The 70,130-nt window shown below is 45.6% G+C and overlaps 5 protein-coding genes, 1 long non-coding RNA gene, 1 other non-coding gene and 3 pseudogenes across 9 annotated transcripts; 6 read left to right on the top strand and 4 right to left on the bottom strand.

The window, feature by feature from the left end:
* Positions 1-852: 852 nt before the first annotated feature.
* On the top strand, positions 853-5,942 carry LOC112889043 (MADS-box transcription factor 5-like). The gene is made up of 8 exons (XM_025955520.1): positions 853-1,388; positions 3,053-3,131; positions 3,884-3,945; positions 4,062-4,161; positions 4,287-4,328; positions 4,423-4,464; positions 4,962-5,110; positions 5,735-5,942. The coding sequence occupies exons 1-8, from the start codon at positions 1,204-1,206 to the stop codon at positions 5,769-5,771; spliced, it is 696 nt and encodes a 231-aa protein (XP_025811305.1). The 5' UTR covers positions 853-1,203; the 3' UTR covers positions 5,772-5,942.
* Positions 5,943-8,511: 2,569 nt separating this feature from the next.
* On the top strand, positions 8,512-12,684 carry LOC112889044 (methyltransferase-like protein 5). Its single transcript, XM_025955521.1, has 9 exons — positions 8,512-8,714; positions 8,845-8,901; positions 9,560-9,657; positions 10,094-10,163; positions 11,275-11,323; positions 11,769-11,857; positions 11,942-11,989; positions 12,125-12,184; positions 12,336-12,684. The coding sequence occupies exons 1-9, from the start codon at positions 8,655-8,657 to the stop codon at positions 12,438-12,440; spliced, it is 636 nt and encodes a 211-aa protein (XP_025811306.1). The 5' UTR covers positions 8,512-8,654; the 3' UTR covers positions 12,441-12,684.
* Positions 12,685-14,817: 2,133 nt separating this feature from the next.
* LOC112890621 lies at positions 14,818-20,105 on the top strand (annotated as a pseudogene).
* A 9,694-nt stretch (positions 20,106-29,799) lies between these two features.
* On the top strand, positions 29,800-34,216 carry LOC112890622 (annotated as a pseudogene).
* A 693-nt stretch (positions 34,217-34,909) lies between these two features.
* Positions 34,910-36,913, bottom strand: LOC112890876 (probable 2-oxoglutarate-dependent dioxygenase ANS). The gene is made up of 3 exons (XM_025957746.1): positions 36,362-36,913; positions 35,553-35,874; positions 34,910-35,355 (listed from the first exon to the last, which is right to left on the bottom strand). Exons 1-3 carry the CDS (start codon positions 36,829-36,831, stop codon positions 35,107-35,109), a joined length of 1,041 nt encoding a protein of 346 aa, XP_025813531.1. The 5' UTR covers positions 36,832-36,913; the 3' UTR covers positions 34,910-35,106.
* Positions 36,914-36,943: 30 nt separating this feature from the next.
* TRNAP-UGG lies at positions 36,944-37,015 on the bottom strand. The gene has a single exon. It is a non-coding gene; the product is annotated as a tRNA-Pro (tRNA).
* A 1,497-nt stretch (positions 37,016-38,512) lies between these two features.
* On the bottom strand, positions 38,513-40,028 carry LOC112890623. Its single transcript, XM_025957478.1, has 3 exons — positions 39,504-40,028; positions 39,236-39,295; positions 38,513-38,884 (listed from the first exon to the last, which is right to left on the bottom strand). Exons 1-3 carry the CDS (start codon positions 40,026-40,028, stop codon positions 38,513-38,515), a joined length of 957 nt encoding a protein of 318 aa, XP_025813263.1.
* A 904-nt stretch (positions 40,029-40,932) lies between these two features.
* Positions 40,933-43,548, bottom strand: LOC112889746. 3 transcript variants are annotated; one of them, XR_003228177.1, is made up of 6 exons: positions 42,987-43,548; positions 42,817-42,912; positions 42,556-42,618; positions 41,621-42,311; positions 41,327-41,476; positions 40,933-41,254 (listed from the first exon to the last, which is right to left on the bottom strand). It is a non-coding gene; the product is annotated as an uncharacterized LOC112889746 (long non-coding RNA). The 3 variants fall into 3 exon arrangements; XR_003228175.1 differs by having other exon boundaries at positions 42,556-42,621; XR_003228176.1 differs by lacking the exon at positions 42,817-42,912 and having other exon boundaries at positions 42,556-42,621.
* A 2,552-nt stretch (positions 43,549-46,100) lies between these two features.
* LOC112888404 lies at positions 46,101-48,748 on the top strand (annotated as a pseudogene).
* An 8,029-nt stretch (positions 48,749-56,777) lies between these two features.
* On the top strand, positions 56,778-57,648 carry LOC112890724 (dirigent protein 1-like). The gene has a single exon (XM_025957576.1). The coding sequence runs from the start codon at positions 56,892-56,894 to the stop codon at positions 57,504-57,506; it is 615 nt and encodes a 204-aa protein (XP_025813361.1). The 5' UTR covers positions 56,778-56,891; the 3' UTR covers positions 57,507-57,648.
* Positions 57,649-70,130: the final 12,482 nt, after the last annotated feature.

Consider the following 70,130-nt stretch of genomic DNA (forward strand, 5'->3'; position numbering starts at 1 on the left):
TGAGGCCTTAATCATACACCCCTCATATTTATATATTTACTATGTAAATATGTCCGTGCGTTGCTACGGACAAATATTATATAAGTATCGGATCGTATCCGTACCTTAATTTATAGGAATTTTTATGTGATCAAGTCGTGAACACGGAGAGCTGGTCCGACTCGCATACTGGATGGATCAAGGGCCATATCATGCCGGTGATAGAAGTTGGACCAAACTATAAAAATTAAGGTGAAAATGCTACGTGCTTTAGAAATAGATAAAGATTATATTTGAGAACTTCGAAACATGCGCGTTTTCAAGGTACTACATGACTAGGAATCAGCTCGTACCTGAGATCTCCGTGAATTTCTCTGCATTCTTCGAGTCAAGACATGTGTGTCACTGCTCCTTATGCACTAGCCATGCGTGTAGCCTAGCCAAAGTTGAGCCACCACTACGCATGAGGCTAGGCAGCCCCTGAGCCATCGACACGCGCCCCTACACCCTATCGATCGGGCCTGCACGCCATGCCCTCTCGCTCCCCTTTGCCCCACGCTCGCAGCAGCGGCACGCGTGCCCCGGACGAGGACGTCGACGCTGCCGCTGCCATGTGGGCCACGAAGCCATCCCAGGGGCAGGTTCGGGTCGTGGCCAGGCACCAATCACGTCGCCGCTTGGCATAGGCTGCTTGAGCAAGTTGGGGGGGAAAGCAACAGTGAGAGCAATGGCCGATTGACAGGTACACGGAGAGGACAGAGAGAGAGAGAGAGAGAGAGAGAGAGAGAGGCTTTTTTGAGAGAACAGAGGGTGAGAGAGAGAGAGGGGGGGAAGAGAGAACAGACTTGCGACTTGCGAGAGAGGAGAGGGAGAGAGACTTTTCAGAGTGAGAATGGAAGGGGACGACGGACGATAACAGGCAAAGGAAAATAGGAGCCATGGCCGTACGTGCATAGCATAACCAAGCTACTACAGTAGTATACTCCACGAGGACTCCACAAGGTGTCAAGGCCAGAAAGAGAGAAACTACTGCTACTACTAGTAGCAGCTAGGGAGACGGAGAAGAGAGAGAAAGTGCTTGCAAGAAGAAGAGAGAGAGAGAGGGAGGGAGGGAGGGAGAAAGTGTTTGCAAGAAACGGAGAGAATAAAGATCTTGCTGCTCTAAAGAGAAGAGGGGAATAATCGGAGCTTCCTAGATAGAGCTTAGGAACGAAGGAAGAAGAGATGGGCCGCGGGAAGGTGGAGCTGAAGCGGATCGAGAACAAGATCAGCCGGCAGGTGACGTTCGCCAAGCGCCGGAACGGGCTGCTCAAGAAGGCGTACGAGCTGTCCGTGCTCTGCGACGCCGAGGTCGCCCTCATCATCTTCTCCAGCCGCGGCCGCCTCTTCGAGTTCTCCACCTCCTCATGGTTCGTGCCCCACACCAGCCTTAACCCTACCTCCCTTCTTCAAGCACGGTTCCATGCGCACGACCGCCCCAGATCGATCTTTAGCTCCTGATCTCTTCCTGCCTAGCTCTCTATGATCTTTTTGAGAAACTTGGATGCATGTCTGACATCGTGTGCCAAGAACTTTATGTGCACGATACTCATTTCATTTGGACTTTGGTGTTCATCATGCCTAGTTTTATTTCTTTCCTTTGAATTTGTGTAGGAATCCTAGAAATTTCCCTGAAATTTAATTTCCATTTGGTGTTTCCTTTGTGGGATTTCATGTGCGAGGGAAGGCTATCCCTTTTAGATCTGCGGCTCACTGCCTGTAGATCGTAGCCTCATAGCTCCTGTTCCTTTTTGCTGTTTGGGGAAATATCGGTTTGGTGGCCGTGTTATCATCTCAGCGCTCGCCTTTCCTCTTTTGTTTTCTGCGACTGCGAGAGTTCAGTAACTTCAGTCTTCAGTTACCTTGCTATGAAAAGGCAGTCAATAGCTCAATATGGGTAGAAGATCATGATCTCACTTCACAATCCGTTCAATCTGTAGACTGCTGCTCTAACGTTTCTCGCCTCCTTTTAGCGCATGTCAGAGACCATTAGCAGCTGCCTGCTAGTGATGTTCATCAAAGGAGAAAGGCATCTCCAGATCTGGAGAAAGGCATAATTTTGTTAAAAAAATATCTCTCCTGTGTTCATCATGCTTTTTTTGTGTGTCTGTGTGTTCAAGACTGTTCCATTGATGATGAGTGTCGTGTTCTTGGAGAGATCTGATGCCTCTCCAATTTTGATCTGTGTTTCTTGGCTAGATTTTACTGTTCCATTGAGACACCTCTCTCTCTGGCTTCTCCTTTAGATTCTACTGTTACATTGGGGAATTGAGACACCTCTCTCTCTCTATCAATCCTCTCTCTCTACGTCTTGTCTAGCTCCTCTCTGTATTGTTGTCGTGCGAGCGGCTGCAGCAGGATGAGACAGAGAGGCACATGTACTACATGTGTGTTGTGTATCGATTGGCCCTTCAGGAGTGAGGAGTTATCCTATGTTTGGGGCATGCATTTGAATCGACCATTGACAGGAGGCAGGGTACGTACTGTCTTTCACTCTTTAGGCGTCGCAGGCAAGAGGCTATGCAAAATGCATGGGTATCGGGACGCTGAACACCGTGTCATATCGTATGCACAGGCAGCAAAGCAGTCTATACTGATGGGGCGAGAGAGAGAGAGAGTACCAGCTAGAACGTCTGTTTTGGGGCTGGAGCCGATGTAGAAATAAGAAATAATCCAATGCAGGCTGACAATGTGCATGTCATTGTTCAAGAAAATATGCACACTTTATGTGTATTCAAGAATATTATAAATTAAAGCTACTAATTCCAGTTATCATTTGTCAAAATAAAAATCATTTTCCGTCTAAAAATTCAAAATCGTAATGAAAGATGTATGTATTCATGCAACCTTGTTTATTTATCTAGATAGATTAGAGGAAGCCTCTGAATAATATAATTACATATATTTCTCTGAATTGCTATATGGTTGTGATCAAAATTAATCTTACACGTTAATAGGATGTGTGCAAAGATAAACATCACAAGTATCAAATTAACATTTTGGTGTTGACCCTCAGTACTTCTTTTGTCAACAGCATGTACAAGACATTGGAGCGATACCGCAGCTGCAACTTCGCATCTGAAGCATCATCAGCTCCAATCGAGGCTGAACTAGTAACATTCTGATTTCTGAATGCCATTTTTACTCCATGTATATTCATTTCATGTGTGAAAAGAAACATAATTTTGGAAGAGCTCTTGGATGATTAGGCGAAGCATTGTCAAGAACCTATCAGCTTAATTATTTCGGGAAATATCAGAGATATGATACGCACTTGAGGCACTGCGATTGGTGCATGCATGTTGACAATTTTCATTACATACTTAAGAAAATAAATCAAAACTTTATTTATTTATTTAATGTGCGCTTTATAGACTGAATTAAATGAGATTTTATATTACCCATATTTTAATTTGTTGTGGCCTGTCTAGGGTATTCAAATATGAAATGAGTGCAGGACCATTCATTGCACCTTCTAATGGAATCTATACTGGTCATATGACTCATATTGTAGAGTTCAATCCATACTTTCATGTATACTAGCGAGCTCAACCGATATGACCAACAAGAAACAGTCATGTCTCATAATTTGTATTGCAAAGTACATTTAAAATGCAACCAATTATGATATTGTTGGGCAGAATGTTAATATTTATATTTTTGTTATCAACCCCCTAGATAGTTAATATTCACCTTGTCCTTGCCTACTTGAGTTTTCCCTTGTGCTATCTCCTAGTAAGTTTATATGCACATGCTAGGACACAAGTAGTAGTAAACAATTTGCACTGAGTGCATGTGTATTTATGTATATCTCATGATTAAAATTTACTCAAATTAATTAGCGGATCTGATTTCCTATTGATAGAGCAATTACCAGGAGTACTTGAAGTTAAAGACAAGAATTGAGTTCCTACAAACAACTCAGAGGTATGTCGCTACTTTGTCATTTGTCCCTAGCTATATAATTTATATCTGTTTGAATAGTGTATATATCCATCCTACAATTACTATCTGATTAAGTTTATTTTGATCTTGGTCTGCAGAAATCTTCTTGGTGAGGACTTGGGTCCACTTAGCATAAAGGAGCTTGAGCAACTTGAGAATCAAATTGAGATCTCTCTCAAGCATATCAGATCATCAAAGGTAGCCAAACTGCATATTATGCATACCTTCATTTATTTCCTTGATACCAGAAGTGCTAGGTATATAAAAAATAATGGTATAAGATCGAATTTTAGTAATTCCCTGACCGGTGGTAACTTTCACAGAACCAGCAGATGCTCGATCAACTCTTTGAGCTCAAGTGTAAGGTGATGCACTTTCCATATTAAATTGACTTTGGCCTAACTTCGGCATATCTTTTTCTTTTAAAAACCAGAAATACTAACCAAGTAAACTGTGCAGGAACAACAACTGCAAGACTCTAACAAGGACTTGAGAAGGAAGGTAGCGCATTATATATGTGTGTGTGTGTGTGATAAGTTTAGTTCACTATTTATGTTATTTCTTCCTGTGATGTGCACATTCCTGAGGTATAGAGTGTCATTCTGCTTATATCTAAAAAAACTGACATCGTAACATTGTTCAAGGAAAGTTTACATATACTGAGTGTATATATTCGATTAAATTATCTACTGTATATATAGAAGCATACAATGTGTACAGTTTGAGGCATAACTATAGTTAAGATGGAGTAGACTGTACAATTAAATATGACACAAGTCTGAAAGTATTGCTTGTTGAAACTAGTGAACAGTGCTAACAAATGAAAGACTTGTAACTAACTTTCAGGCAAAAAGGAAGTTATGTTGCTAAAATTGCATAATTCTATGAGAAATTTGAAAGTATGTTAGTTTTAGTTAACTTAACCTTCTATATATACACACACACACACTCAAGAGAGCTCGTGCTATGTTCTCAATTTTCATGCTATTATTTACCAGATACAAGAAATTAGTGAGGAGAATGTGCTGCATCTGACCTGCCAGGACCTTGGGCCTAGTGGATCTAATGCGATTCCAAATTCCAAGATAACTGACGCTAGCCAGGAACTCCTTCGCATTGCTGTTTGTGATCCTTCCCTGCATATAGGGTTAGCATTCTTCACTTGTTTCAAGTATATAAATTACAGACTACTGAATGACTATAAATTTTGTATGCTTTTGACATGAATATAAGTGTTTTTTTCCTGTTTCTATATGGTCAAAGCAGTTCTGTAGTTCAATGGTAAATTACTACTCCCTCCAATCACAAATTAGCACTCAAATCTATCTATCTAGCTTTGACCATCAACAGCTAAAAATGCAAATAATTTTATAACATGAAGTTGATTCTACTATATCCATATGAAAAATTAGTTTTATAAACCAAGCTTTCTATTTGAAATAATTATTTTAATAGAAATCAATAGTCAAAGTTTCACTTTGTAGACTGTCTCGATGTCCTAAACCTAAACTGCTTATATATATTTATGATCAAAGGGAGTAATTCGTAGTAAAGAAAAATATGGGAAAGGATTAACATACCTTTATCCTTAATGGAAGGCAGCATACTTAAACTGGATCGCTAGGTTACAAAATGATGAAACCATTTTATTCATATTATGAATGAGCCTTGAATAAAACTCTACAAAACGAGCATTTACAATACATGATTTTTTTCATTTGGAAGATATGTATAACCTTTACATAATTCTAACTTGCCCCCTCTTATGTAGGTACCAAGCTTACATCGACCACCTGAGCAAGGAATAAGTTGTTTCATTAGTGCGCCAGACAAAGTGTCCTCTATATATTGGATATAATGCTTTTGACAAAACTTCTAGCTTTGAGCTAGAATATATGTACTAAACTAAGAGCTCAATGTTTTAGACTCTCTTGAGTTCAAGAAGAATGATCTGATGATGAATGCACTGCATGCTAAATAAGTCCAATATATATCTCGTTGTTGAATTGATTATAATGAGAAGTATGCAAGTAATTGGCAACTAATGTTCAATAAGGCTTCTGATTGTGATTAGTGGTAAGTTACATGCTTATCTGACTAGTGGGCATTTCATCGAATTCTGAATTGATTTATGTTATCTTATCACTTGTAAAGAAATAGGGAGAAAACAAATCGTCCTGATTCAGTTTTTACCATGCTTATCTCAACTAGAACCATTTTCTATTCCTCCCGAAGGTTTTTACCATCCTTGAGGAGGTACCACAATTTGGTACCTGATGTCCAAATTTTTAGTACCTAGATACCGATCGAATCTACTGTTATAATCTGTACCTGTAGGTGCCCTTCTAAGGACTGCAAAAACTTCTTTCCTCTTTCATGCTTTTTTTTTCTTCTGGTGTTGGGTCGTTCAACGAATGTTACCAAGGGCATGATTACCTTATATATGTCATGTCCGCATCTATCTCATTACCAACCAACACCATGGAAAAGGTGAATACGCATAGGATTGACCGAGAGGTTCTTCACAAGAGTGTGTTGACTTTGTTTTGTTGAAGCTGCCGGTAAGGGTGTAGGTTCCTGTGGAACTGGTGCATAAATAAAATATATTACATGAGAGTTTCTGAATTGGCGTTCTCTGAGTTAGAGCCACTCAGCTTTCTTGCAAGTTGCCTTCTCTTGTCGCTGTATTGTACTCCAGATATGCTTATCAGTGGGGTTAATTTTTCTGTTATTCCTGCTTAGCTACCTCTGGCCGTTCGTTGACAGGTGCCTATTTATACGCTAACATTTCTCCTCACCCTACATCTCTTTATGCATTTCAGCATTTGTAGTTACAAAAATCAAAGTTTTATTATATTTGTTCCATGCATGAACATTGAGATACCGTTTCAATTTTTGCCCTTTAAATTGTAGACTTTCAAAGTTTGATCTGTGAATGAAGAGACATACACTATTAGCTGGTTACAATCAGCCTGTAATTATGCTTTGTTTGTTACGTTTTCCCATTTTGTTATGTATTCTATCTTTAGCATTCAGTCCACATCAACCAAAAGTTATTGCTATTATGCACATATCAACCCCCAACAGTTTGGAGAGCCTAAAATAATGCATACACGCATGCTTTTCAAATGGCCTATCCGCCTATGTGGCACATCCATCATCCTCAAAATTAAAGCAGTTTTGCAGTCAACATCAAACAGAAGGCAGCAGAAAAGCACCTTGACGTTAGACCTCACATGGCTCCGTGCCATCCCTCTCCGAATTGCTTTCCAACTCTTCAGCTAAGGCAGCTAGCATCTGTACGTGCAATGCGTGGGACCACTGAATTTAATTTCTCAGTCCAAACTGCTCCACTAAATTCAGTCCAAAATTTCCTTTTCTCCCCCACTCCGAAGTTCATATTGACCGGTCGATTTTCATATCGAGAACATAATTCAATCGACGCATGGCTCACCTCCACGCCACGCAAGAACGGCCTACGTAAACGTTTTCCTGAAAAAAGTCTTTTTTACCTTCTGAATTTTGGGACGAATCTGTCTTTCCTCCCTAAACAATGAAACCGTCCGCCTGGACTCCTCGAACTCGCGATACTGGACACATGATCTCTCTGGCTATTTACATTTTCTTTTATAATTATTTTGGCTAAATCTTTGAAAAATTATAATAAATTACAAAAAAACTCATAAGATGGAAAATCTAATTTTGTTGGACTCCATATGAGTAGATCTATGAAGTGACAATATGACATGACATAATTTAGTAAAAAAATTATTATACTTTTAGATATATAATTTTCTATAATCAATTCATAGATACAGTTTCCGTGGTTCAATTATGGTGAAATTTTTATGGTAGGTAACACATTATATGCTTGAGCTATAGTAAAAATTTCATGCTCATTGGATCATGTATGCTTGAGAAAAGTATACATGATCCAATGAGCATGAAATTTTTACTAAAGCTCAATAATATAATAATTAGCCCACCATAAAAATTTCACAATAATTGGACCACGAAAACTATAACTATAAATTAATTATAGAAAAATATATATTTAAAAGTACAACAAATTTATTTTAATAAATTATATCATATAATATGTTCACTGCATAGATCTACTCATGTGTACTTAAAAAAATTGGAATTTTCATTCTATGAGTTTTCTTTGATTTGCTATGATTTTTCAAATATTCAGCCAAAATAAATATAAAAGAAAAGGAGAAAAATCATTAAGAGAAACCAACCAGGAGGATATGTATCCGGTATCACGAGTACGATGAGTCTAGGCGAACGGTTTCATTGTTTATGGAGGAAATGCGGATTCTTCCAAAGTTAAGAACGGGGAGATGGACCTAATTTACCGAGCCCGTTTTGCCACGTTTCTTTTCATTAGTTAGTTATGGGCTTTCTTCCTCGGCCTCTTAACACCTGCAGCCCATTAGTAATTTTGGGCCGATCGTGCTAATACTTGTGCGGTGAAGGCCCAGCCCAGTCAGCGGGGCTGGCGGCCTACCCGTACCGGCCCTAAAAGCGCTGCGCCCCCTCGGCGGAGTCAGGGGCGCCAGTGTCTCGCCGCCTCGCGTCGCCTCGCCGGCAGCAAGAGCTCCACCGCTTCCACTCCACGGCGTCCGTCGTGTGCTCCGCCCGCACCGGAACAACGGCAACGGCGACGGCGACGGGCGGGGGAGGAGATGAAGCTGAAGCAGCTGGAGGGCCTCCTGGGTGGCCTGACCCAGTTCCCCGCTCCCAAGGTACTACGCTACCGCCGCCGCGTCTCGCCTTTCTTTCTCTCTTTCTTTCCCATCTCGAGCCTGATTTTGGGAAGGGGTGAAAAGCGGGGGAATATCTTACTTTTTCCTTTGGGCGGCGTTGTTGGCGCAGGTGGAGCTGGAGCAGTACCCGACGGGCCCTCACATCGCGTCTCGGATGCTCTACACGGTTAGTGCTGCACTTGCATCCTGCTCCGATTCCGATGCTTATCCGGCTCTGCTTCGGGAGGGAAGGATGCTATCTTTCTCTTCTCGGGATGGTTCTGGGATGCGATGCGGGGCTTTGTTGTGGTGCGAGTGGAATTATGGAATTGGCTGCCAGTGCCACCAAGTGCACAGCTTTGGTTCTGCATCGGCTTAGCTACTTGACTATAGGTTCACGGGTTCACGGCTGGTGTAGGGTGGCTTTATTCTGGAATTGTAGCTGCTTCAGTGCTATTTCATAAAGAAAAAAGACGATTGTTATGCATTTAGCTGTCCATTCAGATTTCAATTTTGGCCGTTGACAAGACTGCCTATGCGTTTAACTTTGACTGGCAATTGTTATCGATGGGAACTTTGATTACTTCCGTCGAAGTTTGAGCTTTGGAATATTCCAGTTCCTATGTTTCCGTTGGTTTTATCTATAATTCAACCTTTGGCCATGGCTCACTGGCTGTTTGTCTCGACAAAAGTGCACACAAAAGCCTTAAGTTGACAGATACTTCTTTTGTGTGTTTTGTGCTGATCTGGTGCAATTGGCAGTCAGATGCTGAAATTCTACTCATTATGGTGCGATATTTTTACTTAGCTTTATCATGTTTATCGTGATTTGATAAACCAATCAGGCGGAGAATAGTTTTGACGACATAACTGGCAAAGTGGTAGCTGACTTTGGCTGTGGCTGTGGCACCCTGGCAGTGGCGAGTGCTCTACTGGATGCGGAGTGAGTATGTTTGAACTTGTAATTTTGGGCAATCATGTTCTCTCTGACTGTGCCTCTTGTGTCTGCTTAAAATTTTCCCCTTTTATCTATGCAATAGCATCACCACTTTCTTAATCCTGATGCTCATCATGTGCTGATTGATCAAAATAAACAGTGGCTGCCTCTGCAATTGTGTGGTGATAGATTGTGCTGCTTAAGTTCTTGCTTGGCTAGTAATTATTCACACTTGTTTTAGGGGAAGCTAAAACACCGTAGTATATTATTCCATGGCATACAATGAATTCAGATACTGCAGAATACTTTTAAATACTCCTCATTGCTATAGGGAATTATAAATCAACGTGTATCTTTAGTATCTGATTGGTTTTTGTTGCTAGTCTCTTTTTTGTCCTCCATTTCTAATATTAGTCACAATGGTTGTGATTGAGATTAACAGACATGTTATCGGTATTGATATTGACCCACAATCACTTGAACTTGCTCAAGAAAATTCTGCTGATCTGGAGGTATGCCATTGTTTTGGTTCTTACTTTTCCACTTTAACCACTCTTTTATTCTGAAAGGGAGAACCCTTCACTTTATTTATCCTCTCTTGTTTTCACCTGTTAATTGTTTATGAATTGCATCACCTTCAAACTCTAAACACTTCTAGATGATAATGCTCACATATGTGCTGCAGAATGCTAATCTGTATCTTCCTGTCACGGTCTTGTTAAAAGTTGTACATAGCTTCAATGCTTAAAACAGATGTTAGTGTGGTTTTTTAGCAAAGCTACCAGCTTAGTTTATTATCTCCTAGTAGCATGTTCTATATTTTAAAGGAAAAATGACCATGGGAGGAGAAGAGTAGCACATTAAATAGCTAATTGCATTTCTACTTCAAGTTATAAAAAGGGTAACGTGTACAATTAGATATCCTTGAATCTCAAAGTTCCATTCCCAGTAAAACTTGAGATCTATGGATTCTGTGTTGACATCATGTGAGGGACCAAAAATATATTCTATTACATAATTACACACTAGCAGCTTGCCGCCCTAGCTTCAAAACCAGCCTTTGTTTCTTAAGCTGAGCCCATAGGCTGGGGCCACATGGTTGAGCTGTTTTGGGCTGATTCCATAGATTGAATTGTCCCTTCCACATAGCATCATATAAGCTTAATGGTGGGAATCGAGTATTATAGGTAATGTTATTAGGTTGGGCTTATTGGTTACACCCCAGCTATGCCATACAACACTGCAGTATAGTGAATTCAATTTGTTTAAAATTGATAAAAATAAAATGTGCCCTTGACTCCTCGTAGAAATTAGTTTCCCTATGGCCTTTTCAATCTTGTATTCTTATATAACAGAACAACACTTATTTTGTATTCGGTGAAGTGTCTTTAAGTTCTCCTATGTCATCTGTTTTCACTGCCTCTTGCATGATAATTTTTCACTCATTGGTTGACTTCTATTATCTGGCATAAAAAGTTCCATGGCTATATTAAAACACTGTTCAAGTAGAGCTGAAAATAATATTTACTGACTCACACTTAGCTATCTGTATCTAACTATATTTCCTCACTTGTCAGTGACATACTGACATGTCTTTTTCTTATTAAATGTTTGATTGTGCAGCTGGATATCGACTTAATTTGGTCTGACATAAAGAGCTTAAATTTGAAAGGTATTCTTCTCAAGTGCTTACATAATCTAACTAGGCAGAAGTGGACCTCTAGTGGTTTGTTGGTTAGTGGTTACCATACAAACTCTACAGACTGCGACTGTCTTAACTCTTAAGTAGTTCATGTCTAGAAACTATTTTTTTTCTCGAACAATGTCTAGAGACTCGTTTCACAGCCATAATTGTAGTGTCCTTGCTGAACCTGCATTGCAGATTGATCTCAGTACAGATTGAACTGTGTTTATCAGCAGCTAGTGGTTCATAGTTGTAACAATTATTGGTCCAATCAATGATCAGGCCAATAAAGTTGATCAAACAGCATCATACGGAGCAAATGCACCACATTTAAATGTCTTCTTTTTCTTCTAAATTGAATCATATGCTTATGCTTTCAGTATTCCAAAGCATTCCCCAGCCACTTTGGCTGATAGAAAGTAATTTGGTGCAGGCTTCCTTGTTGACACCGTTGTCATGAATCCACCTTTTGGGACACGAAAGAAAGGAGCAGACATGGAGTTCCTTTCTATGGGCTTGAAGGTCAGAATGGTGTTTGATATCTATGGCAATTTCCGTTGAAAGAGTATGCCATAGACGTTTTAAGTGCCGATTTGCTATTCACAGGTTGCTTCGCAGGCTGTCTATTCCCTACACAAGACTTCCACTAGAGAAGTATGTTTTTCCCAAAACAAGAACAGAAAATCCACGATTGATCCTTACCGTGCCAATCTTTATTTGTTTTTCAATCCTCATGTCTTTGGTAATTTTTGCCATGTCACGTTGTTTTTTCTTGTTTCTAATCGTCAGCATATCAAGAAGGCAGCCTTGCGTGATTTCGGTGCTGTCAGTGCTGAGGTTCTATGCGAGGTAAGCATATAAACTCCAGTCGCTTTTCCTTGTTACTAACAGGAAGGTATTAAAATAATGAAATGCTGTAAGATAATCTTACCTAGCCGTTCTCCAAGGGTCCTAGTCCCGCAGCTGGGTTCTTAATCTCTCCCCCTGCCCTACATTGCAGCTGCGCTACGATCTACCCCAATCTTACAAGTTCCACAAGAAAAGGGAGGTGGACATTGCTGTCGATTTGTGGCGCTTTGTTCCCAAAGCCCGACGCAGCAGCTAGCGCCCTGCGAGCATCGTCGTGACATGAACAATGAAAATGGAGATACGGTTGTCTTGCGTGGCTCATGTCTGGGCTTGATAAAAAGAATCATCACACGCTGTGTATCTATTTTCTGTCTCAGGTTGCGCCATGTCTTTGTGCCTCCTCAATGGCATGGAGCATTTGGCTACAGAATGTTGAGCTGGGGAACATGGCGAACTTGATGCAGTTTCCTTATCAATGTTCGCAATGCCCGTGTTGGTTCTGAGTGCGCTCGATCATCTGGTGCGCAATGTGAGACCTTGCTGCCATGGTGCCTGTGAAAAACGTGCCCTGCCACAAGCCGACGCGTAGGAATCTGACGAGCTGGTATATTCCGCCTCCTCTTGCACACACAGGACATGAGAATTGAGGACAACCCTGCTGCTAGCTCAGCCGCGCAGCTCGAGACGTACGCATCCATTGGCCGTTCCCTCGCGACCCGCAGCCGCATCCTGCCCTTCGTCTGCGTGATTGTTGAGCAGCCCAGCCTCTGCATTGTGTTGTGTACCTGGTAACCTGGAATTTCCCTTGTGTGATGCCCAGCCTCCACTTTTTTTTTTCAGTACATGTGTATCACATGTGATTCCTAGTTTCCTACTAGTATATGTTTTTGCACCACTGCGGCCAATCAGTGATTAGGTTTCCTAATTGAGTACGGGTGCTCACATTCTTTTTAGTGGTAGCTAGGTGTCTTCCCGAGTTGCTCGTAGGGTAGAGCGGGTGTGTATTTATTGGGTTCAGTATATGCTACGTTTGTCCTGTAATTTTTGTGGAAAAAGATTTTCTCTAAAATTCTTATATATTGAAACTTTTGTAAATTTCGGGATGACTAGTTCTTTGTTCCAAAGAATTTTTTTTAAAAGAATTTGAATGCTACCTATATATTTTTTTCTCATAAATCCTGGTATGTTCTAGAGGATGCCTAACGAGCGGGACATAGATTTTTCATATGTACATATGACCACATGTTTTGTCGCCAGTGTTCGCCTACACGGCCAAGTAGAACGAGTACACGGTGTGTAACATTACTTGGTAGTCATCCGTGCAGTTTAGGGCAAAAACGGTGATTACACGGGCAGCCCGTTTAAACGGTCAAATTCGGTGGTACATGGCCTGCACGGTTGACATGGTATAACCGCAACACGGTTTTGCAAGGCGAGTTGAGCGACTAAAGCAATTTTTAGGCGATGGCGAGTTGAGCGAGCTGTTGGTTGAGCCAGCAAGTAGCATGTAAATTGATTATTGATTCATGTATAGCAAATTAAGTATTAAAAATTTTGTTCACCTATTGGCCTATGATTACTAATGTTCACCTTCTTAAATTTTTAAGCTGTGGTTACAGTTTTTTAGACATATATACATATCATTGTAGCTACTTTTATTAATACAGTAAAAGACATGTAATCCATTTAATTCCGTGTACAAGCCGTGTACACAGTCTACACGCTATACGGCACCTTACCAACCGTTTAGGCTAACATGTGTTATCACGGCCCTTCATTTTTAAATAATTAAATGATGAGATTGATCATTGGTACGTGGAAAGTTTATGGGTTGGTGAGATGCAATCAACAGGTGTACAAAGTGAAATCAACAGCTGAGATAGATCTTATGATCATATGTACGTGTGTGGTAGCGAATAGATGCTCTTCCCATTGACCGAAGAAATGCCACGAGTGGCCTGGATCGGGCACGCTCTACGTTCCAGTGACCGGATAAATGATGCGAACGACCAATGCAAGCAGGGGCGAACCCTGCCAACAGCTAGGCTAGCGAGACTGCGATGGCATGGCCCCCAGGCAATGGCACCACCATGCCCACTAGTCGCTTGTCCTCCCGCGATGCCATGTCGCACAAAGGCCGGACTCGACGCCAGCGATCGATCACAATTCACGAGCATATTCGTTCGTTCCGTCGATCTTCTCTCTCACCGGCGTACGCGTACCTACCGTCACTGGCTCCGGAGAAGACGAATCCGCTGCCATCTCGAGGCCGTCCCCCCATTGGCCACGCCCTCGCAGTCCACGCGCGTCAAACCAAGCCCTAGTTGCACGGCTGCTGACCGCATTGGCCACCCCCTCCCATTTGCACCGCGTGCCCTGTTGATCTTATGTTTTCTTTTGGATCAGGCTGACATCTGCCTGAAAACGCCAACACGAGCCTGCCTATTTTACGCGCTCCCATGTGTGTCGTCTCTGTGATCGATGCCCACGATGTTCTTCGTCCGCCCCCAGGCCGCCGACCAATGAGGCCGCGTTATTCCTCTCCGCGGCGGAGCCCAAAACGGAATAAGCCACGTTTGTCCCGGCGCCTGCCCTGCCCGCGCGCGCGTCTTTATAACGATGGCCAGCGCGCCATGGCTTGCCGCGGCGCCGTCGTCGTCTCTCTCCACGAGGAGCCATCGTCCCTCCCCGCGACGACGACGACGCGCGCCATGTTCGGAGCTGGAGCTGCTGGAGGCGGCGGCAGCAGCAGCAGCCTGAAACCCACCATCGGCAGGTGGTGGCGCGTGCACGTCCACAGCCACAGGGCTCCAGCAGATCGAGCACCCCCCTTCGCTCCGCCAAATGCCATCAAGGTATCATCATGCAGCGATAGATGCAACATGTTGCTTTCTTGCTGAGCCTCTCGTCTATCTAGGTCTAGGCAGTTAGCATATAGGCTGCGCCATTCCTCATTAATTCCTGCACTAGTGCACAGACCAAGTGGCAAAAAGCTGAGATGATCGAGCCTGCTGTCGCTTTCGCTTCTCGATCAAATCAACTCCGATCCATGTGTTTATCAAGTTGGAGTTCTATGCCGACCAGAACATATATAGAAGTGAGTAGATAACATTAGTAAGTAAGATAACAAGAACACACCTCTAAATTGCCGTCGGTTTAGGTGCCATCGCCTGGATCGAACAAGCAGGCCCTCTTGCGGGAAATGTCGAAAACTCTGGAGTCAGTTTCTTCAAATCTCCTGGAACGATTCATAGACACTGCATACAGATTCTCCGAGCAGCCCGCTCTGAATCAGGTAAACGTGTAAAGATGGTCTTTTTTATCTGATCTTTTCTCACTTGCATTACTGCTTGATACTCCTTTTAGGTTTGAACTTAAAAGTGACTTTATTACTCGTTGCATTCCCCGGGGGGGGGGGGGTGCTTGAAATTAACTGGCCTATAGGTCTGACTGGTTCTTTACTTCTTTTTAGCATATCTTCGTTAGTCTCTTTCATTTATGCGGTACTCTTTGTCAGTGTACTGGTAGTGAGGGCAAGATGCTTCTGCTTAATGTTTGTTGAATATTCAAATATTTTTAAAAAAATGTAAATACCTATTAGACCCCATTTGGAACCTTGGAATTGAATTCTATTCTAATAATTATAATTTAGACACAAATCTATTAGTGTAATATGATTATATACGGAATATATTTGTATACTATTGTTGGTCATGTGAGTGAGATATTTATGTGCTATATTTCTACCATAGAGGAGTGAGCCAAAGAGCGTGCTATAAGTTATGGAATAAAAACATAACTTGGTGGTGTATAGAATCAATTTTCATTTTCCACCCTATGAATTTAGGATAGGTCTTATATCTAAACTTTGGAAAGTGGTGGGATGTCAAATTTTAAGCCAAATAACCTAGTTTATCAAGTAGATTTCAATTCCTTCAAAATGAGGGGATCCAAACGGCCCCTTGGCAAACTTTTCTAGCCCCGATGATGATTTTACCGAACTCATATTATTACAAACAAAATTGAACAAATCTCGTCTACAGGGGAATTTTCGACCTGTTAACCAAATCGGCGAGGTGGTTTTACTCAACGATCTCAGCGGAGAGGTCCCAGAAGATTTTCCTGAGGGTGTCTACATAAGAAATGGTGAGCTCCACCACTTGAATCATGTTCCATACAGTACGGATCACTCGTCGCACTTGAATGTATCGATGAGTTCAGATTCACAACACAGTACAAGTAAAATGAAGCTGTCATCCAAGCGCCTAAAGCTTTTGGACTGAAGTCATAGCTTAAAGAGTATCCATGTCCTGACGTATTTCACTACTTTGACAGGTCCAAACCCTCTCCATCCAACCCAGACAATAGCAGATTCCATATTTGGTTCAACATCATACATGTATTACGAAGGGCATGGAATGCTACATGCTGTGTACTTTAACAAGAGCAGTCTAGGAGAATGGAACATATCTTACAGGAACAAGTATGTGGAGTCAGACACCTTTCAATTAGAGGGAGAAAAGAATGAAGTGGCTTTTGTGCCATCTGCTGATGGAGAACCCTATGCAACACTAGTCGCATTCGTTCTTAATATTGTAAGTCTTACAAAACTTGACAGTAAAAATAGCTGGAATCAATGGCAAATGGAATTTTAATTGCTAAAAGTTAGTTACGATAAACATTAATTTCTATGAAAAAAGTTCCAGTATATATATATATATATATATATATATATATATATATATATATATATATATATATATATATATATATATATATATTGAAAACTATAAGCTCATGAAGAAAGGCTGTTATACTAAGAATACTGCCATTCAGTTCATTGATCTTTTAGAACTCAGAAAACAAATGCCAAAACTCTTCATTTGTACATGAAAGTGCTATATAGCTTCTACTGCAATACTGACAGAATTTTTTATGGCATAGTTGAGATTTGGAAAAGCTGTGAAGGACAGCGCAAATACTAACGTATTTGAGCATGCGGGACGAGCTTTTGCTGTCACGGAAAACCATCTACCATACGAAATCGACATCAATAATCTCAACACGATAGCACCTTATAGCATCAATGGAGCTTGGGACCAACCTTTCACTAGTCATCCAAAGGTATGCAACGGCAGCTGTTAACTACTTCTCCCACAAACTCCTTGCTGCAAATGTTCACGAAAAAAGGGCAGTTGTTCTAACCATTTAAGAATCCTTTACCAGTCCACAGGCCAAAAAAAAAGGTCACAAGTTCACAACATGGTTCACAATTTAACAGGCATGCAAAAATGGAGCATCATAGTATTTTAATAATGAGTTATTAAATATTGCTTATCCTGTTATGCTATTGTTAACTATAAATATTGAACAACAAATTCTCACATAATGGTTTGTTTTTACAGAAGATTCATGGAAGTGGAGACCTGGTGATAATGGGGACAAACACTGAAAAACCACACTATGTGCTTGGAGTAATTTCGTGTAAGTTGTGAAATGTTAAACAATCTACCATCCAGCATGTAAAAAAAATACATGATGAAAAAACAGTATTTAGGTGTAAACCAATGTGTAAACTTAATAGTTTATTATAACATGACTGCATTGAACAATAAGAAAAAATAGTTCCAGATATGAATGTGGAATATGAATTGGACACATCAAATTTTTATCTATGGAATTATCTTAGATACTAACTGCACATTTATAGGACACACTGCTAAAAGTTGTCATTTCACATATTTTATCATACACCACAACTGCTGTTAACTATTGATGCCCCTTTACATGAATAAGCTGATGGCGAGAAGCTTCTTCACAAGGTTGATCTCAAGTTTGAGGAAGGCAAACTCATTCATGACATTGGAGTAACTACAAAGTATGTTTTGTTCTGTTTATGAGTCATATTAGATACCTCTAAACATCACCTTTTCTCTAACAAATATTTCATATATTATAGGTACAACATTATAATGGATTATCCTCTCAGATTTGGCATATCCAGAACATTCTTACAAAAGCCGTAAGTAAACTCCTTATGCATCATCTTTACAGTGCAGATTCAACCATAACAATGTGCATATATTTATCTTCAGATTTATTGAAAATGACATGAATGGAAAATCACGTATCGGGGTAATGCCTCGTTTTGGTGATGCTGAGTCCATCATATGGTTTGATGTTGAGAACCACTGCAGTTACCATTTATTTAACTGCTTTGAGGATGGAAATGAGGTAATTCCTATAAAATCTAAAATGCATGCCAACAGATATCATAGAGATAAAAGGGAGTCATATGACAATAAACTTTCCATAGGTAGTAATAATATTTTATATCAGGGTTGTTCATGTTTTTCTGTTTTATGTACTTTGACAAAAAAAATGTGAACATGTTGTTGTCAGAGGCTGCCGGATACTTGGTTCTATTATCCCTAGTGACCGTCATAGAGCTGACAAGTCAAAATGGTATGGAAGGGCATTTCTCCGACCTGATAAGGACTTAGAAGATTTTGATCCTTCACTAGATGGCATTCTCTTTTCTCGCCCTCATGAATGGAGGTTAAATTTGTAAAGTGGCACTGAAAATGAAGGTTATATTACCAGTGAGAATGTTGCAATGGATTTCCCTGTCATCAATGACAAATTTATAGGCATTAGAAACAAGTATGGATATGCTCAAGTAGTTGACTCTTTAGCAACCAGTAAAACAGGTAATATCCTTTGTTGTCCAACCTGTTACACAATTCATGTTCATGGCATATAATTCTGTGTAAGCGTGCAGGCTTGTTTAAGTTCAAGATGATAGCAAAGCTTCACTTCGACAAGCCAGATAAGGTTAGTTACTACTAAGTATTGCACAAAGTATCATATATGTTTCTATAGCACACAGAATAAAGTATCAGAAAAAACCTCAGGAAAGCAAGCAGTTTATTTCAGTGGAGTACCACACCTTACAAGAGAAACAGTTCTGCTCTGGAGTTCAATTTGTTGCAAAGGAAAATGGAACTGATGAAGATGGTGGATGGATAGCTACATATGTTCATGACGAGGGAACAAACATCTCTCAGGTAATTAAATTGTGTGCTTGAGGAGTATGTCACATCGCTGTTCATTACTTCCTTGCATGCCCTAGTTAACCATATTTCTTGTCTTCTCTAGGTCTACATTATTGACGCAAAAAGGTTTTCAGAGGAGCCTGTAGCAAAAATTACTCTACCTCAAAGGGTTCCTTATGGTTTCCATGGGAATTTTTTCTATAAGTAATTGCAAATGAACTGTAGCAAGCTATCCACTGTTCGGCAGGAGGAGGTTCATTTTTTTTTTGAAATGTGGCAGCAAAGATCTGAAAAAAAGTACAGCCATGACTCTGTAGCTTGCAGATTGGGCAATGGGCATACACAGCACGGCAGTGCTGGAATCCGTGTCAATCAGTGCGCGTGGTTCGTTGCAACTCTAGTTTGTGACTTTCTGCAATCGATTTGATCATCTGGTGATGAGTATGTGCCGGCATGAACACGAGCATGGCATCGCTTTTGTTGCTGTAGGGCAGGGACTGAACCACTGGCTCGTTGCGCTCGACCTGTCGGGGAGGGCAAGCGGACTGCTCTGAATCTCTTGACTTGTCACCCAGGATGGATGGGGCCATTGTCACTTGTCAGAGCCTGGATGCGATGCGAGTGGGCCACCCCGCCGGTGTGTGAGCCGGCTACATGGTCGATTCCGACGCGTACACGGCCGCCGCGCTCACCAAAACCCAGGGCGTTCGCCGCTACGCTGCGCAACTACTAGTTCCCTGCATCTACGGAGACGAGCCGCCCTACCCGGCACCTGTTTCTAGAAGCGAGGCGAGGGCGCCCGCCAATCTCGCCGCATGGATTCCACGGCGCCGGCGGACGCGCGCGGCGCAAAACGCGCAAGGCTAACCCAGCCGGCTGCCGGTGACGCCGACCGGATCATCAGCGGCCTCGACGACGACGTGCTCCTCCGCGTCCTCGAGCTGGTGGGCGACGCGGCGCGCACGGGCGCGCGCCCCCGCGCTCCGCTTCGCCTCCCGGCCGGTGCCCAGGGCAGCCGGCGGCGACGAGCACCGCGCCGCCTTGGAGCGGTACGTCTCCTTCGTGAACGGCGTCCTTGCCCGGCGTGCCCGATCCGGCTGCGCCGTCGAGTGCCTGGCACGAAGACGTACGCTGCGCGCAACCTGGAACAGCCGCTGCAGGCGGCGTCTATCGACGCCGCGCAAGGCTGGATAGCGACGAGGAGGAGGACGACGGCGAGAAAGGCAGCGGCGCAGATCAGCAGCCCTGGGTGATTATTGACGACCTTCTTCCTAGCCCTGTAAGGTTGGAGACCATGCACTTGGCACTAGGCGACGCAGGACTCCGGCTCCCTACCACCATGAAATTCGCAACGCTCACGGATCTCTCGCTCGAAAGGATCAAGATCGCACGCGGCGGCGCTCACCTCCTTCCCCGCCTCGTGTCGTCGGCGAATTGCCCACGCCTGCAGAAGCTGCGCATGAGCAAGCTTCGCCTTCCTTCTTCCGATGAAGGGATGCAGCTTGACGCCGATGTGCTCTCGGAGCTCTGGGTGGAGGATGTCAACGTGAGGTCGCTGGAGTTGAGGACTCCGAGCCTCCGGGCTCTCCACATAGACATCTGCTGCCACGAGCTGCTCAGGGTATCGGCTCCAAGGCTGGAAGAACTCACATTCTTTCAACTAGCCCATCCCCCTTCGAGGCTGGTGGTCGATGGTGACTTGGCGCACGTGCGAAGCCTCAAGCTCTATCTGATGGCACACCGTCCCTCGATCTGATTCTGACGAGGCCGAGAACGATACTAACATACTCCTCCTCAAGCACTGTAGCTCACTCACATGCCTTGGCGTGATTCTTGCAGGTCGAAAGGTAACGTCTCTTGGACGAGGTGTATGTGTCTCACAAAACTCAATAATTTTATATAGGAATGAGGGGTCCTACAATATCTGCAACTTTCAATCAATATTATATTTAACATCATTTAATTTGTGAGTTATAAATGGATGGCTTTTTTATTTAAATTTTCTTGTGCATCTATATATCAGATGACTTTGCTTTAATTATTTCCATGGAATTAGCAATTTTACGAGAAATGCAACAGCCCGTTTATTTCTCCAAATATTTGTACTTAGTATCCAATGTTTTCTTTCTTGGACTTATTACATTTGTTCCATGCCCTGGATTTGCATAAACTTTGTTATCCTTTTATGTATGCTTAATTTATCCGGTTTGCCGTTGCTTGTTTCTTTTTATCCTGATAAGATCTGCAAGGAGGACGTGGACATGATAAAATGTAGTGTTCCACAGCTCAGTCATGTCACATCTCTGACCGCTCATGTTTCCGATGTGTTCGAGCGGCATGACTTTGGAGTTGGCGTGGCAACCCTCCTCACGCGGTTCAAAAATCTTAGACACCTCGGCCTCCATTTACCCTTCTTTTCATAGTGTGGTGAGCATCTACTCATCCCACTTTCAGAAGCCTACATGTCTATATTGCAGTTATATAATCACCGTGAAGGATTAGACCTCAAATATGATCACCCAGACCATTGGGCATCCCATGAGATTTCCGTGACTCACCTACAGGAAATAGAGCTTACCGGATTGTCAGGAACTGACTGTGAACTCTGGTTCATGAAAGCCGTGTTAACAAGTGCCGGAGGACCACGTGGAGTGGCTGCAACTTTCAACCCTAAGTGTAGGCAACCTAGCTAAGCGCAAGATGGATGTATGTGAGAGCATGCTACTTGACCAAGGAATGTGGACTTCCCACCGTGAGGCACTGCATTTACGCTTAATACCAACATGAACTTGTAAAATGTGAGATGGAAAAAAAACTCCTAAACACTTTTTGGTGTAAAAAAAAAGGTCAAGCAAATTTATTTGTGAGTTATATTGGTTTCTTGACGTCCTTTTGGAGGATGATGAAGTGTTTTCCGTTATGGGACTATTCTACGGTGCAACCCACAACTAGAGGGGCAAAAATTAAGGGGGGTCGATTCCGGGTAAACGACTAGTAATCAACAATTATATGCATGCGCCATGCAAGTGTGTGCTCGGGCTACCACAAGGTTCTTTAGAAATTACTCCAGAGCATGCAGGGGGTGGAGCCCTAACGTAGCTCCGCCAGTGCCCACAACCGTGTTCTACTCTCATTTCATTCATTGGGCTGTTTTTTTGTTTCACTTAATTTACGCTGTTTTGGCATCGATTGATTCACTCAACCTGTCGTCGCGTTGGGCTGAAATTGCAGACGATGGATCGGAAAAATGTGTTAGCGTCAATCTCACTGGCCGCGGTTGCCGCGCCGCACCTGCTCGGGCGAGAGCGCGAGGCGTATACCCCGTGTCACCTGCCACGCCGTGTTCAGCGACGAGGGGCGCGGGCGGCGGGAGGCCACGCCGACCCCGTCCTCGCCTGGCATGAAGGTACGCGCGATGCACGCGGCTCCGCAGCCGCACGTGCGCCTCGTCGGGGAAGAGGTCCACCGCTGCCGCCGGCGACGGTAGTGCGGTCTGCGGTGGCAGACGGCCGGCGCCCGGCGGCGAGCGAGTGGGAAGGGAGACGATCGAGGCCGCATTCAAGGCGATGGCTTTTCCTGGAGTGCACACGACTCGGTTCGAGTGCTCGGAACGGTGTCAGTTTTGTCACGTGAGCTATCAGAACGAGACTTTCCAAGTTAATTTTTCATGACCATAAAACTACTGCCTCCGTCATGTAATATAAAGCATACTAACAATAACAATTTTAGGATAGATTAAGAGGAGAGAGAGCGAGCAAAAGATACATATATCCTCCAAGAGCTTTTCGTTTGCCAATCATAATTAAAGTTGTTTCTATATTAAACAAGGAAGGAAGGAATAAGTAAAAAGTAAGCATGCAACTAAGAGCCAATTCAATATTTATCCAAAATTCTAGAATATCTCACATTAAAATATAAATTTTAAATCCTTTAATACCTTATATTCTAGAACGGTAGGAGTCGAAACCAGTTAGGTGTTTCGTATGCGTAAGGTGACCTATTTCTGAGGACCAAATAGGCCAACTCAGTAGCCCAGCAACCAAACAAAAGGAAATGTTCTGTAACAAGTAAACTGTTTCAGGTAATAATTCAAGATGTTTTCTCAAAACAAAACAAAATGATCCAAAAAGAGAAGGAAATAAAAAGGAAAAACAATCAAGCGGCCGCATCGGATATGATGACTGATAGATAGGATTTCAAAGCCAGCGGCGAGGAGAGGAAAGTAGCATGACCGTCAGATTTCAACTCGCGCACGAATCTTAAATTAACTGAAATAATGGTTGAGAATCGGATGACTAAAATAGGATTCTCATTCACGGGGTTGACTGCGGAGAAGGTCTCCTCCAAATGAGGCCCGATTTCTAGCATGCAAATAGGTCAGCCCAGAAGTCCAAGGTAAATGGGCCCGATTAAGTAGCGTAGAGGCCCAAAACAGATCACACGCTCATGAGAAGTTCATAACATTTCGAACCGTTCCTGGATGTGTTGTAAAAGAGATTGTTCCTGAATATTTAAGACGGTATTTCAGAACGAAGTGTTTCAAAAAAATCTTCAAAATTATTTAAAAAAATCAATAAAAAAGAGCCTCGCCACCTCTGCGGATCGCGTGTGCTCACCGAGGCGGCGGACCACATGAGAATGGGCTCCCATTCTCCGAGCCACGCTAGTCTATTTGAATTTCGAACCGCGCGTGGCGCTTGTGAGCTTGTTTCGATTGCCAAAACCACCCCCGTAGCGTCGTGCCATCGACCTCAACAAGGTCAGTATCGCCAACGCCAAGGCGCACACGCGGTCACCGAACTCACCGCCGGCGCTACGATGACGACGACGATTGTGATGTGATCGAGTGAGTTTCTTTTCTCGTTGTTCTTCGCACCGGAGCTGGGTACTGCAGGGCAAGAACGAACGGACATATCAACATGTCGTTCGCCTCGTATTGTATCATAATATAATATGAAGGGTGTGTTCGTTTCCTATCCTCTAAATTTTAGACCCATCACATCAAAGAGAATCTTGTTATTTAGAAGTATTAAATAAAGTCTAATTATAAAACTTTTTGCACAGATGGATGCTAATTCGCGAGACAAATTTAACGAGCCTAATTAATCCATAATTTGCCATAGTGATGCTACAGTAATCATCCGCTAATCATGGACTAATATACCTCATTAGATTCGTCTCGCGAATTAGCCCTGGGGTTCTGCAATTAGTTTTGTAATTAGACTTTATTTAATACTTCTAAATGACAAGATTCTCTTTAATGTGATGGGTCTAAACTTTAGACCCTAGGAAACGAACGCACCCGAAGTTGTGGAGAGACGGTGCCTTCCATCTGGCACGACAACGCTTCCAGCTGTCGTGCAGGAAAGGTAGAGCAGCAGTATAAGGGCACAACTGTATCAATCTTTGCGCTGCTTGCACTGCACAAGAACAGATACAGCAGCACCGCCATTAACAATTCCCAAATCTCTTCTGCTGATCTGCAGTTCCTGCAAAACGCACAGAGATGTAGAAGAAAGAACATCCCAAAGTCGGCTACCACCTCGAGGGCCGAATCAGTCCATGAAAGATACAGGCATCAACCATGCATCATGACATCGCCGGCAGAGTCTAGGCACTCGATGAGATCCATCAGCGCGTCAGTTCTTGTGGAGTAGCTCGCCTTGCACGGCCGGATCTTCACCGTATCGACCCGGCACTCGACGCAGCCCAATGCAAGGATCATCTCCAGATTCTGCAGCTCCGGCTGGCTGATTCGGCCCCACATGCCGGCGGACAGCTGGCATCCCGCAACCGACCTGCGCTTGCGACTCCACCAGACTAGAGGCCAGCACCTTGAAATCCCCCCGCCCCCGCCTCCGCGCCCAAAAGTAATCGTCTCGCAACGAACTCCTCTACCTCCCCTTCCTCTCGCAAGTCGCAGCAGCAGTGCCAAGAAAGCTACGCGCTGGCCTCCGCCCCCGCAGCAGATCAAGCGGCGCCAGCGCCAGCTATGGAAGATACCTTCCTCGACGGGACGCACGTGCGGCTGCGGACCTCGAATGGAAGCAGGTACCTCCCTCCACGCCATGAAGGACGGGCTGGCGACCGGCTTGCGATGGAGGCGCGCTTCGTTAAACGCGGCTTGGGCAGTACAACACATCGTGCGCGAGGGCACGACTTATCTTCTTCTCCGCACCGCAGTGCAGACTATGGAAGGTACCTTGCCCTGCGCAGAGTCAATGCTGCACCGGCGATCTGCCAAGTCTGCGAAGCCGTCCTGCGACCCTGCGACCACCGGGATAGGCGCGACATCCAGTGGGAGGTGATCCTGCTTCACGAGGCGAGCCGACGGATTCACCTACGACATATATAGTCGGTGTGGTATGTGGTACAGCCCTGGGGGATCGAGAAGCTGGGTGGTCGAGATGATTCCCCCAAGACTGTTCGCCCCAGAACTCCCAGGGATAGTTCAGGTGAGCTCGCCGTCCCCTCCGCCTTGGAAGTTCTGCAATCTGGTACTTCTGGGAAGTTCTTGCAATCTGGTACATACTTCTTGCAACCAGAACTTCTTGGAAGTTCTTGATTGATTCGTCGCCCTGTTAGTCTGTTACTGCATCTCTTTGTTACTGAATCTTGATGCAAAACTGGCTCTGTGTTCTCGAATTCTTGCTCCGCTGTACTTGTTCTGGTTCGAGGGCACGTCGGTGTCGCTGCTGCGGGACACTTTGGCTTTTCGAGTCGGGGAGGCAAACTCCGAGAATATTATCCGCTGCGTGCGGGCTGGGAGACGTGGGCGCCCGAGAATGAGAAGGAAATGGACATCGTCGTGTTTACGACAGGCTCACCAGGTTAGAAATTTGCGGTTCTCTCTGTGATCTCTGCCAACAATCTGATCGCAGTTCAGAAAATTCAGTAGTTCCACTTATTGGCCAATAGCATTGATCTTCTGACTGATTGTCTGCTCCTTTTAGTATTTGGTTATTCACAAAATGTGTAGCGGTTAGTTTACCCATCTCCGCTGCAAAACACATGACATTGTGCCTAATTATATCATAGTTTTACTTGTTCCTCGTGAATCCAGCTGCTCTACTCAGGCGTTGGTGTTATTGCTGGATAGTGTATGGCATTGCTGATAGTAATTCTGAAGTTCTGAATTTGCTGTGTAAGGATATCAGTAAGTAGTTGCTGCATGTAGTGTTATTTTTCCAGGTTTTCGTATTAATCCAAGCGCGTCAAGGTGTTCTTATTTTAAATTTCTTTTAGTTTGCTGTACTCAGTTTGGTTTGGACAATCTGAAAATGCTGTAGGTAAGCAGGTTGAATGAAAATAATACAGGGATTATATTATACTTGCCTTTACAGTGCCTATTGGTTCTGCTGTCTTTCTGACAGATTATTAGAAATGCAATGCTGAAAAAGTTGATCCCCCATGACATGCTGTCTAATTGCCTCATTGTCTTATCTGTGTCCCCTTTGTGAATTTCAGCCGCTGAGGCATTGAGGTACCCAAATGTTGATGCACACTAGAGGTAGATGATGGCAGGACTCCTGACAACCACCTCGCAATTCATCTCTTCAGAATTCCAATATACCACTGAGTCTGATACAACATGAGAATCGGCTGTCAATTTTTGGTAGTTAGGTTTGATCCATCCTCCTAATAGGAAGCAGTTTGTACTGGTCTTTCAGTTTCACAACTCACAAACTTTTGATCAATTTTTGCAGTGGCATTAGTAGTAATCACAAGCTTCATCTCTATTGCCTGATAGCAAGAATGGATGTTGCTTTCAGTACCTGCCCTTTTGGTAGATTTCAGTAGATGTTTCGCAGCAGCACGTTAGGCTTTTCGATCCATCCATGTTCTGACGGATTACGCGGGGATTCTCTTTCCGAGATTCCCACCACGACGCCGTCACGCACCAACCATCTGCGCGTCGCGTCGGCCGGGATTGCAGCTCTCCGCAGCCGTCGACTTTTACCACGGCCGGCCGGTCGCGTGGTATTTGCCTCGATCTGAGCCTCGCGCTGCTCGCAAGGCGCAGGTGACAACCCGCCTGGCGGCCCTCGAAGCCGAAGCCTTGCTCGTGTGGCTGCGCACGTTCGAGAATGCTCTGTACGACGGGGTGTGGAGTGCTCGCGGCCGGAGCACCCGAGGCGGTCTCGGGGTGCACGGAGCCACCATGGCTATGGCGATGCTGTGGTTGTTTCGATTTTCTTTTGCATAAAACTCCCTTGCAGTTTTTCACATACACCCTAAAATGAATCGCGATTAATAATCACGATCCGATATTTTTTTAAATTAAACCCACTAAAGTGGATCCAGCTTTGCGAGAGAAAAAAAAATCCTTTTCGTCCGGCGACGGCGAGCGGACTTGCGCTACGCCGGGCGTTGGCAGCCGGCTCGCCCGAAATTGATGGCAAAAGCCAAAAGGCCAAGGTTATCCTGTTGTGTCTTCCATTGAGTTCAAAGGGCATTCGACAAAACAATGACCGGTGGCTGGACGCCGTCGCGGCGCGCGGCGCGGTTTGAAGCCCGCGCGCGGGCGCTCGGATGGCGAGGTGCAGCAGCGCGTGCTGGGCGAGCTAATCGCCCAGGTCGACGGGTTCATCGATGGCACGAAATCATAGATGAGAGCGGCCGCCTGATCACCACGGCGTGCTTCCACAACGGCATCCGAGCGGGCATGGTCGCCTGGAGGAGAACATTCACGACGAAGCACGGGAGGAAGCTACTGCTCGGCCGCTCGGCGCGCGCGAGGGGACGGCCGCGCCTGGTCCCGGCTCCCCATCCGCGCCGATCTCGGCCGCACATGCTCGATCCAACGCTCGGGAGAGGCCCGGGGTGGACGGTATTTCATTTACCGTCCACCCCCTGACGGTAGACGAAGTACCGTCCACCTCTGGGGTTCGACCCGGCCGACGCCGTTGGCAACATGGCTGGCACGCCGCGTCGTCGAGATCTCCACCGCCCACCCTACTGGATCCAGAATAGTTCGTAACGTGTTCCAGCTTGCCAGAGAGAAGGTGCATCGACCGCCTTCGTCATATCGACGCGGTGGACGCCGTCGCAGCGGCGCGCGCAGCTCGACGGACGGCTGGGCGTGTAATCGTGTACTGGTGGACGACGGGCTCCGACCTGTGGGCAGCGGACACGGTGGCTGCGCCGCGGGCGCGGCAGCTGGATCTCGGTGCCTCGAGAAGTGGCCGGAGCAAGGCGTGGGTCTTGAGAGGGCAGCATTGAGCGCCACCGAGAACACATCCATCGCGGCGCGCTTCGAGAGGCCGGCGTTGAGGAACAGGCACACGCGCTCGATTTGTTCCGCATCTCCGGCGTCCGGAGGAGCCCAGGCCGCGGATGGCGGCTGCGCAAATACAAGCCGGAGAGTCACGGCGGCGTGGCGCTCAACCTGCTCTCGATCGCAATTCGTGCAAGCCGCGGCCGCGCACGTTCACGACAGGGACGGGAGGAAGCTACTGCTCTCGACGCGCGGCCACGCCTGGCGCCACGGCCTGCACACGGCGTGGAAGCGAACGAAGTCGCCGGCGCCGTGCAGGTGCCGGTGTCGGCGTGCTTCTCGCCGATGGTGGCAGCCGCCTCCGCCGCCGTGCACGCCGCGTCTTCCCGCTGCATGGGCCACGACGGCGAGCTACATGCAGCGCTGGAGCTGCTGGCCAGATGGACGGGCACCGGCAATAGCAAGATGCCCATTTTTTTTGATAAACTGCAAGATGTCGATTTCGAGTGTCCATGACCAATTGTCCATGTGAGAGAGAATGACAATCACCCGCGGATGGTGAGATGGATCAAAGCTCAGCCTCAGCGTTCCGTCGAGGAAAGCGGAGAGGGTCGCTGCCATCCGCGCCAATCACGACCGCACAAAACCGATCCAGCGTTCAGGATGTTTCATTTACCGTCCACCCCCGGACGGTAGACGAAGTACCGTCCACCCTTGGGGTCCGACCTAGCCGGCGACGTTGGCAATACGGCCGGCACGCCGGTCTTCACCGCTCGCTCGCTCTGCTGGGTCCAGAGTAGTTCGCCACGTGTTCCAGCTTCCCAGGGAGAAGGTTCGGTCGTCAACTGCCTCCAGCGCATCGATCGACGCGGTGGCCGCCGGCGGCGCGCGCGTTTCGACGGACGGTTGCTCTGGGCGTGTGTACTGGTGGACGCGTTCGACCGCCGGGCGGCGGCGTGGCAGCTGGACGGTCCGTGCGTGCCGGCGTGGACGTCGAGAGGGCGGCAGCACGGCTCGGCACTGCAGCAGCAAGCGCTTTGTTCCCCGGCGATGAGACCGTGCCATGAACAATGAAAACAGAGCTGCAAACTTTTCAAAAAAAAGAGATAGGGTTTGTCTTGGATGTGGCTGGACATTAGGCTAGTCTCAATATATGTTTCATAGAGAGTTTTATGACATTAAATTTTATACCACATCAATTTTATTAATATGGCGAGAAGAGAGAAGGTGGAAATTTTACAGCAAGAAAGGAGTTTCATCCACAGCCGGCACAGTTATCTAAGTAACTGTACCATAAAACGCGTGATTCCTCGCCACGGCCGGGACCCAAGACGGAATAAGCCATGTTTGTCCCGGCGCTCGCACGCACGCGCCTTCTTTATAACCAAGGCCAGCGCGACCAAGGCATAGCGTCGCCGATCGTCTCTGCACGAGGAGCCATCCCTGCGGGCTGCGGCGACGACGCCACCATGCTCAGAGTTGGAGGCAGCAGCAGCAGCAGGTGCGGCGTGCCCACAGCCACAGGGCTTCGGACCAAGCACTCCCCTTCGCTCCGCCAAATAATGCCGTCAAGGTATCATCATGCAGCGATGCCGATGGAACCTGCTGCTGTCTGATCCTCTCGTCTCGTCCTGCTCAGTAGCGTCAAGGCTGTGTCATTCCTGCACCTCAGTACTACTGTACTAGTGGCAAACAGAGCTGAGGTCGAGCCTGCTCGAATAACTGCAAATTTTTGGTACTAGTATGTGTAAGATAAGAAGGACACGCCTCTAAATTGCCGTCGGTTTCAGGTGCCATCGCCTGGATGGAAGAAGCAGGACCTCATGCGGGAGATGTCGAAAACTCTCAAGTCAGTCGCTTCAGGTCTCCTGCAACGGTTCGTAGACACAGCATACAGATTCTCTGAGCAGCCTTCTCTGAATGAGGTAAATGTAAAGATGTTTTCCTTTTTATCTTTTCTCACTAGCATTATTCCGTGCTACTCCTTTTAGGTTTTAACTTAAGGAAGACTTCAACACTCGTGGCATTCGGGAACAAAAATATAAGCTTGAAATTAGCTAGCCTATACGTCGCACTGATTCTTTTTCAGCATACCAGACTGTTGGTTTCTTTTAGAAATGCAGTACTTTCTCAACCTACTGATAGCAAGTGACATATGTATGCTTCAGTTTAATATTATTGAATATGCGACATCTATGAACAAACTTTCCTAGCTCATTGATGTTACTCAACTCATATTGCTACGATCAGAAAAACAAAATTGAGTAAGTTTCCCACGGGGGAATTTTCGACCTGTCGACGAAATCGGTGAGGCGGTTTTACTAGACGATCTCAGCGCAGAGGTCCCCGAAGATTTTCCTGAGGGTGTCTACATAAGAATTGGTGAGCTCCACTTGAGTCATGTTCAATACAGTATGAATTACTACTTGCAGTTGAATTGATGAGTTGAAGATTCGCAACATATAGTACAAGTAAAATTTCCAAATTCCTAATTGTGGCTTTAACTTTTGGACTAACGTCATAACTTAAAGAAAATACCCATGTGTTGATGTATTTCACTAGTTTAACAGGTCCAAACCCTCTCTATTCAACACAGACAATCGCAGATTCGATACTTGGTTCAACATCATACATGTATTACGAAGGGCATGGAATGCTACATGTTGTGTACTTTAACAAGAGCGGTCTAGGAGAATGGAGGATATCCTATAGGAACAAGTTTGTGGATTCAGACACCTTTCAATTAGAGAGAGAGAAGAACGAAGTGGCTTTTGTGCCATTTGCTGATGGACAGCTCAATGCAACACTAGCTGCATCTGTTCTTAATATTGTAAGTCTTACATTTGACAGTAAAAATAGTTGCAATCAAGGGTGAATGCAATTTTAATTGATAGTAAAAATATAGTTGGAATCAAAGGTAAATGAACTTTAATTGGTAAAGTTATTTATGATAAACACAAATTTCTACGTCAGTTATTCCAGTATTCTTTTTGGGCAACTATAGTCCCATGAAGAAAGGCTGTTATAGTATGAGTAAAATACGACAATCCAGTTCATTAATATTTTAGTACTTGAAAGCAAACGATGAAACTCTCTATCTGTAGATGTAATTGCTATATAGCTTCTACTGCAATACTGACAGAATTTTTTATGGCATAGTTGAGATTTGGAAAAGCTGTGAAGGACAGCGCAAATACTAACGTATTTGAGCATGCGGGACGAGCTTTCGCTGTCTCGGAAAACCATCTGCCATATGAAATCGACATCAATAATCTCAACACACTAGGACCTTATAGCATCAGTGGAGCTTGGAGCCAACCTTTCACTAGTCATCCAAAGGTATGCAATGGCAGCTGTTAACTACAAACGCCTTGCAAGAAAAAAAACCACTAGACTATTTTGTACATATGATTCACGAAAAAGGGCAGTCGTTCCAACTTCCGTTTTTACCGATCCAAAGGCCCCCCCAAAAAGGAGGTCACAAGTTCACTCCATGGTTCATAATTCAGAAAGCCTGAAAATGGAGCACTTTAGAATTTTAGTAATCAGTTACTAAATATTGTCTATCCTGTTAACGATTTGTCTTTACAGAAGATTCAAGGAAGCGGAGATCTGGTGATAATGGGGACAAATATTGAAAAACCTCACTATGTGCTTGGGGTAATTTCGTGTAAGTTGTGGAATGTTAATCAATCCACCATCCAACAAGTAAAATAATACATGAGGTGAAATTAACAATATTTAGGTGTAAAATGTGTAAAAAGCTCAGTAACTTATTTTAACAGGGGCTGCATTAAATGATTAAGATAAAAAACTTCCAGAAATGTGCTCACTGGAAACTGATAGCATGGACCACTAAAATTTTTCACTTCACATATTTTATCATATTCCCTCCGTCCTGGAATATAGCTAGCTTTAGCATTTTATCATACTCCCTCCCATCCTGCAGTACATCACAACTGCAGTTAATTATTGATGCCCCTTTTTACACGAATAAGCTGATGGTGAGAGGCTTCTTCACAAGGTTGATCTCAAATTTGAGGAAGGGAAATTCATTCATGACATTGGAGTAACTACGAGGTATATTTTATTTTGTTTACAAGTCATATTAGATTCCTCTATCTAAACATCACCATTCTCTAACAACTATTTCATGTAATATAGATACAATATTATAATGGACTATCCTCTCAGATTTGGCATATCCAGGACACTCTTACAAAAGCCGTGAGTGAACTCTGTATGCATTTTGTGTGTGTGTGTGTGGTTGGGGGGGGGGGGGGTGTACCCTGCAGATTCTGCCATAACAATGTGCACATCTTTATCTTCAGATTTATTGAAAATGATATGAATGGAAAATCACGTATTGGAGTAATGCCTCGTTTCGGTGATGCTGAGTCCATCATATGGTTTGATGTTGAGAACCACTGCAGTTACCATTTATTTAATTGCTTTGAGGGTGGAAATGAGGTAAATTTTGTAAAATCTAAATGTATCCCTGCAAATATAGACACAAGGGAGTCATATGACAATAAACCTTCCATATTTAGTAATAATTTATATAAGGAATTGTTCATATTTTCCTGTTTTATGTACTTTGACAAAAAGCCTGTGAGCAGGTTGTTGTCAGAGGCTGCCGGATACTGGGTTCTGTTATACATAGTGACCGTCATAGAGTTGACAAGTCTAAATGGTATGGAAGGGCATTTCTCCAACCTGATAAGGATTCAAAAGATTTTGATCCTTCACTAGATGGCATTCTCTTTTCTCGCCCTTATGAATGGAAGTTAAATTTGGAAAGTGGCACTACAAATGAAGGTTATATTACCAGTAAGAAAGTTGCAATGGATTTCCCTGTCATCAATGACAAATTTATTGGCATTAGAAACTATATGGGTATGCTCAAGTTGTTGACTCATTAGCAACCAGTAAAACAGGTAACATCCTAACTATTGCAGTTTTTTGAAAAATTATTTCCTTCTCGGTTGTTTTTGTTCTCCACCCTGTTACACAATTCATTTTCATGGCGTATGTTCATATTGATTTAAGTTACCTTCATGATCCCCAATACTGTATGCATATAATTTTGTGAAAGTGTGCAGGCTTGTTTAAATTTAAGATGATTGCAAAGCTGCACTTCGACATGCCAAATAAGGTTAGTTACTACTAAGTATTGCACAAAGTATTAGATAGTTCCATTAGTACACAAACTAAAGTATTCCGTTAGTACACAAACTAAAGTATTAGAAAAACCTCAGGAAAACAAGCAATTTATCTCAGTCGAGTACCAGACCTTACAAGTGAAGCAGTTCTGCTCTGGAGTTCAATTTGTTGCAAAGGAAAATGGAAACGATGAAGATGATGGATGGGTCGTTACATATGTCCATGATGAGGGAACAAACATCTCTTAGGTAATTAAATTGTGTGTTTGAAGAGAGTATGTCACGTTGCTCTTCATTATTTCCTTGCATTATTTATTTCACCAGATTTATTGTCTTCCCCAGGTTTACATTATTGACGCAAAAAGATTTTCAGAGGAGCCAGTAGCAAAAATTACTTTACCTCAAAGGGTTCCATATGGTTTCCATGGGAATTTTTTCTATAAGTAATCATAAATGAACTGTAGCAATCCATTCACTTTGCCTTTTGTCCTTATACTTTGTTTTGCAATACAGATCGGATGGCATATGTTAAGATGGAAAACTAGATGTATTTTACCATTCTCCAAACAAAAACTTCCTTCCACTTCTCGCTGTGCACTAAACAAAAGTAGTTTAAAAATAAAAAATCTACCTGTAATTTCCCATTCCCTCCCACCAGTTCCCTCATACAATGGAAACTTCCTTTTCCTGATCATAATGGCCTGAAGGATAATAATTATAGCATCATCCCCTTGGTTGAGTCTCTAGGGCAATTTGGATAAAAATGATAGGAGAACAAAAGGATCTCCACATCGAGAAAGGTTCAAATTAGGGGGAAGCAATAAGCAGAATAATGGCCATACCATTGGTGATGCGGCCAGGCGATAGAGCTAGGAGCTTTCACTCGGCTGGTGGTTCCATCCGAGCAGCCCCAAGCAGCGTATAGTGTACAGCCCCGCAACCACTGTCACTGCCAGAGTTGCTCCCACCCTGCCTTGCACCACTAATGCTGCCTGCCCACTAGAGGAGACTGCAATGATGAAGGGACATGAGCAATACAATGAATGCTGGAACTGATGATTAACAATTGATCTTTTTAACTGCAACATTAAACCAACTACAGTTTCCAGATTATAACCTAGAAAAGTTTGTCCTTAGTAGCACGATCAGGTATTTCCACGACACCAATACCAAGCTTTTTAGCAACTAAGCCAAAAAAAACACAAAATTAAGAAAGATTAATTATGTGAAAGAAAAATGAAGATGTCAAGATTCAGTCTTGTTTACTCTTTCAACCAGTGAGATGAAAGTATTAACAAATATTGGCAATGATAAAGTACTTTATTGCACCATATACATCATACAAGTTGTATTCCCTATCTTTATTGATCAAGATTGGTAACTGCTTTGTTGGACATGTATTGGGACACACCCGAACGGCTTGTATGTTGTATCATGTTTTTAGGCGCCTCTAACTATTTTTTTTCAAAGAACCAGGCACCTCTAACTCTACGGCTGAATCAGGAGGGCGTCAATGTTGCGCTTGCCCTCTGGACCTTTGCTATACCAAGATGAGACATAGTCACCATAGATTACATCCCGATACTTTTGTGGCTCATCCTTGCTCACAAGCTGTGGGGCAGTGCATATTTTCCTTGACTTTGATGGGTCATAGAATGTCGCCACGGACAAGCGTGCACGTTCAGCATTGACAACAGCTCGATGAACAGAGCTCTTGTATCTTCCATTGGTGATGATCTGGAGAAGGGTAAAAACACAAATAACATGGTTTAATCCTAAAGGAACCAAATCTCAAATAAAAAAAATATTATTCATACAACACTTAAGCCATAACACACCACAACAGGGCCCCATGAAGAGTGCGGAACATCAGCCATGGATCAGGAAAAAATGGTAGATTAATACTGATGATAAAACATGTTTATGTACAGTACCTCTGTCTGGTCAGCCAAAATGACAAGGATACCATCAGGCAAAGGAGCCACAGGTATCCACATTCCATCCTTCAATACCTCGAGGCCACCCACATCATCTTGTATCAGAAGCGTTATTGCACCCATATCAGAATGAGATTGCAATCCAAGAGCAAGATCTGGTTGTGGACAAGGAGAATAATAGCTAATGGTGATATTCTGATAAACTTCTCCAACCACCTCTTCTATATAAGATGGTGGCAGATTCAGATTTCCAGAGATGATACGCAGCAATCTTTGAGCAAGATCTTTCATGCTATTGCTGTATTTCACAATAGTATCCCTGCAAATGCTTACGTGCATTAGCTTCTGTGTCTCAGGAAAAAAAAGATATCTGGTGTAATGTGCTGACAGGGATGAAAATAGGACGCTTAACTACAACACGTAAAAACATACTAAACAGACAGCACAATGCTATCAAAGAAGCCAGTACAGCAACAGAGTGTCAAGTTGAAGTGGCCTCATTTTGGGATAAAAGTTCAAATCACATAGCTACACATTATCTGAGGTTAGCTAAGTTTCATTCCCCTGGCCCCTGGGTTGTGCCATGATCTGAATCTCAGAGTGAATTACTGATGCAGAGAGTTCAATGCTTGATTGCCCACTTTCTACTTGTCAGCACATCTGAACAAAAATTCCTACATCTCTTATGCTTATAAACTCTACCTTCTCATTCCTGTACGAACAGAACTGTACACTTACCAAATCATGACTCATCCAGAGCTGAACAGATAGAGAGGATTTTTCCTATTGTTGAACAGGCCAATTACCTGTATCCGGGGACGAAATCGGGCCAGTGGGCGGGATCACGGCGGGACTCCGGGAGCGTGTGGTGGTCGAAGTAGTCGCGCCAGTCGAGCACGGAGTCGTCGTTGGCGAGCATGCGGCTGCCGTATCCTTCCGCGGCGGCGCCCCTGGCCGGGTCGCACGCGAACCGGAGCTTGTCCTCCATGGGCGCGCGGAAGAAGGCGAGCCCAGCTCCGCGCACCGCGTCGAGGAGCTCCCCCGGCACGCCGTGCCCGACCACGTGGAAGGCGCCCCAGTCCGCGCACGCGGCGCGGACGGCGTCGGCCGCGTTGGGGGACGAGAGGTCGACGACCGGGATGGAGAGCGCGGCGGGAACGGGGGAGGACGACGGGTGGGCCGGGCGGTGCTCGGGCGGCTGGATGTACTGCGCCGGGAGGCGGGACACGCCGGTCTCGGCGAGGGCCTGGACGCGCGGCGGCGCGGCGGTTTCCATCGCAGCGGCGGCGGTGGCACAGACTTCGGTTGGTGGCTTTGGCCTTTGGCTAGTGGTAAACTGAAATTTTGCCACAACGGAGCAGCAGAAGGGCAAAAAAGATAAATTATAAGGGGCGTTGCGAGAATCGAACTCGCGACCTCTCGCACCCAAAGCGAGAATCATACCACTAGACCAAACGCCCTGTTGTGCTCCATGGATTAATTAAAAGTTATACACACGTTTTAATCCAAAGTCACATGTCCAGTGGCCAAGTCTGAACGCTGAAGCCCGGTGCCTTCATCGGTTCGTCACCCGGAAGACCACAGATTTTCAAAAATGCTGATCACGTTGTTGAAACAGGCACCGCAGATCTGCTACCACCTTGTGACGTTCGATCGGATTCCACAGATTCAGGCATGGGCGTCAGACAGTATGCAAGTCACTCTACCATTTGTTGCCTACTCGGTTGAAGCAAGGAAAGGATATCGTATTGCAAATATCGATGGTTTTCATTGGTGCAGAGAAGAGAGAACGTTTAAAAAAATATGGTTTGGTCTTCAAATAATGGATCTAAAAGTCCGGAACATGCAGCAGTTGGAGATTGATTGTGCATGCCCAGTAAAGGGTGCCCACGAAAAGCAAACCCGGTTTCTGAAACTTTGTTTGCTCAGTACATGTGAATTTGTGGTGCAATTCTGTGTACAACTACATTGTGTATTGTACGACTTATCTGAAAAGAAAAACGAACATTGTACTTCTGAAAATGTGTACTGTCTAGATCACCTGTTGTGGTAGTGTTCCGTTCATTTGCTGAAAATATGTGAAGAAGCGGCGAGTTGACAGTTGCGCGAAGAGTTTCAGCAATCAGCATACAAATGATGTAATATTTCAGTTCATAACTAAAACCTGAGACTTGCCAAAGCTTTGCACAGAGGCAGAGTTCCAGTGGACAAATGGTGTAACCAAGATTTTTCAGTTCTAGACTTTCAACTTACATTTACTGAAATCTACCAAAAGGGCAGGTACAGAAATCAACATCCATCCTTGCTATCAGGCGATAGAGATGAAGCTTGTGACTACTACTAATGCCACTGCAAAATTGATCAGCAGTTTGTGAGTTGTGAAACTGAAAGATCAGTACAAACTGCTTCCTGTTAGGAGGAAGGATCAAACCTAACTACCAAAAATTGACAGCCGATTCTCATGTTGAATTAGACTCAGTGCTACATTGGAATTCTGAAGAGATGAATTGCGAGGTGGTTGTCAGGAGTCCTGCCATCATCTACCTCCAGTGTGCATCAACATTTGGGTACCTCAATGCCTCAGCGGCTGAAATTCACAAAGGGGACACAGATAAGACAATGAGGCAGTTAGACAACATGTCATGGGGGATTAACTTTTTCAGCATTGCATTTCTAATAATCTGTCAGAAAGACAGCAGAACCAATAGGCATGTATTATTTTCATTCAACCTGCTTACCTACAGCATTTTCAGATTGTCCAAACCAAACTAAGTACAGCAAAATAAATTTAAATAAGAACACCTTGACGCGCTTGGATAATTAAAAAACCTAGAAAAAGAACACTACATGCAGCAACCATTTACTGATCTCCTTACACAGCAAATTCAGAACTTCAGAATTACTGTCAGCGATGCTTCACACTATCCAAGCTACGGTTTCTACCTCATCAGTACGATCTACTGAACATCTGTCACCATGCGACCACTGAAAAACGCAAAGACTGTCTCACCTGGTGTATCGGCAATGACGGCGACGACGTCCAAGGTCTCCTCGTTGCGAGGCAGGTCGATGAACAGCGGGGTCGGCTGCCCGTAGCGGCCGGCCCGGACGCACACAATGACGCGGAAGAAGAAGAGCGCAAGGCCCACATGGGTCGCCACCTCCCATCTCAGGTTGAACACGGACCGGCCATGGAACTGGAACGTGGCCCAGCCGTTCGGGTTCAGGTTGAAGTTGCCTTGATGGTCCGCCTGCACGTACCGGATCGTTCGCTGCAGCACCACGGGCTCGTGCAGGAGGAACAGGCCGCGGAAGCCTTCTCGATTAATCTGTTACACGATGGAACACTCGTGTTTAGGAAACCTTAGCAAGTAGACAGCACTGGTTCTGATTTCAGAACAATACTGAATGGCTAATTTGGTTCAGAAACAGGCAATTCTGAACAAAATGTTCAGAAACAGGCATTCAGCCTAAACTGTGATCTGGCAAGAAATGGCCAAGAACTGAAAACTACGAAAAGTGGTTCTGAAATGGTTCGAATATACAACACACATTAATCTGACAGATCAACATATGACGGGCAGAAATTCTAAAGAAATCATTGTTGAGTAGGTTCTCAGATAAGGAAATGGGAAGGCGAAAAGGACTAATTTGGTCAAGAATTCCTCCGAAAAGCAAACCAAATGCAGGGGAGCAGGATTGAAGAACCCAGAAACTCCGCTGCTCAATACGAGCTGGACCTACAGGATTTCAAAAATTCAACGAGAGAAGTGGGTAATCAATCTTGGCATAAATTTGATCCCAAGAGAATGCAATCATCACGTTTGGCAGTTCTTGTAAAATCCACTCGAACAAGAAACATCTAGCCCCGGAGTGCAAGAAACATCAAGAAACCCTGCTCCGCCCAAATCAATGCGAGTAGTGCCTAAGTGGGGACGGCGAGCTCACCGGAGTTGGAGGTATGAGGAGCGGCGGCCCGGGTCTCGGGGGGATGGACTCGACCTTCCAATGCATCATCGTGCTCTGGTTGTCGAAGTCGTCGACGGAGACGCCGGCGTGCCAGAGGCGGTACCTGCCGTTGGCGCGGAGAAGGCGGTAGGAGACGTGGCGCAGGAGGACGTACCCGGCGTGCCCCGAGCCGACGGGCTTCCACAGGACGGGGTCCACGCCCTCCTCGCCGTAGTCCCCCTGGACGACGCGGTGGCCGCGGTGCCCCGGCGGCGCCGGGTCGGGCGAGGCCGCGAGGTACCGGCCGTAGGCGGCGCTGTGGAGGAGGACGCAGGTGGTGCCGTCGTGCAGGATCCGCTGCACCCGCCACGCCGCGTTCGCCGACCGGCGGCGGAGCCAGCGCAGGGAGACGCCCGCCCCGTCCTCGTCGGCGTGGAGGTACCCGCCGTGCACGCGGCTCCGCAGCCGCACGTGCGCCCCGTCGGGGAACTGCTGCATCGCGTCCGCCGCCGATCCGGTGGCCATCTGGTCGGCGAGCGAGAGGCTTCTCCTGGTTCCTTGCGCGCTGCTGCGAGGGGAAGGGGAAGTGTGGTGGGAGAGGAGCGAGCAGAGCAGGTTCGTTGCGACGGTTACGTTTGGGCGCCCAGGCGGCTCGGCGGGGAAATTCAAGGCGGTGGCCTCGGCGTCGGGTGGAGGGCGCAAGCGCGGGTTGCTTGCTGCATGTACCACAGCCACTGACAGGTGGGGCCAGTATCGGGTCACGCTGATGTGGCGCTCCAACCGCTCTGCCCGCTGGCGCGTGGGGCCAGCAGCAGGATCGGACTCAGATCCTGGCAGCGTGGAACGCAACGCACGCGGTCGAGTCCAATTGCAAGAGTCACGAGCACCTGCCGGCTGCCGCGCCGCTCCATATAGCCGCCACCCCGCCCAGGACAAACCAACGTTGCTGGTTGCATCCCTCCCCCTCCCCTGCCCGTCGAGCCTCTCGCGGTCGCGGCTGCAAACTGCTTCGTCGCCGGCGCAAGATCCGTCGTCTGCTTCGGCGCTACCACCGGCCAACGAGGGCGTCGCCGGACTTATAGTTCATTCTTTAGCCTCCGTTGGCGAAGGGTGTCAACAAGACAATTAAAAAAAGACCTAAAATCTGTCAATTTTTGAACCATTGTATTGAAATATACAAAGTTTTGGATCCAAATCCACGACCCCACCAGTATATAATAGAGTTCAATGAACATAGCAAGTTATGTGCCAGTTCACGAACACAGTAGGTTAAGTACGCTGTCAAATAGGTTTCGCCTCGCGTTCCCCAGGGCGCACCACATTTATGGTGGAGCGGAGCCGGTAGTACCTTACTCAAATAGACTTCAACTTGAGTTTATAGAGAATGGTAACAAGAAACCAATGCAAATATATTTTATAAGGAATGTAGAGATGTTATTTATTTGGTATCATAAATACTAATGGTCTTTGTGAAACCTATAATTGTTTAACTTAGTACAAACTCAGAAGTGCTTGAATTTGTAGCCGGAGGTAGTATACAGACAAGGGTAGCAGGTTTGACATCAGATGAACAAACTAAAAGAAGCGCCCCATGCATGATCTTCATTTCAGCTGCAGATGACAAAGCTGATACTTCCTTCCGTCATTCTGGATCACTTCATCTGTTAGGTACTAAGAAAGACCAGAAACCTTTTGTTTCATTCGGAATACCCAAAATCTTCAGCATAACATGTATCCATGGCTGTCCTCACCTTCATAGAAAGAACAGAAATGAATGGATTCAGTAGTAAACTGTGCCCCAGCAATCGAATATTAGTAGTTACCTTTAGGCTTGTAAGATATGCAAAAGGTGCACCACCCACCCAGTTACCGCCCATCACCAGCTTTCTCTGCTCATCATGCCAAAGAGTGAAACGAGGTTCACCAATAGGAGGTGTGAGACCCGGATGTTTCAGCCAATCCAGTAAATACAACTGCATACACAGCAGATGTGAAATGTAAGAAAATGTATTTTAGGGAAAGTAATTGAATACAACTCTATATACGGCAGATGTGAAAGGTAACAAAACGAATAAAAAGTAGAGAATGTACTTGATTGGTAAGTACATAATACTTACCCCAAGAAAATAAGTGGATCCGTTTGCAAAGGTCGCAGATCTGTCCTCCTGTAATTTTTTGGCACTCTTTCTAACTGCTTCCATGATGTAGCCAACCCAGTCGTAGGACATTATAATATTCACGTCGAGGCAAGTTTCCAATAATCTTTTGCTGACAGAGAGAGATGTTGTAGGAGCAAAGATCTTATCTACTAAAATCAAAGTCCAACATGTGACAAAAAGGTCATCATATCCAAAAATAATCACCAAAACCGACTTTTTAAAGCACATCTTCATATCCAAATTTAAAGCACATCTCTTCTGCATCATGGTGCCATAGCATCCAAGCCCCAAGTTCCCTGAATGTGTGGCAAATCTTCATATCCAAATAATCACCAAAACCGACTTTTTTAAGTTTGGCCACCTGATTGGGATTCAACGCGCTGGTAATGCGGATCACTAACCTTGGATTGCACCTACTGCTGATCAGTCCACAAATTAAAGGTGGTAGATGTAATGTACTAAAGCAGCGCATGAATAAATAGCTGGTGATGAGCTTGTGCCAGTATTTGCAGACAGTTGAGGCACAGAGGATGCCTCTAGCATTAGGTGGAAGACGAAGGAAAATTTCAGTGAGCATCTCATCCGGCAGGAGGCAAATATTATACCAGGAATGCTTCCTGATGTGATCAGTCACCAGATCAACTGTGCCCTGCAGAAATTCAACTTGAGTCGGTAAACCATTCATGAAACGATAAGTTGAAACTTTTCATGGGGAAAAGAAACGAAATCATGCATGTCAGTATATACTAAAAATAAACATTTACACTCGGGGCATCTGTGTTCTTGCCCACCAAACAACCTTTCTTAGTTAGTGGTAGTATTATAACACGAATTTTAGGTGACATGCGTATGATAATTTTTTACTACTGTCAAAACGAGTAAAAGGTACCCACATCAAAACCGTTATTGCCATTCCCATTCTTCTTCTTTGCAGGTAGGAACATGTTATCTTCATTCTGCTGTAGAAACAAAAAGAAAAAGAAAAAAAAAATGAGACCCCAAAAAATTGGAAACAGAGTGACATAAGACAGAGACATTATACTAATAAACAGTCCGTGTGTACAAACCCACATGTTATAAAGTCGGAATTTCGGCGTGGACTAGTAGGGTAAAAAAAACAAAATCAAATTTGTGAAACCGAAAAAGATAATCACCTCCAAAAGTTATCCTCCACCTGCAGCAGACGCAGCAGAAGAATATAATACATGTGTAAATAGGGATGTCCAGGAATCCCTTTTTTACAGATATATCTAGGATGAAGGGAATCATTAGATTAGTGTATCACTGAGAAAGGGTACTTCAGGCGATAACTCATAGTACTCACCAAGTCGCCCGTGCAGGCGATAGCTTCTGGGGAATCTCAAATCTAAACAAGAACATCCGAGTTCTGACTTGAGCGTACGTGCTCGGAGTCCTCGTCATCAGTCTTCTCGTGGTCGTCGCCGAGTCCACGGTTCTCCAAGGCCTCCCTCTCCCCTCCCGCCACGGCGGTGACGCGGGGGGGAACGAAACTCCGGCGAGCCTCCGTCCGCGGGGACAGATCGACGTCCCCGTCGCTCCGGTTGCCTTCCATCCCCTAAGATCAGGCACGGCCGCACGGCGAGGTGCTCGGACTGGACTGGAGGGGATCTACCGCGCCGGGAAATTAAAGACCCTAAAATCATCGCCGGTTGTTATGACTTATGAATATAAATGCTCTTCTGATGAGTTTTTTAGTCTATGCCAAATTAAAGTATCATCCGATCGATAGTGATGCCGAGGCTAGATGGTGGTCACCAACTGCTCCTGGCGGTAAATGCAGTTCCAGGACCCGGGATGTCGCCCGTGTCAGATATTAGTAATACGTCAGCAAGCAGATAAGCACAATGGGCCAGTGAAAATAAGAATCAAACAGTCTTCTTATGGTAATTAGGGGCTTACGTCATAGTAAGAGCAGCTCCAATAGTTATGTAAATTTTAGCTCCCTAAATCTATATTTAGAGAGTTGCTAAACTAGTATTGGAAGTTAAAAAAAGTTGGTCTCCAACGGTTCCTCATATTTAGGGGGTAAATCAAATTTGAAATCTACATGGGCTGGTAATCCATTTAATTTCTATGTGGGCTGTCAATCCATTGGGTTGTTTATCCTCGTGCCGCAAATACGTACCTACGTACTAGCTGCCGCAGTCGCAGATACACGCTGCCGCCGTAGCCGCAGATACACGCCGTCACAAGTACATGTACGTGTGTGACCTGTGCCTGTAGCGATCAACTTGAAGGCTCGACGTCTCCACCCGCCGGCAACCGCGATGGAATTCGACGCGGAATCCAAGAAGGAGCAAGCGAGCAGCGATGGTTTACCTGCGAGCGAGGCGAGATGGAGGCCAGCGGAAGTATTCGATGTGGACGGCCGGGGGCAGCGCCGTCTTGACCGCTTCGGCCAGGGAGCCGTTCTGGAGGAGGGGAGGAAGAGGAACGGGGTGTGCGCGAGATGTGGAACGAAGTGGTGGCGCGCGAAGCTGGACGAGGTGGTGTGAAAGCATTTTTCGGAGAGAATTGGCGGGAGATGTGTTTCGGGAGCTCCCTACAAGGTCTCTACATGTAGCAAGGATTTAGAGAAATTTAGGATTTTTGTAAATTTAAGAAGTTGTTTACATAACTGCTGGAGGTGGTTTTTTTAAAAAAATCTCCTTAAATCAGGATTTAGGGAGCTCTTTACATAACTATTGGAGCTGCTCTAAGAGAACGGGTGATCACCTAGGATGAAAAGTACCGAAAGGTACTGACAAATATATAAATATGCTCCATTTTCATAAAGCTCATAACCCCGATATTTGCGCCAAGCTCGAGTTTTAGTTAAGCTTTCAAGCTCGAGTTGATATGCAATTACTTAGTGAGCTGCGATTTGATTCTCAATTCATCTATATCTGTATAGCTTGATAAAGATGTAGCAAAACAAAGTAAGGTTGACACCAGATAGTATTTCTATGCAGTGGCTGGATAGATGAACAGAACACATCTTGCCAGAGGTAGTGAAGGTTTCCTGGATGTAAGCAGAAACCATTAGTATTCCATCTATGGAGGGTAGCAAGTTCTTTCTTTTGAAAGCAAGAGTGCTAGAAATGATAGAATTGGCAACCCGCCGTCAGAGCTGTGATTCGAAATATTTGACTAAACAGGGTAGCAAACTGCAGCTGAAGATCAGAGCCTGTAAAGATGCTCAAGTTCTCTTTTCATGCCATAACTATTCAAATGATTCCATGCACATCAGGCATATGCACGATCTGAGCATTGGTGATCCCTTTGATCAGTCGTTGTGTAGCTGTAAAAGTTTCCAGTTTCTTTGAGCTGGTATCCTGCAAACCATAAATGGAATACTAATGGTTTCTGCTTACATCCAGGAAACCTTCACTACCTCTGGCAAGATGTGTTCTGTTCATCTATCCAGCCACTGCATAGATATACTATCTGGTGTCAACCTTACTTTGTTTTGCTACATCTTTATCAAGCTATACAGATACAGATGAATTGAGAATCAAATCGCAGTTAACTAAGTAATTGCATATCAACTCGAGCTTGAAAGCTTAACTAAAACTCGAGCTTGCTTGGTGCAAATATCGGGGTTATGAGCTTTATGAAAATGGAGCATATTTACATATTTGTTAGTGCCTTTCGGTACTTTTCATCCTAGGTGATCACCCGTTTTCTTACTATGACGTAAGCCCCTAATTACCATAAGAAGACTGTTTGATTCTTATTTTCACTGGCCCATTGTGCTTATCCGTGTCAGATATTACTATCCTGACGTATGCCGGGATAGCCAGGCAGGGAAACCATTCGAGTTGGCTGTGAGCGGTTAACGGCAGCAGTATAGGCGCTGAAGCTGAACTCGAGTTGCTTATCTGCTTGCTCCAACTGATCAGATGGCTCCTGCATCACTTTCAGTACAAGAGAGTTGGCTTCTTGTTCGCTAGATGCTTGCTAGTTTTCTCATCCTCCCGGTTATCAGGTTCTGATTTAACCTCAACTTTTGTAGCAGTGGCAGCAGCGAGTGCCTCTTTATCAACAGTCTTTAGTATCCAATTTGGCTGTTGCCAAATTATCAGAAGATGTTATGTGGTTCTCGAGATTGTCATTTTCTTTGAAAGATATTCCCTTTTAGCGCTATGATCTTGTCAACAAGTTTCATTTGGATATAAGAGTAAATAGTTGTCACCAAACACGTGACTCAATTCATATAATACTCGTTACTTGACAATAACATCACTTTAATTATAGCCTAGTCACAAGTCTTGTCATATGAGACTTTTATCTACACTTTCAATATATTTCATCACAAATAATCCAATAATATGATAATCACTTCCTGCTCGTACACTTAACAAGATTATTAGTTTTTTTAATTATAATATCATTCAATTCACCAAAACTTACTGCTAAAGGTCTAATGCACCTTTAGCGACGATGGCGGTGGTGACAGCGGCGACGTGAGCAGATAAATCCCGCCGCTTCTGGCTGTCTGCTAGAGTTAGAATTTGGGTATTTTGTGCTTCTTCGATCCAAGATCGAATCCTTTCTCTCTATCTTCTTCCCCAAACTAGATCCGCAACCTAGACACGCTCTTGATACCATTGATAGATACATAGGACCTTCTAGGAGCATACCAGTAGGTTATCTGTGGTGTTCCTTGCGCCCTGCTCGAAGGGGCTCGCTATGGTGTTGACGACGTGGTCGGGATGGCGATGCCGGAGTCGAGGAAGATACGGTAGTGGGTCCATCCTGCTGCTCGGCGCCCTTCGGGATCGAACCGATTGCTCCCGCTCAAGAGGGTAGCACTAACCTTCCTTGGTTGGGTTCTTATATATGTGACGCTGACACCACGAGCCCACTACCCATGACGGTGATCCGTGCCCCCGATCAGGGCGTGATTAGGGGAGTTGGGCTTGGTCCCTTGACCAAGCCTTGGAGATCAATCCAACAGCACGACATCGCGGGCGGGCCGGGGCAGACGGCGGTGCGGCTGGTGAAGGGCCCCGGCCCGGAGAACACGGTGGCGGTGGACGACCTCCTGACCGAGGACCTCGCCGCCGACTCCGCGCCCGTCGGCCGCGGGCAGGGCACCTAAATGACGGGCTCCATGCGCCGCCCGGTGTTCGTGGTGAGCGTCACGCTTCTGCTCGCCGCGGGGCCCTACAACGGGAGCACGCTCGTGGTGGCCGACCGCGACGACACGTCGGAGCTGGTGAGGGAGCTCGCCGTGGTGAGCTGGACGGGCGTGCTGTGGAGGGCCGAGGGCCACGTGCTGTGGAGCACGGCCAAGGTGGAGTCGCCCCTGCACGCCGTGCTGGAGCTGGACGTGCACGCGTCCGTGCCGGTCCCGAGGCCGACGTCGGCCAGAGGCAAAGCGGCTGCGACAATACTCGCTTCTCATCTGACCGAGCTGTAATCCAGTAATCGACGATGCAGCATCCCCGGACGCCGAGGTGGATCTACTATCCGACCCGGAAGGCTTCCCCTTCCGCGCCGCCGGTGAGCCTTTTCTCTCGTCTCTCTCTCTGTCTCCCTCACTCCCTCTCTCTCTCTCAGTGTGTGTGTGTGTGTGGAAAACTCTGATTCTTGTTTGTCTCCCCTGCTCCGGCCCCATCCTCCGAAGATGCCGCCAATCTTAGTGCCTCATTGAGCTCCGGCCGCCGCACTTTGCTTCCTGCTTCCTGCTCCCTGCTTCCCATTCTATCTACTGGCATATTTTCTTTGAACGATTTAAGATCTACTTTTGGAGAAACCAGTTAATTTTGTTTCCACCGAGTGAAGGTATAGCTCAATTCCGATTACTCGTATTCTTTGATGTTTCCGATGAAGTTTAGAGAGGCGCTTGAAATGTTCAGGTCCTTCAGAGACTTCATTGTTCTTCTAATCTGAATTTCACTAGGTGGGGTTATTATCACTTTTTTTTGCTATCTCATCATATTTATCTGATCATTATCGCAACAGCTTCATGCCTTCATGAAAAGCAAATGTTCAGGTCCTTCAGATGAAGTTTTAGCACCTTGTCAGCACCAGTTGGATTAGCATCCTAGCCACAAATAATTTATCTGAGCATTATCGCAACAGCTTCAGATGAAAATATATCTTGTGTGGTAGAGTGCCATTCTCAAAACAGACAGTGGAGAAGGTACGAATTCTAAGATTTAGGTTCACAATCTGAACTTGTGGTTTTTGGGCTGAGGATTCAGTTTTTAGTCTTGATCTTTCATGTCGTTGCTATCGATTTTGATTCAAATACAGGCGCGTTTTCGTTGGACCAGGCGGCATCTCGTAGCTGCTACCTTCCATGGTGCCTTCTTTTCTCAAATTCCAACCAACATATCTGTAGAATCTCCAAGTTTTGATTCAGAAACCGAAGGGCAGCCATACCAAAAGGGTTAGTTTACTTCTCCATTATAAGCACTTCTTTGTTTAGTGATTGACCTCTTTTTTTTTTGGAATATGGATTGTTTTGTCATGATATTCAGGTTATAGAAATTTAAAACAGATAGGATAGTAGCATGGTTGTAATGGCCACTGAACATTACATGAAAATGTATTAGCATTATTTAGTGGCAGCAAAGGAGTTGTCCATTTTTGGTAAAATACAACGAATTGTGCTGCACACAGGTTTATTATAATATCATAACAAGCAGTTACCTTGTTGGATCTTGCCTTGCAATTTAGACAATGATTTAAGCTTACGATTGGACAAGTGGATGTTTTTAATCTTATATATGCAAGCTATGTCTTGATGCTGTTGTAGTAACAAACATAGTATATTTTTTTTCAAAAAATCTATTGTTGATAATAACATTTTCGTGGGAAGTAGTTAGGTTTATTTTAATTACAATGATGATTTTTGGCAGGAAAAGGTTTTCAAAGTTTAAACCTGATAGTCGGCGGCCAATATTAATGGGAGCCAAGAGAGGGGATTGCACAATGCACCTACAAGGAAGGCTGAATATAAATGTACCAACTTGCTGGGTCTGTTGTTATTATCTTTCTAATTGACAATCGCAAAGTTTTAGAATAGTACTAGGTGCGACAAAATGCAATGGAAAGTTGCTCCCTTGCTGTGCTGCTTAAGTTTAGGTATGGTTTGCCTAGGTTGCTTTCACGAGTATTTGATATATGGTTGCCTGCTCGTGTACAGAACTATGTTTAAAAAAACTAGCACTATCTTGAAGGTGACTGGATACCCAACTGAAGCTTATACAAGGATTAGGAAGTGGGTGCTACAGCAGTGCTCTTATATGCACTTGAAGTGGTAGCACCTCCAAGGGAGAAATTCAAAGGTTTTTAAATTCTGCATGATTGGACTGGTCAACAGAGAATCAAGCACATATCTGTTGTCCTATATGGTCTCAATAACTTGAGGAACTTTATTAATAAGATTGGACTGACCAAGGCGATAGCAAGCTCATATATCTATCTGAATTCTCCAAAAAAAAAGCATCTGAACAAATGATGTCGAAATGCATGTGGTAACAAGGTTTGTCTTAAATGTAAGTTAGCAGCACCTGTGCTAAGTACTCATGCTAGCTACTTATGTTTGTGTGAAGTACTACACTACTACTACCAAAGAACTGGTACTGTTACTTGCATAAGTAGTGAAATTATACTTATTAATGAAGTTCCAGGAATTTTACTAGTGAAATTATATCCTTATTAATGAAGTTCTAGGAATTTTACTCTTGTAAACTGTAATACTAAGAAGAGGCATTGCAAAAATTTTGGCTCCGTTTTTTTTTTTTTTGCTTTGATAGGAATTACTCCTACTTCTTGTTCTGTACATTCTACTTTAGTAGCTCAGACAAGATTAAACTATTCATTATTAACATTTTGGTTTATTTTTAGGATCACATTTTGGTATATTAAGCGGTCATGTTCTGATATCAAGTTCTGAACTGACTCCTTTTTGGCCATCAGGCCCTGTGTTACTAGTTGATAACAAATGACCAAATTTGACTCTTACCACCTTGTTGGGTATTTTACAGGTCCAGGTGCCATCTGGGTGTTTCTGATACTCCAATAGCACGTTGTGTATGGCAGTGTTCAATGGTGACATGTCGCAAGAGATGCCTACCTGAATGCAAAGAGCTGAATATGTACAGGCTGAACCAACTACTAAGATAAACTCCAAGAAAGCCGTAAAGAAGACTATTAGAGTGACAAGGAAATGCAGCACTACTGCCTAGTCTCGGATGCCAAAGAAAAGCATCACTTTTGTTAAATCTCAAATGCCAAAAAAAAAACTGATCTAGTAAAAGTCAAGGCAAAAAGAAGACGTTGAAAGGAAAATGTGGGAACTGTGGTTTGGTAGGTCACAAGACTTCTGAGTGTTACACTGCGGAAGTAACAGAAGACTTCTGCGTGTTACACTGCGGAAGTAATCGAAGCCTAACGGACTATTCTGTATTATCCTAGACAATGATGCATTACTTAAAAGAGAAATGAATGCATCTGGTCCACTTTGACATGTTCACTGAAGCATCTGCTGGTAGCTGGATGCGTGTGAAACAAAAATAACAAATATAAAACACGCGCAAATATCAGTACTGCATGAGCAAATGCTACACATAGGGGTAGGACAATTCTTTTTTGAAAGTAAGAGTAGGACATAGTTGCAGCTGCGAAGTAGGGATGGCAATGGGTCGGGTTCAGGTCGGGTGGAGCCAAAATCCGACCCATGAGAAATGACATCAGGTTGAAAACTAAACCCGCACCATGGGTGGAATTTTGCACCCACGTCCGAACCCATCAGGTTTCGGGTCGGGTGCGGGTGCCTGTTGGGTTTTGCAATTAAATATGTGATGAAGCAAAAATCAAAGAAATTTTGGTAACAAAATTCATACAGCCACATAAATCCATAATATAAATGAATGCTCCAACAAGCGCTTGACCATAAATCCATAACATAAATGTTGTAACGAATCAGAAATAATAGGAACAAACAAACACAAGTCTTGTTACAGAACGTGGTCTATGACGTCTAGCTGACTAGCTGACCCTGACCCATCACCCATCACTCCATCAAAATTCAGAACCAACAAGGCATGAAGGCAACCAGCAACTACCAAGACAACAACCACCGATCAGATTCAATGTCACTCAATAATATGCAATGTCACTCAATAATATGCAACAAAAGGTTACTATAAATTTATATATGAATACTAAAAGAATGAGTTCTTACCATTTCTTTCTCCCTATCATCTAGACCAGTCAATAACTCTTTGATGAAACCGGACTGCTCGCCTAACATATCAGCTCGAGCCCAAGCTTGCATGCACATCAAACCTTCAACAGTTTTCGGAGCAAGCCTACTACGGTGTGGACTAATTATCCTTCCCCCAGTACTAAAGACTGACTCAGATGCTACTGACTCAGATGCTACTGTTGTAACAGGGATAGCCATAATATCCCGAGCAATCCTTCTCAAAGTTGGATATTTAACCCCTGCATATTGCCACCAATGAATAATGTCAAGCTCTTGAGTTATTGGCAATGTTGGCTCCTCCAAATATAAATCCAACTCAGTACGCAGATAAGTGGGGCATTGTTCAGGTTCCTCTGACAAGAACTTGTCAAATATATCAAAGACAAGATCATCTCCTTTGTTGTTGACAATAGGTACTCATGAACACATATCATCAATGAAAGTTCTTTCCTAGCTACTTGCTGATCAAAAGCATACTTCTCCACTACAACAGAGCCATGCTCATTTTTGCCCAACTTTAAAGTTGCTTGCTGCGGATCTTTTCTAACTTGATGAGATGCACAAATATTAAGATGGCCACGCAAATAAGTAGTACCAGATTTACTATCAGCAACAGGATATTTTCTACACCAACGACATTGTGCTTTTTGTCTGCCCCCTATTGTAACTTCATCAAAATCTAACCAAACATCAGATTTACACTTTCTCTTGCACCCTACCACCTGATCATCTTCAGATATAACCACATATTCCATACCTCCCGAAGGTTGAGCATTTGATGAAGGAGTATCACCAGCACCTGAGGACGGAGTACTTGAGGAGGGAGCACCATTGGTCGGGGTTGGGGATGGAGACGGAGTAGCAGAATCCGTATGAGTAGCGGTAGCACTTGAAGCAGTTTGTGGCTTTGATTGATTCGATTGTGTCCTCGAAGGAGGATGTGGTGGACGACTTCGATCCGTGGCTGCTGATTGACCCCGCCGGAGTAGGGGGCGCGTCGGGGTCGGGGCCGGAGCACGGGTGCGTCACCACGTCGAGGGGGCTATCAGATCCGGGGCCACGGGACTGTGTACATAACGTAGTTTAAAGAGGTTTAAGAGATTAAGTCCGTCTTATCTCTTATTTATCTCATTTATCTCTTATTTATCCCATTTAAGTAGGAGATAAAGCTAACCGATATAGAAGGAATCTACTCGAGATATGTTCTGGTACGATTCCTTAGCTGGTGTTGGTTAGTATTCTTATAATCCTGGCCTTTCGGATATATAAGGGAGGATAGGGACCCTCTCAAAACAAGATCTCCAGATCATTCTACACCAAAGGCAATACAAATCACCACACAGGACGTAGGCTGTTACGCATCTTGCGGCCCGAACCTGTCTAAGCTTTGTGTTCCTTGCACCTTCGAGTTCCTGATCTCGGCGTCTCCTCACCCAAAACTTACCACATTGGGTATATCTCTCGGTGGGCAGCCGGTTAAACACCGACAGCTGGCGCGCCAGGTAGGGAGGCGCTTCGAAGATCCACTGGCGAACTCGATGGCATCTTTCTAGTTCACCAGGTGGCGGATTGCTACCTTCATGCATGTGCATCGGCGGATCGATTCATCGAGTTCGAGATCGGATCCTTCGGCGAACGGCTACATCGATCTCGACTACTCGGCTCGACTTCACCTCGCGCTGCAACGTCGATGCACCGCGGCCGTCAACCTCGATGACTCGGTTCAACTTCGGCTTGTGCCGCAATATCCGCGCGCAGCAGCGACGAGTTCGACTACTTCGACTTCGCGAGGACGATCGGTAGCCCGCCGACGACTACTTCAACTACTCGTCTCGACTTGAAAACTAGTCGGAATCGATTCCGACTAGTCGAGCTTCATCAACAAACCATCGCAGCTCCATCAACGAGCTCCGTGGCTTCGTCGACATTCGTCCACGAATCAAGTTAAGTGATTTATATCTTTTCCGACTTGTTCTTCACAGGATCGGCTACCTTTTTGGGTATACTTCTCGACGGGCATGAAACCCTCGGGGGCTACGCCGTGATCGACTACTCCTGGGATGCTAGACCGACAGCCACAGCTTTAGTGCACCGAGTACTGGAGGCTCTACCACGGACTTAATGCACCGAGTGCTGGCGGCTTTGCCAAAGTCTTAGGACACTGACTACGAAGGCTACGCCACAAGGTTGTGTTCTGAGTGCTGGAGGCTTCATGGGACTACACCCTATGAAAGTATAGATCTTTGCGTGTTGCCACACACGCTCTCGCCGACTACTTATGCGTGTATGTCTCTCGATGGTTACGAAACCCTCCAGAGCTACACATCGCCGACTACTTTATGCGCACTGCGCATCCTCTTTGTCGCATGACGACTTCTTTGTCTTCTCTTAACGGTTGCTAAAGTACTCGGGTAGCACACGCCGTAATCCGTGAAACCTCAACTCTTCTGTAAGCCTATGCTCCTACGCGTCCATGCGGCTAAGATCTCTACGCTATGGTCTACGGCCATAAGGGATCAGGTGCTTAAACATAACAGGCTAACTGTTCGGGAAATTACATGGCCTAGCAAGAGCAAGACGCGAAATTTTTACACCGAATAAATTTTGGTTCCTTTATATTATTACTGAGTACTACTCGGTATCTTCGCATTATGCTACATAATGTGCATTGTCTTTTTTCAGATCAAGCTTTGTCAACAACTTTCCAGGCAACACGGCGTGCCATCACAGTTCCGCTAGTTCCCAGGCTTGGGGGCTGGGCGATGCACACTACTCGACATGGCTCCTTCGGCTCTCCTGGCTCGTAAGCTCGGGGGTTAGACACCGCAAAACTACTCGAAGATGACTCATATGAAGACTGAGAGTGTAGAAGAAACCCTAAGTCACCGCGCGGTTAAATAAACCAGCGGGAGGCTTAATTTCACTATGCAGAAGGCGAAGAGTTTTTCTCGGAATTTCAGAGTAACACTAATGCCACGATTCTTGGATCCTTTTTCCCAAATCTAGGAGACTTGGATTCAAGGTTCGGGGGCTGCGGGGTACGTGGCATCGACTACTTATTTTTTCGAATTTATTTGAAAAAGTAAGTAAGAAGGATTCAAGACTAATATGACCCTCAGCCTGATTCTCCGATTCAACATGAGACTCGGGGGCTACTCCATATGGAGTGCGATTTTTCAATCGCACACCATATTAAAAATATAATTCAGGGCATGAGCACCTCATAGCTTCGATGCAGCTAAGTAAGTACTCGAAAAAGGACTTTAAAATGGAGCTTCAAAAGAAGCCGAAGACTACTTCGAAAGTACTCGATAAGTCTGCAGTACTCAGCTACGAAGAGCTCGGGGGCTTGTCAGACCCGGGGGCACGGGACTGTGTACATAACGTAGTTTAAAGAGGTTTAAGAGATTAAGTCCGTCTTATCTCTTATTTATCTCATTTATCTCTTATTTATCCCATTTAAGTAGGAGATAAAGCTAACCGATACAGAAGGAATCTACTCGAAATATGTTCTGGTACGATTCTTTAGCTGGTGTTGGTTAGTATTCTTGTAACCCTGGCCTTTCGGATATATAAGGGAGGACAGGGACCCTCTCAAAACAAGATCTCCAGATCATTCTACACCAAAGGTAATACAAATCACCACACAGGACGTAGGCTGTTACGCATCTTGCGGCCCGAACCTGTCTAAGCTTTGTGTTCCTTGCACCTTCGAGTTCCTGATCTCGGCGTCTCCTCACCCAAAACTTACCATCTTGGGTATATCCCTCGGTGGGCAGCCGGTTAAACACTGACAGGGGCGGGCAAGGGGGGCGGAGTAGAGCTACATAGGCCGCGTCGGGGGGCAGACAGGGGCGCGGAGCAGGTGATGCGACGTGCGTCGACGCCGTGCGCGTGCGCACCTGCGTGCTGCGTCGGGCTTGGGCGACGGGCTGCTGCTGGTGGGCGGTGGCGGCTGATGAGGCCTGAGGGTAAGGGACTAAGAGATGGGGGGAGGTGGGGGTTAGGGTTACTCCGTGTATATATTGGATCCATTGTTGGGCTGGGCCAAAACTAGTAAAAGGCTTCTTTTCGGACGTCCAATGGGCATCCACGGATCCGATTTGAAACCCGAACCCACGCCTGAAATTACACGGGTCGGGTTCGGACAGACCCATGGGTGCAAAACAGCACCCAAACCCACCCCCGTCAGGTCCTAAACCCGACAGGCGTCCGATCTCGTGGACCCGATTTTCATCCCTACTGCGAAGATACGGGTAGCTAGGGCCTAGGAGGCTAGGAGCACGCATGGGGCATGGTGCATTTGACTGTACATTGCCCCGTGACTCCATGAACATGCCGCCGGCGGCCGGCGCTGCATGAGGATGCAAAGCAAAAACAAAGGTGCCAATTGAAGATAAGAGCGATGGTATAGATGCCGATGTACTGTAAATCTATCTGTATGCTACTCTCTCCGTTTCGAAATAGAATTCGTTTTGACTTTTCTAGGTAAACATATTTTGATACGTATTTAGACATAGAGTATATCTAGATTTATAGTAATATTTATAAACCTAGAAAAGTTAAAATAAATTCTATTTTAGAGCAGAGGGAGTACTTAGCAGTAGTGGGTACATTCTTATTCTATTACTCCATCTGTTCTTAAATATATGACATCATTGGCACTTTTTCCTTTGTTTGACTATTCATCTTTTCAATAAATATTTATGCAAATGGATAAGTTTATGGGTTAAATCTAAAGTATTATTGATAATAAATGTAGTGGTACTTATTTTATTTAACGAACTAACTAATTAAATATTTTTGGTCAAAGTTGAAGTAAAAAGTTAACGGTGTTATATATTTAAGGACTGAGGGAGTATTAATTTATTATTATCGTGCGTTTACTAATTTATAGTTGAAAACTGCGGAGACTGCAGAGGGTAGTATCTTAGCAGTGGTGATGACGTGTCCCGTGGATGTCCCATGGACAAATTTCCCATATATATAGGTACCAGAGGGATAGCGGCATACAAAGAAGAGGGACGGAATATTACTATAGAAAATATAGTTTATTATCACAAGTATATTACTATAGAAAATATCACCTTTTGCAGTCGATGGATTAGCATGGACGGTATCCGGATGATATTTTTAATAAATGGTGCGTGTGAAACAAAAATGACAAATATAAAACACGTGCAATGCTCCGTGACCATAATGGAGACTAACAATTGGCTGATAGAATCAACGAAGATAAACACGTGTTACCATCCGCCATTTAGTGCAGCAGCCAAAGAATGTGTGCGATTGTCTTGTTAGATATTGTGCATCTCTACATGTTGTGTGGGCCCCAACACAACCTTGTTCATTTGAAGTTGTTTACTGATGCTGATGGAAGGTGGTGTGGTCCAGACAACCAGACCTTGCAAAACGACACATGTCGAGGTTGGGTACAGCTGTCCTGTGGTACCTATCCAACAGCACACCAAACGCATGCAACAACACATGTCGAGCCACGTAGTGGTACCTATCCAACAACACACTAAACACATGCAACAAAACATGCCGAGCCTACGAGTCGAGCCACGTGGGGGTGGCAAAGAATTTTAGTTTAGATGATCTAAGAAGGATTAGACTCTGATTTTATTCAATTTTAAATTAATCTTTTTAAGCTAGTTTTATTTAATTTTAAATTAAATATATATAAAAGTTAAGATAAATTATGAAAAGAGTATCAGCGTTATGATCGGTTACCCCCACTGCGAATATAGCTACCCACTAAAGTTTTCTCCACCCATCCCATGCACATCAACATGTGATACACGAGGCCACTACACCGCGACGTCTCACCCAACATTAATTGTCAATCAAACCCAGGCAGCAGGTCCAACCACCACGTCGTCGTCGCAACCACGACGACGGCCATTTATTTATTTGCTTGTGCTGCACTAGTTCTTCGTCAGCTGCAAAACCAAACACAGCTGCAGCGTAAGCTTGCAGGGCTCCAGAGATCAGGCAGCAATGGCCAGCCCGGTTGCAAACACTACTAGTAGTAAGCGCTGCCGCCTCCTGCTCCTCGCCGCCGCCGTGGCTCTGACGATCCTGGTGCCGCCGGTGTCGGCACAGTGGCGCCCTGTGCGGCTGCGGGTGTACGTCCAGGAGGTCCTGGACGGGCCGGGGCAGACGGAGAAGCTGCTGTTGAGGGGCCCCGGCCCGGCGAACCCGTCCTTGTGGCCCCCGCACAACTACTTCGGCGACACGGTGGTGATGGACGACCTCGTCACCGAGGGCCCCGCCAACGACTCCGCGCCCGTCGGCCGCGTGTATGGCATCTACATGACGGCCTCCATGAGCCGCCCGGTGTACACGGTGAGCTTCACGCTGCTGCTCTCAACGGGGCCCTACAAAGGGAGCACGCTCGTGATGGCCGGCATCGACGACGACTCGATGCCGGTCAGGGAGCACGCCGTGGTGGGCGGGACGGGCGCGCTCCGGGGGGCCCAGGGTTACGTGCTGGGCGTGGTCATGCCAGTGTCGTCCCAGTACGTAGTGATGGAGCTGGACGTGCACGCGTCCGTGCCGGAGCCGACGAACAAAGCCAAAGCGGCTGCCTCTCATCTCATAATGGACCTGTAATCCACTAGCTTGCTGCTAAATAATCGTTCATTGTGCCCCCTACTGCCCTTTGCTTCGATGGGTACGTGCTAGCGCTGCGCCTCTTGCTGCTACACCATGGTGAGAAATAAAATAAATTCGCCTCCTCCTGGCCCAGATCTCATCACCCCCGCCATGGATCTGAGCTCTCCCTCGCTGCTCCGGTACGTGTTGAGGCTGACTTCCGCACACCGCCCCCCCCCACCGTCGTCAAGCTAGCAGCTGAGTTCCCTTTGAATAATTCGATCTTGTACCCCTTGGTGTCTACCTAGTTTTTTCGGTTTTGCAAGGTGTAGGCATGGCTGGTTGTTAGGCCATGTTGTGGAGCTCTGGCTCGCGCTGGGTTCGCGAGGGAGCGCGTTGTGCGCCACGTTCCAGGCTGTTTGGGATAGCACTCGCAGATGAAGAGCGTGGCGTGCATGTCGGGGGTAATGGCCTCCGGTTAGTTGTAAACTTTTCCTTTGTATATAAGCAATGATCAAGGGTGAAAAACGCTGCTAAGTTTGCGGCACAAATGAGATCGTGTTCGTGTGTTCATCGTGTTCTAGTTCGCGTGAGTTTGTACGCTTTCGTGAGCTCGCCGGCATTGTGATCGACAGCGTCTCTCCGGCGATCTCCAACAAGTGGAATAGGAGCCGGTTGCGGCCCGGGAATCCATCGCGGCACGTTATCGCCGTTAGAATCGAGACCGCGCAATCGAGCGGGCGCTGATGACGGGACCACCGTCGGCAGCGGACGCCAGCAAGGGGCGACGGGTCGAGCGGCACCAAAGAGGGCGTTGTGATCCAGCGGGTGGTTCTCTACCCTGTCCTCACCAAAAGCAACTACACCGATTGGGCGCTGCTGATAAAGGTGAAGCTGAAGGCCCGGGCGCTGTGGATGGCGAAGTACGTAGCGGCGTCCACCCGCAGGAATACATGATGGCGCTCGACGCTCTGTGCTGCACCGTGCCGCCAGAGATGGTGTCCATGGTGGCGGAGCACAAGACAGTGAAGGAGGCGTGGGACGCCATGGCCACCATACGTGTCAGGGACGGTCGTGTGAAGAAGAACACCGCGCACCAACTCCGGCGGGACTTTGAGCTGGCGACGTGCAAGGAGGGCGAGTCGATCGAGGACTATGCACTCCGCCTGAAGGGCATGGTGGCCACCCTGGCGACGCTCGGCGAGGTCGTGGAGGAGCCCAAGGCCTCAAGATGATCGTGCTGTCGATCCGCTCACCATCTCTGATCTGCGAGACGCCTCAAGGCCGCGGAGGAGTCGTTCGAGCCGCTGCCGTCGATGCAACACGACGGCAAGTTATACCTCACGGATTCAAACCAGTAAGATGAGTTCCTTTGCAAGCAGCAACTGCATCTTGACACTGCCAATATGCTTAGCCGCCTAACTCTAAAGTTCCTTGGCGACATTCCGTAGCTTGTAGTCAAGCCTTCGGTAAGCACTGGTGACATCATCCGGGCAATGCCATCCTGTGGCAACAGCTTCCAGGTATCCGTCAAACCTAGGCCAGAAGATTTCAAAATCGAATCTCGGCTTGGAGCGCATCGACGCATTGCCCAGCAAGAACAACGGACAATGGTCGGAGTCGTCTGTCGAGAGGGCCTGGAAGAAGCAGCAGGGGTGCAATTCCTCCCAGTCCACCGAGACAAGAATATGATCGAGCTTAACAATCGTTGGATTATCACGCTCGTTACTCCAGGTGTAGGTGCGCCCGTGCAAATGGACATCCCTCAGCTCCAATCTGTCCACGACACACCTGAATCTGGCCATGTCATGCCTATTAATGCGCGCATTGTTCTTGTCAGCCGGGTCAGGATGAGACTAAAATCTCCAGCAACAATCCATGGTCCACTGCACTCATCTCGGATAGCTTCCAGCTCCTCAAGGAAGAGGACCTTCTCATCATCCGCCTGTGGACCGTAAACCGTCGTGAGCCACCAAGGTGGTTCACCGGTTACCGGCCGGGGTGATCTTACCAGTAACAGAGAGCACCCAATCCACTCGTCAGAATGGGAAAAAACAACGCGGCGACAGGCAATCAACGCATCGCCACGGGTTTCAGACGCTAGCAAGTAGGCAAACTCCGTGAATTGATTACCAAGCATATAGAGATCGAGTTACGTCGACAGAAACTAAATTTAGTTTCATCTCTTGAAGACAGACGATCATTGCCTTGATGTCATCTACCAGCATGCAAACCACATCGCGTTGGGCCCTAGTGTTTAGGCCACGCACATTCCACGAGATCAAGGAGGTGTGATCTGTCATGGAGAAACCTTGACAACCACTAGACAGAGTCTAGGCCAGCATGCCCAGCCCGGGATTGGGCGGCCCGCCTTGAGGGAGGGGAAGAGCTCCCTGGCAGCGACAGCATGGGTGTCGCTAAGCTCGGCGCGGAAGAAGGTGCCATACACCTGCCTTGCAGGAGTAGTGGCTTGCGCATGCTCAGGGATGATGTCAAACCAGCGTATCAGCGCAAGTTCAGCGCGCTTCGAGGAGGCCACATTCACCATAGGATGATTGGCCAACCTTGAGGCTTCTCTTCGGCAGCAACGGGTCAGCAGTTGCCGACTGCTGCTGCCTTGGAAGCGGCTTTGGTGGCTTCACGAGCGGTGTGCGCAGCTTCTGCTGGACTTCAGAGGCGAAAGCCTTTAGCGCGTCCACACCAGAAGGCTCCCCAGATGGAGTGTTGGTCGCAGCAGCGGTGGGTGATCGCTCATCACCGCCAATGGCAGGCATGTCGGCGGCATTGGCCGGAACAGGTGGGGGAGCAACGATGGTGGATGGGCCGGCAACACCACAGTCCAAGACACGGCATCACCCTCCACCGAGGGCTGGTCTGGAATGATGGGCTGGGGAGTGTTGGCCGGAGCACCAGAGGATGGGCCGTTGGACTCACTGCCCAAGAAGGCATCGGCAACTTCCAACGAGGACTGTGTGGGCTGGGCTGGGCTGACCTGAGAATCCCCTAACATAGGGACAGGTGGCAGCCGGTCATTCGTCACGACATCAGTCGCTGGAAAACATGGACATTACAAAACTCTATTTCTGCATATTATCTTTTTATGGATGTTGCATGAAACATACTATCATATTGCGGTGGGAATTTTCTATCACACAATCGGATGATAGTCATTTTTTATATATTTTTTTAGTATTCTACGTAGTGATTGTAGTAATTAGTTTCTAATGGTGCGACGGAGCATCCGACGAAAAATTTCACAAAGGATATCCGAGTGCTAGTAGCTTGTGCCGAGCATCCAACCAATTGTGCTGACTTTGTGACCAGGAACCTGAAACTGTTGTTCATTTGTGACTGCATTGTAGTTTTGCTAAGAAACTCTGGTTCCTTGTGAGCCAGTGAACTGATCAGCTAGTCGCAGTACCAGTGGGAAATGAAGAGAGCATGAACTGGAAAGCTGGTGGAGCAACAAGCTGGATCAAAAGACCTTCAAGCGGAAGAGATCCCTTGCAGCGGTGCTGATGTACACAACTTCGTTTGTTTTTTTTTTTATTTCACTTAATTTACTAATGCTCTGTATCGCGGAAGATTTATGAAGATTGCATTGCAGAGAATTTATGGATTGACCCATCTCGGATCAACCTCAACGGCAAGATAGCCTAGGCATCGTGTGAAAGAATTTCTGGCATAGCGAGCAGGCCCTCAGCTAGTTAGCGAATCGGGCTGAGTTCGCAGATCGATGGATCGGAAAGATGTTAGCATTAGTTTTACTGACACGAAATCGCTAGACAGAACTCTAAATATGAAATTTTCCAAATACAGAAATTACGGATTTTTATATGCTGATCTGACTATCTAGTTACCAATGGTATCGGATCGTCACGATTAGTCACGACTAATCACTCTTATCGGTTCCTTGGTACCGATTATACCCACCGACTCGATTAGCTCGACTAGATTGCAGGTTGTCCGATTAGTCATTGACTAATCACGATTAGTCATCCGATTAGACATAGAATGACTAATATCTGATTCATAATACACTCCTTCAGGTTTGTAATCCATTACTAATCTCTCGTAACTATAGCTTAGCATTTGACAATTTGCTTAGGAATACTTGTTCCGTGAGATATTTATGTGTTGGACCAACCAACCATGGTTGAATTTTAATCTTTATTGTTTGCCTACTTATTCTCTACTGTAATTTATAATTGACCATCTATTTAATATATATATATATACATCCTATATATATCAGGGGATTTAGACAGGACGACTAGACTACCGACTAGGTTCGACTAGATTCGACTAATCAGCCTGATCAACGACTAAACAGGGCTAGTTACTGAATATCTTAGCTGTGCAGTTCAGAAGATTCAGTTAACTCTTTTTGTCATTATCCAAAAATTTCAGTTTTTTCACTTGTCAGCAAATTTGCTGATCTTGTTACTGAATGTCTTAAACTATTGCAACACTTCCAGCACCAATACATGTCGCGCTAGTGCCTGGTTGTATGGCTGATTTTACTTGTTCCCTTGAAATTCAGCGGCTTTGGAGTTTTGCAGCACCCATATGTTGATACACAGTTGAGGAACACGAGAGGAAGTCTCCCGACAAGGACATAACAATTGATCTCTTCAGAAATCAAGTATGGCTGCTTCGGATACAGCGGGATGAGAATTGGAGCTATTTTGGCTGCTTTGTTAGGTATAAAAGCATTGTTCATGTTGAATTTGGTCTGATTCCATCATTTGAAACCTGAGGATTTTTTTCTTTGCAAATCATCTATCCTAAGAGGGAACAATCCCAACTCGAACCAAGAACCAACATGACCTTGTGTGCTTGAAGAACGGGCAGCGAAAAAAAATCATCTCCAGCTTCTGCCGCCAGCGTTAGCTTCCGTGGCCCCACATGGCAGTGCCTGCAGCCTGCAGGGCTGGCTGGCCGACTCCTATCTCGGGCTTTACTGGCCCCACCAGCCAGTGCACAGCTGGCATGTCCGGCAACTGACCTGGCGACCTGCGCTTGAAATTCCCCTTCCCCCCGCCCCTGCGCCCAAACGTAACCGTCCCAACGAACTCCTCTGCCTCCCCTTCCCCCTCGCCACAGCGCCAAGAAACCCACGCCCACGCCCTCGCCCTCGCCGCCGTCCGCCTCTATCCGCCGAGGAAGAAGAACCAGCCGGCGATGCATCGCTTCCCGGACGGGGCGCACGTGCGGCTGCGGACCCGCATCGAGGGCGCGTACGTCTACGCCAACGAGGACGGGTACGGCGTCTCCATGAGCCCGCACGGGGCGTCGCTGAACGCGGTGTGGGCGGTGCGCCGCCTCGTGCGCCGCGGCACCAGCTACGTCCTCCTCCACGGCGCCGCCTACGGCCGGTACCTCTCCGTCACACGCGACGACGCGCCGCGGGGCCATGGCCGCGTCGTCCAGCGCCTCTACGACGACCCGCGGCGGCGCGACGTCCTGTGGGTGGCCGTCGAGGACGGGGACATGACCGGCGACGTCGTCATGCGCAACCGAAGGTACGGCCCGTGGCGCAGGTACGAGCACCCGGACGAGACGATCAGCTGGATGGTCGAGGCGATCCCCCCGAGACAGGACCCGCCAGAACTTCCACCTGTAGTTCCGGTGAGCTCCCCGTCCCCTTCTGCATTGAACGATCTGAGCGGAGCAGGGTTCTTGGAAAACCTGTCGAGTTTGCAATTTTTCTTGTCAAGAACTACTCAGACTTGACGATTGGATTCTTCTCCTTGTTGACGACGCTGTTAGTTACTGAGTCTTGCTGCCATTCTTGGTACATTTCAGACCAAGATCACTGGTTCTTTCGTTCAGATGTTCTAATACTGTAGGCTGCGCTCCTCTGTATTTGGTTCGCTTTAGGGATTATCATTGCAATTATTTGTCATGATGTATATTTGGAGAACTTGAGCTGTTCGCCATAGCGATCTGTGTTTGGTCATTTCTTGCCAGATCAAAAGTTCATAACTAGGACTTCTGCTCGTTAATGAGGCTGTTTTGGTTACTGAATCATGATGCAATTCTTTGCATATTTTTTACCAAGATTGCTGCTTCTTCAGTTCAGATGTTCTAATACTGTAGACTGCGCTCCTAAGGAGCATGCAGTACTTGTTATCATTCCTGTCATTCAGATGTTCTAATTCTTTTTTCACATGATGTATATCTGGAGTCTAGGACTAGTTATCTAAGTGAGTCCGAAGGGCAGTTTGTTCTCATCAAGACGTGTATTCAGAATTGTTCATTCAGAATTTTCTGCTCCATTGCAACAGCCTCCAATAGTACCCCTCCGTGGTACGATGTTGGGGCGCCAGCGCCATGTGCTGCCTCAACCGGTGTCTCCGCGGAGCATCCAGTACGGGCGGGCGACCGATCAAGAGGGCTTCAACCCGCTCGTCTGGAGCACGCTATGGTTCGATGGCCAGTTCGTGTCCAACCTGAGGAGAGATATAGCGAACGCACTGGGTGAACACGACGAACTCAACGTCACTCTGTGCGTGCGGGGCGGCTCCCAGGGGAGGCTGACCCCTCTGGTCACAGACCTGCCTGGCGATGAGCAGGCCATGGAGATCGTTGTCTTCACCACCGGGTCACAAGGTGAGAGCCTTGCAGTTCTTTCAGTAGCCTGTGCAGCAGCTGTTATCTGTTTCTCTTCTAATGGAAGGTGTTCACTTGATCGTACTGACGAGAACAGAGCAGATACACTACCCTTGAACTTGCCTACAGTTCTTTCAGTAGCCTGTGCAGCAATCGTTATCTTTTTCAGTAGCTTGAACTCGTTGGCTTGTAGCTGCATGTCAGATGTTTAGAAGATCGTAGCATTATACTGATGAAAGTAGAAACTGTAACTTGCCTACTGTGTATTGGCTCAAATGTTCAGAGTTCAGACACTTTCTGTAGCTCTGTGGATATAGCTGGCTAGTTGCTGCATCTAGTATCCTCTTCATGAGTTTTTGGGTTGCCACGTGTTTCGGCTGGCGCAAATTGTAGTTTTGAATATATATATAAAGTTTTTTTGGTTGCCACATGTGTAATTTGTTGGGTTAGGACTAATCTGAAACAAGCTACACATAAGCAGAGGTAGATTGGGAGAACTAATTTCTGTTTTTGTTGCATTTACAGTAGTTCTTGCACATCAGTCTTTTCGTAGATGCTAAAAGTAGTCAGAATATAGAAGTGATTGCATTCACCTGTTAACTCGTCAGTTCAGAAAATTATGCCACTACTTTGATGAACTGTCCAGAAATGTCATTTTTTTACTGAATTTCTTCTTTGCACTGCTTCAACGATTTCATCACCAATACATGCTGCCTAGCGCCTAACTGTTTCACTGGTTTTACTTGTTCCTTTGTGAATCCAGCTGCTGCTGAGCTCGTGTACCCAGATGTTGATGCACAGCAACAGCAAGACTTAGACTTCTGACAACACCATCACAGTTCATGTTCATCTCTTCTGAAATCAAAAGTACCGCTCCATCGGATTCAATGAGATGAGAACCGGCTGTAATTCTTTTTGTTGATAGCTTTAGAAATCTCAGCAAGTCCTTGTGTTTTTGGTAGGAACTATTAGGGTTGATGCATTCTGCTGATCGGAAGTGTTTTGAATTGGCCTGTTAAGTTTCAGGCCCTGAAAATTACTGAGAATATGTGAAAATCAGCAGACAACAGTGGTTGTAGTTACCATCCTCATCTCTACTGGGTGATAAATAGATATTGCTGTTTACTCTGCATCAGGTTCCTGATATATCAAATGGCCACCGTCAAATTTTTCTGAACTTAGCTTTTTAGTCATGAACTGAAAGTCACTGCAATATCATTTGGGTGATGATGCTCTGCACAGAATTTCACCAGCTTTTCAAAAAAAAAATTCGCCAGCTCTCCTTTTATCGATATATTGTCTGGAAATTGAGTCAGGAGCCTGGTTTACGGCCCAACAACGGGTTTTGGGATTGCTCAGAAGAGCGTAATGGAAAAGCCTGTCCCTTGCTCCCTTTTGCTCTTCCATTCCGGCAGAACGACATGAAAACTTGTAAACTTCGTTAGATTAGCAAATCCAAATTGCCTGTTTCGCTAGACTCGCTGCAGTTTGGAAAGGGCATTCTAGAAGCGCGATAGGCTTAGTGGGAGACTGGGAGTCTTTGCTCTGGAATGACTTGGATGTATCCTAGTTTCAGGCTTTCAGCATCCTCACCAGTAACAACTGAATCAAAAACTAAACAAGGCAAATGTAGTTTCTTCAGAAATCAGAATTGCAACCAATCAGCAACCTCCTTGCACTAAGAATCGATTCGAGAGACTGAATTCAACAAGGTGGAAGGAACAGCAAGGAAAAACCGTTCTCGTTGGCGTAGAGGTACGTGCCGTCAGGGACCGAAGAACTCCATCGCCGGCCCTGGTGCTTCACTGCTTTCTGCTGAGGGAGCTGGTTCCTTGCCGCTGTTGCGAAGGGAAGTGGAGGGAGAGGGAAGGCCAGAGAGTAGAGACAGGTGTTCGTTGTGAAGGTTGCGTTTGGGCGCCGGGACGGGAATCTCAGGGCGATGGCCTCTCCGGCGAGCGCAAGTAACCGGTTGCCGTAGGTGACGTGGCGCCCGTTCACTGACAGGTGGTTCCAGACTTCCAGTGCCAGCCTGCCAGGGTCCAGATTCTGCCGAATAGCCTGCTGTGCTGAGTAAGCAATGTGCGCCGTTTGTTCAGTTTCCCGACCTGCGGTTGAGGATGCTGAACCTTTGGAGACCTTCACATAGTTTCAGAACGCTGATCCAATCATCTCAGAACTTGGAGAACCTTCAAGTCAGTAACGGAATTACTCCTTTCATTCAATCTGCTGGAGAGAAAAAAACATTAGTCCAAAAGTTTCTCAATCTCCTGCGAACGTCGAATGGGCGTGAGTGGGGCGCTGTTACATATAACGCGCGCGACTGCCATTTCTATCTATCTATCTATATGTTAAAAGCCGCGGCGCTCCAAGCGAGCTGAGGCTATCCACGATAGCAAAAAAAATTATGTTCTTTGGTAGTTTCATTCTCGACCAGATCTAGTTTTGCTTCCTTCTCAGAATATATGTTCGTACTAATAATCTTTGGTTCTTTACACCTAGCGAATACTTGTTCGGTCGGATCTAACTACAAGTGATTCCTATTTTCATATGGTGTGTATCTGCTTGTTGATATGTTGAAACAAACCATTTTTTGTTGTCTTTTTAATTACTAACCAATAATTTTCCATGTACATGCATGGTCTGTTTCAATTAAGTATTATGGTTATGGAGTTTTATTTTTATTATGTTCCATTTCGCCTTGGTATATCAGTTCCGTTAGATTTCGTTTTTCTTACGCTTATATGTCCTATGTAACTATACATCTAATCAAAGTTCTGCAGATTCATGCATTGGTTAATTCATTTGATTATTGTAGATATGGTACTTTAGTGCTGACAAGACCTATTTTATTTTTTTCTACCTACAGTACTATCTATAATGGTGCACTGTGATTAGTCATGTTCCATTTTTTTTCTACTTACAGTATTATCTATAATAGTGCACTGTGATTATTTCTTTTGTTAATAATCCACTTTTAATGGGCAAGCTCAATGTTTGTTATCTATTTCCATGCTGAAATCTTATTGGTTTGATTTTTATAATGCAGGTTTTGCAATATGAAAACAAATTTCATCTGCTTACAGTTTTACAGCAGTATTTTAGATCTGAAGTATTATCTTCTTTTGTGATAAAGTGGTGTTGATCTGTTTGTTGTCTATTTTTTTAACCATGTATTTGTTTAAGTCCATTAGTTATACCTGTAGTTTAGTTTTGAGTTATACAACTGTAATACAATAACTTATTTTTCTTTGCGGTTTCCTACTGTTCTTTACAGAAAGGATCTTGGATCAAATTGGTCGGTTTGTTAAGAACCTAGTCGATGATACCGCAGAACAGAAGCCTCCCAGCGTGATCTTCTGAATTTTTTTATTTGGGGCGTAAATACGTGGAAGAAGGCCCACGCGTCTCTGTTCATGCTCATTTGCGAGCCACACGAGTATCCCTCCGTTTGTGGAGAACATAGGTGACAACACTTCTGGCAACATCAACATCTTCAGTCCTCAATGGTGCTAGAGGGAAATGGTTCAAACATAGGACTGGACTACGCAAGGAGACCCACTTTCCCCAATGCTTTTTATCCTAGCAATGGAGCCCCTACAACTCATGCTACAAAAAGCAACTCACCAAGGACTGCTAACACCAATAAATAACAGGAGAGCAAAATTGAGGATAAGTTTATTCGCTGATGATGCAGCAATTTTCCTTAACCCCGCCAATGAGGAAGTACAGGAAATAAGGAACATCCTTTGTGCATTTGGCAGTGCATCAGGGCTTATAACAAACACTGAAAAAAGTGCAGTATACCCTGTTCGTTGTGAGGGGCTTGACCTGCAGCACATCTTGGAGCCATTCCAATGTCCAGTGAAAACATTCCCATGCACATACTTGGGACTTCCTTTGCATGTCAGGCAGATCAGATGGGTAGACATTCAACCTTTAATTGACAAGGTGGGAGCAAGACTTTCAGCTTGGAAGGGGAGGCTGTTAGACATATGGATCGGCTACTGCATTGATTAGATTAGGATATGCTCTGTTTAATTGACTTAATCGGGTAACAGAGAGGGATAGAGAGATAGACAGGGGAGGGCACAAGAATACCTTCGTGCCCTAGGGCGGCGGCTGACGCAGACGTGCCCGCCATGGTGATGTAGTGCGGGAGCTCGGGGTGGTCCGGCCGTAGGCGTTCGCGCTCGCGGTGGCCGAAGGTGCAGTCGCGTCCGTGGGCTCGGGGTCGAGGCAGGGACGCCGAAGATGGCCGGAGTGGAGCTTCCCGCCGCTACCGCGCACAAGCTAGATCGGCTAGGGTTTAACTGTAGGTGGGGTGGCGGCGGCCGGTGATTCTCGTGATCTGAGCCGCTGGCCCCCACATGTCCTTTTATAGCGCGGCGCGACGGGGGCCCACCAGCTAGAGATCAGCTGGGACGCCCCCGATCAGGGCGCGGAGGTGAGTTGGCCCATCGGGCACGTTGGGGTCTGATGGTCCAGGGAGATCAATTCTAACAGTCTCCCCCTTGATCTCACCATGTACTATTCTTTTACTTTTACTTTTTCACGTTTCGTCATAGATTTGTGTATAGAGCATGCCTCATCGTCACTATCATCTGTCGATAGATTTAGCAGCTACAATTCACGCTTCCATTCAGAGACGGATTCTTTAACCTTTTGGGCCCTTGTAGTCCGAAAATCACAGGCTATCCCTTAGCCCCATGCCGGCTACGTGTTTCTTGAACACGCTGGGTGGTAAGCCTTTCGTTAGCGGATCCGCAAGCATTTTCACTGTGCTTATATGCTCGAGATTTATAATCTGATCTCGGACTTTATCTTTCACAACATAATACTTTATATCTATGTGTTTGGCAGCACCACTTGTCTTGTTGTTGTGAGCATACATTACTGCGGGCTCGTCATCGCAGTACAACTATAATGGTTTAGATATATCATCAACCATTCTCAGACCGGGTACGAACTTCTTTAGCCAGTTTACCTGCCCTGTAGCCTCATAACACGCAACAAACTCGGCATACATTGTGGACGATGTAGTGACGGTTTGTTTGCAACTTTTCCACGATATTGCTCCCCCGGCAAGGGTGAACACATATCCTGACGTGGATTTTCTGTCACCTCCTGCATAATCGGAGTCTGAGTATCCTACGATACGTAGAGATTCTGTTTTTCTGTACGTTAACATGAGGCCTTTGGTTCCTTGCAAATAGCGCATAACCTTCTTTACTAACTTCCAGTGTTCTGGTCCTGGATTACTCTGGAATCTGCCAAGCAACCCGGTAACGTAAGCTATATCAAGGCGTGTGCATACTTGTGCATACTGTAAGCTTCCCACAGCAGAAGCATATGGTACCATTTTCATTTGATCGATTTCATACTGAGTCTTGGGATATTGAAATTCACCATATCTGTCGCCCTTAACTATAGGTGCAGGTGAGGCACTGCATTTATGCATGTTGAATTTCTTTAGGACCTTTTCTATATATGTCTTTTGTGACAGTCCTAATACCCCTTTCAATCTGTCTCGATGAATCTCGATTCCTAGAACGAATCTTGCTTCACCAATATCTTTCATCTCGAAATACGAGGATAAAAAACTTTTTCGTTTCTAGTAGCAGACTGACATCACTACTTGCCAGTAGAATATCGTCCACCTACAAGATTAGGAAGACGTACTGTCAGACCCGGGGCCACCGGGCTGGGCACGTTACGAAGTTTAAGAGATTAAGCCCGTCTTATCTCTTATTCATTTTGTTTATCTCTTGTTTATCCCGTTTAAATAGGAGATAGAGCTAACCAACACAGAGAGGATCTACTTGAGATCAGTTCTGGTGTGATCCCTCGGGGGGGGGGGGTTGGTTAGCATCTTTGTAACTCTGACCTCTCGGATATATAAGGGAGGTCAGGGACCCCCCTCAAAACAGAAGATCATTAGGTCATTCTACACAGAAGGCAATACAAACCATACAGGACGTAGGGTGTTACGCTCCGTGCGGCCCGAACCTGTCTAAGTCTTGTGTTCCT

This window comes from Panicum hallii, chromosome 4, assembly GCF_002211085.1.
Source record: "Panicum hallii strain FIL2 chromosome 4, PHallii_v3.1, whole genome shotgun sequence".
Lineage (NCBI taxonomy): Eukaryota > Viridiplantae > Streptophyta > Magnoliopsida > Poales > Poaceae > Panicum > Panicum hallii.

Excerpts from the sequence above, each read along its gene's own strand:
- LOC112889043 (XM_025955520.1), top strand. The coding sequence starts at position 1,204 with ATGGGCCGCGGGAAGGTGGAGCTGAAGCGGATCGAGAACAAGATCAGC. Across the intron at positions 3,132-3,883 it reads CTCCAATCGAGGCTGAACTA|AGCAATTACCAGGAGTACTT; the intron begins GTAACATTCTGA and ends TCCTATTGATAG. Across the intron at positions 4,162-4,286 it reads AGCATATCAGATCATCAAAG|AACCAGCAGATGCTCGATCA; the intron begins GTAGCCAAACTG and ends TAACTTTCACAG.
- LOC112889044 (XM_025955521.1), top strand. The coding sequence starts at position 8,655 with ATGAAGCTGAAGCAGCTGGAGGGCCTCCTGGGTGGCCTGACCCAGTTC. Across the intron at positions 8,902-9,559 it reads CGTCTCGGATGCTCTACACG|GCGGAGAATAGTTTTGACGA; the intron begins GTTAGTGCTGCA and ends TAAACCAATCAG. Across the intron at positions 12,185-12,335 it reads GTGCTGAGGTTCTATGCGAG|CTGCGCTACGATCTACCCCA; the intron begins GTAAGCATATAA and ends CCTACATTGCAG.
- LOC112890876 (XM_025957746.1), bottom strand. The coding sequence starts at position 36,831 with ATGGAAACCGCCGCGCCGCCGCGCGTCCAGGCCCTCGCCGAGACCGGC. Across the intron at positions 35,875-36,361 it reads GATTTCGTCCCCGGATACAG|GGATACTATTGTGAAATACA; the intron begins GTAATTGGCCTG and ends AAGCATTTGCAG. Across the intron at positions 35,356-35,552 it reads TTTTGGCTGACCAGACAGAG|ATCATCACCAATGGAAGATA; the intron begins GTACTGTACATA and ends ACCCTTCTCCAG.
- LOC112890623 (XM_025957478.1), bottom strand. The coding sequence starts at position 40,028 with ATGGCCACCGGATCGGCGGCGGACGCGATGCAGCAGTTCCCCGACGGG. Across the intron at positions 39,296-39,503 it reads TCCTCATACCTCCAACTCCG|GTCCAGCTCGTATTGAGCAG; the intron begins GTGAGCTCGCCG and ends GAAATCCTGTAG. Across the intron at positions 38,885-39,235 it reads ATCCTGCTCCCCTGCATTTG|ATTAATCGAGAAGGCTTCCG; the intron begins GTTTGCTTTTCG and ends ATCGTGTAACAG.
- LOC112890724 (XM_025957576.1), top strand. The coding sequence starts at position 56,892 with ATGGCCAGCCCGGTTGCAAACACTACTAGTAGTAAGCGCTGCCGCCTC.